The 72,089-nt window shown below is 39.5% G+C and overlaps 2 protein-coding genes across 2 annotated transcripts in view; both read right to left on the bottom strand.

The window, feature by feature from the left end:
• The window catches only part of SLC6A17 (solute carrier family 6 member 17), an 18,596-nt gene extending 18,281 nt beyond the window's left edge, over window positions 1-315 (bottom strand). The window contains exon 1 of the mRNA XM_026707273.2: window positions 1-315. This exon is cut by the window's left edge and continues 69 nt beyond it. Within this exon, the coding sequence (XP_026563058.1) occupies window positions 1-211 (211 nt within the window). The 5' untranslated portion in view covers window positions 212-315.
• Window positions 316-38,611: 38,296 nt separating this feature from the next.
• STRIP1 (striatin interacting protein 1) lies at window positions 38,612-70,803 on the bottom strand. The gene is made up of 21 exons (XM_026707005.2): window positions 70,514-70,803; window positions 69,509-69,578; window positions 67,500-67,574; window positions 66,530-66,664; window positions 65,745-65,865; window positions 64,439-64,507; window positions 63,422-63,528; window positions 60,234-60,361; window positions 53,836-54,018; window positions 52,782-52,999; window positions 51,902-51,967; window positions 50,612-50,675; window positions 50,342-50,413; window positions 49,786-49,860; window positions 49,411-49,508; window positions 48,688-48,814; window positions 48,488-48,588; window positions 47,732-47,798; window positions 47,500-47,604; window positions 47,130-47,334; window positions 38,612-44,432 (listed from the first exon to the last, which is right to left on the bottom strand). Exons 1-21 carry the CDS (start codon window positions 70,661-70,663, stop codon window positions 44,185-44,187), a joined length of 2,484 nt encoding a protein of 827 aa, XP_026562790.1. The 5' UTR covers window positions 70,664-70,803; the 3' UTR covers window positions 38,612-44,184.
• Window positions 70,804-72,089: the final 1,286 nt, after the last annotated feature.

The following is a 72,089-nucleotide window of genomic DNA, read 5'->3' as shown; positions in this document are numbered from 1 at the left end:
GAGCCAAAATGTATTGTAGCTTGTTGTTCCATGCTGGCCTGTCATCGTCTGCTTCTTCCCCAACTTGCTGTTTGTTCCAGTTTTCTGAAGCCACATTTAAGACACTGTGTCTATAGTCCACAGGTTCCTCCAGAGCCAGTAGATCAGCCACTGATTCTGTGACAGGCTCATTGCTCTGTTCTCGTTGAGTTACGTTGCTGCTCTTAGGCATTGAGATGGTTTGGTGTAGCCACTTATAGGTTAAGTACAGATTTATTCCAAGGCCAGGTGGAATAAAACTTTTTAAAGGGCAAGTGTTGGGATAACACGTCAGATCTGAGTCATTTGTGTGAGACCTGCAAAATAGCACAAAAAGGAAAGCAAATTAAAATATGGTAGGGGGCATTACCACTTTCCCCACTGCTGACCCATCCATGTGTGCTTCATCATTCTTCAATCACACAGTGCAGATGTGGGCATTGGCTACAAGAGTCAATTGTCCATAAGTCTTAGTGTTCATTCTTAAAGAACAATTTCCTAGCGTAATAATTTCATAATGCTTGAAAAGATGCTGGCAATTCAAAGTGGAACCATAAAAGATAGGGCTGGAAAGGGGATACAGGAGACAGAATGTCTACATAGAATTTTTGGGTAGAAGCCATTCCATTATGTACAATATGCTAATATATTTGCACAATTAGGTCAGGTTGCACAATTAGCTTTTCTTGGTACAGATATTGGGATAATTGGCTATTCCAATATCGGTATCAAGTATTTAACTAATTTTTGAGAACATTCATTGTCTACGGCATATTAAATAAAAAGAGTATGAAAATTTCATTTCAAGCCTAAAGGAAGATCGTGCACCTGTTTTTCACTATTTCCAACAAAACCTTGGATAGTTGTTTCAATTTCTTATTGGTTTGCTGCTAAAATTCAATACTTGTGGGCTGGGCAGGGGGTTACAAAAAGGGATTTGAGGTCATACATGATCTATAGTCCCTCCCCCCAGCTATAAAGCAACTTCATAACCAGCCATCTCTTCATTTTAATGCCCCCTTTTCCAATCAATCACAATCTGAAGATTTACAGTAGTTTTTTAATCTAACATTTTTCCCCAAGTGCATGCAATGCCAAGAATGTGTCAGAAGCTATTTAGGTTAAAATACTGCAGCAGTAAAGAGAAGACCAAGCTTTGGCAGTTTTCGCATAGGAGCAGCCAACATTAAAGTTATCTTTTTGTTGCTGACATTATCAGAGTAACTAGAAGGGCCAGAAATCTTCTGTTAAATTGCCCGTGACACTTGTACAGCAGATAATATCTGTGAAGTGTTTGGCATTGCAAGCAAAGCCATTGATTTCTTGGCTTTGCCATTCGAGAACTATCATCTCTCAATAGAAAATCCTCCCTCAGCCGAATAGAGCACAGTCCCCTGCCTTTCAATGTATGCACCTGATTCTGGACTATTTCCAGACTGATGTAGTTTCATTTCCCTGAAAACATATTTTACAATGAGATTTTTAAAAAGCTGTTTTGACTAGCACTTTCCTGCTTGCGTATAGTTTGGAGCAACCGAGGTTGCTCCTCAGTGTAATAATCACTTTAGTCTACAAAATCATAACCAATAGGTCCTCGTGAGTGGTACCCACAAGGCTTTCTGCTCCATCTGTTATTCTACATATTATTTTAAAAACTATTTTAAAATACAAAATTAACATCATATATATATCTATATATATATATATATCTATATCTATCTATCTATCTATCTATCTATCTATCTATCTATCTATCTATCTATCTATCTATCTATCTGTTTCAGACGAACACAATACAGAAGCCTGATGATGGCAGATGAGATTCTGCCGAAACATTACTACAACTTTAAAAGCACAACTACAATGACGTGGGAAAATACCCGAACAAAGCTGAATGCCATACATGTAAGTACCCGCGAAAACTTAAGGAAAATAAATAAATAGATAGATAGATAGATAGATAGATAGATAGATAGATAGATAGATAGATAGTCCTTGATGTACGACCACAATTGAACCCAAGATCTCTGTCACTAAGTGAGACATTTGTTAAGTGATTTTTGCCCCATTTAACGAACTTTCTTGCAACAGTTGTTAAGTGAATCACTGCAGTAGTTAAAATAGTTACAGGATTGTTAAGTGAATCTGACTCCCCCATTGACTTTCCTTGTCACAAGGTCGCAAAAATGGATCACATTACACTGCAACCATCATAAACCTGAGTCAGTTGCCAAGCATCTGAATTTTGATCACATGAACATGGGGATGCTGTAACAGGGACATAAATATGAAAAACAGTCATAAGTCACTTTTTTCAGTGTGCCATTGTAATTTCGAACAGTCACTAAGTGTATTGTTGGAAGTCGAGCACTCCCTGTACTTAGCCTTCTAATAGAGAAATATTTTGTCATATTTTGTCAGAACAGAACAGAACAGAACAGAGAATTCTTTATTGATTGGACACACAAGGAATTTGTCTTGGTGAATTGAATGAAAGTTTTGCATCTGAGAGAAATAGGAATGGATCTAGAACTGAACTGACTCCCATAGAAGCCCTGTGTTTTGCCTTTAATAAATCAGTCTTAACTTATTTCACCAACTTCTCACTAAAAAGAACAACTAATATGCACCATCTTTGATCAAAATCTAAGCAAATGCTATCAAAATATATGTGAAAGAGTGACCTATCCAGGATCAGAGAAACTGAAAAACTATAGTATACACTGCATATTTTTTTCATCTTTTTAAAAATACTCTGTGGTCTGAAAGACTTCATAATCTATTATAAAACCTGTAGAAACTTTACCAGTAATGGAAAATACTGCTGAATGCATAATATCTCATCTTTTACACAGTACATCAGGTTATTTCTTTTTAAATCATAGGAACATAGCCAGGTTGCTTAACCTGGTTGCCTAATCTGTGGTTATATATGTATATCTTCACTAAGTAAATATCTGTATATACCTAACCACATGTATACTAAGTAGCATTTTACTAATTTGCATGACTGGATCAAAAAAAATAATCATATTCATGCATTTCCCTTCCTTCTCCTGGAAGATTAAATAAAATTAATTTTAGTTTTGCTTTAGGAGATATATATACATAAACTGAACCTAAATCCTGGTCAAAAGGGAAATGGGAGGTGCTCAGGCCTAATTTATTATACAATAGGTCTGGCTTGGCTATTAGATAAAGTTTAAACATTATTAAGGATACAAAGCTAGTAACCAAGATTTTCCTGACCTTAGTAAACCCAAAGGCAATTTATGTTCCTTCGGTTATTTGAGCACATACAAAAAGATGGATTTTCATGATGGAATTCCAATTAAACTAATCTTAAACAGGAACCCTGTGTAAGCTCTTCTTGTGGATTTATTTTCCTTTAACAATTTAGCTGCAATAGCAGTGACAGTAATGATCCAGTTTACTGTTTTCCCTGTAACGTTTTTTTTTGTGCTTTGCAGATGGGAAGGTGACTGTTCAGTTGTTCTCAACATTGTGAAATAAGAAAAGAGAAACTGCTACTATATGTGGCAAAACATTCTTCTCACTGAGCGTGTGACATGGAAGCATCAATATTGTGTAATAATATTTTAAATCAATATCAGCATTCAGCAAGAAGAGGAGACAGTTTTCTATCTGTTCCAAGGGATTAATGTTCCTAAATATCATAGCTATGGAGAGTTCTTAATTCTTTAGTTGTTCTGCTTTAAAAACTGCATGGCTTAAATATTACATCACATGAAGCAAAAGCTGTGCACCCCTGCAATTAATGCCACAAGTTCTGAGAGAATCTAAATCTTTACCAAATTAAATTCTAGTGCACATTCTGTTTTAATTTAATTTGGAGAAATTACTGTAATTGATTGTATGTACCAGTCCCAGGTACTACTGATACAGCAAGTTCAAAGACTTGTTAATGTATCTTAGCAACCAGCAGCCTAAAATAGCATGGATCTGGATGCGAAAATGTGAGTTCTCAAAAGGAATGAAATAATGAGGTGAGGAAGCAAAACAGCCCTAAATATTTTATTGCTAAGCATTTTTATTTCCTTGTGAGGCCACAGAAATCCACTATCACTTAACATTTTGAGCTGGTTTTCACAAATACAACCAATCAAAATTGGTGCTAGACTTATTTGCCCCTTCTGTTTTAATAGATTCTTATATTTTTGAATAACTCACATAAACCTATGAAATAGTCACAGACTATGTATTTGGAAATTTTGATCTGATTTATGAAAATTCTGTACAAATACGTTCACTTTTCTATTCATTATTCCAACAACATACCATGTTTTTTTTTCCTGATCTTACATATATTCATATTTATGCCATATTATATCAGAGTATATCATTTTAAAATTTCCTTTTTGCTATAAACTGGTTGAACATTCCTACAGATATCTGCTTTTTAAGATGTCCCCTCTTTGAATATTTGGGAGGTTACTTATACTGTCTCTTCAAAATATTCCAAGGTTCTGTGATAAAGTCATTATATTATTTAAAAAGTTATAAAATTTAGATTTATACTTCCCTTGGTCTGAATAGCCCATTCAAGAATCTTCTCAATGCACAGAGCAGATAGAAGATATAAAACAACTGATAGTAAAAATGGTAATTATATTATTAATGCATGTTGTTTGTTACTAATATTCAGAAAATATACAGTGTTTAGCATTCACAATTACATCCAGATTCTAGGTCCTTGATCAATGACCTCAGCTGGAGGACAATTATTAGGAAGTGTTAATTTATTTCCTACAGTTGGGCTGCCAAATGTTAAATACATTTAACTTGATAGTAAAGATCTGATAATGTTTGGTATTCATATAAGTAGGTGGTTAGATATATATAGCCAGTTAAGCTATAGTAGTCTATACTGTCACTCAATAATAAACATCTGATAAAGTCCAGTGTTCATATTAGTTGGTTATTGTCCCCTCTAATGAAAACCTGTAAGAATATAGTTTACATTTTTTACAGGTTTTCATTAGAGGGGACAATAACCAAATAATATGAACACCAGACATTATCAGATGTTTATTATTGAGTGACAGTATAGACTACTATAGCTTAACTGGCAAAGTCTTAAGAATCAGTTATTCATAGACAGAATGAAAAGTTGTTATAATTCAATTGTTTGCCACTTAAGAGTCACATTCATGGGATGGGTAGCTATGTAAAATAAATAAACAAATCCATTCTTTCAGCCACATAGAAAATGCATTTGAGACTTGAGATGAAAAATACAGCAGATTCATCCTAATCAATAACGTTTTTGTAATCAGAATGGAGCTGTTCTTGGTACTGATTCTTCCAGCAAAAGCTGTTATTACAGTAAGGAAATCTGTAATAAAAAGAATGAACTAGTAGTGTGGCAATTAAAATAGTTTTTTCATGGATCACAGTTCATTGTACCAGGTGCATGTGAATCTGAAAAAATTGGCTGTAATCCACAATAAAAGTTGTACACTCTTATTTGTTTTTGCTGCAAGACTATTATAGCAATCATTCTAGGAACCATCATTTCAGGATAGTCTCCCTGTATTTTTCTTTCAATACACCATTTAAATTATCACTAGCTCCATTTTTTTCTCTATATCATCCTATTTCTCTCTTTATTTCCCTCTTTAATGAAATCCTTCTTGAGGGCCATAATTTCTCCATTCAAATTCTTAATTATTACAATCTCAGTGACTCCTTAAAGCATACAATCTTTTCTCTTTTCTGTAGTCATGGAAAAAATGCACTATTCAAAATCACACAATGCAAAAATAATGCTAGGGTAACGCAACAAAGCTAACTTCAGTATCTCATTAGACTCATCCCCAGAAAGATACTGTATGTTCAGCATGGACTGAGCATGCAGAAGGAGCAAAGTGTGATGGTTCTTAAATAGCTAAACATAAATCATTAAGGATGGATTTGGCTTCTTTGAATTACCACTCATAACAGAGTTTCCTGGCTTCAGACCTTGGCCATACTTTATTTACCTCCACTGAGCTTTGATTATTTTCTTTTGTCTGGTATCACTAGAAGCCTTTATATCTATTTTCCCCTAATTCTATAAACCTATTAATATACCATGGTGCAAATTACATCACTGTTATTCCACTTAAAAATGACAGCTTTTCTTTATGATAAGATTTTTTGCAGGAATTCTAAGCATGTTATTGTAATTAGTAGGTATTGTTAGTATGACTAAAACAATCTATTTTTCCCTTTTCCCCATGAGTTTATCTATGCTATGTGTAGAATTGCATGTAACTATTGTCATCTGAATAATTCCACTGCAATCAAGTAGAGCAAAAATACACAGGAGGAACCTCTTTCTACATGTTTTGTACCTACTTCTATATCCTAGCATATAGTACCAATCCAAATTGCTGCAAGAGCACAACTTTGAGGACTAGCTTCTAATGCTGAGGTAATTGCACTCATAATTCCTGTTATTTTTAATGCAATTTTTCTCAACTTTACACTCTCCCATTGTGCTGGATTTCAACTTGCAGTCAAAACAACTCATGTTCCTTTTTGATTGAAGACTGGGGGCACTCAACATATTTTAAAGCCACCAAATTAGAGAAAACTATTAAACAAATGTTTGCTAGTGGTATTGACTGTGAAACAGCCACAGTAACATATCCACCAGGAGTGGAACAAAGAAATGAAAGTATTGACATAACAAACAAATCTGAGCAGTGAAAGAAAATTAGGCTGCTTTCCAATTTATTTATTTCAGGAACAATCCAGTTGGAGATCCACAATCAGGTTTAGATAAGCGAGAGCTGTTCAAGAAAACACCCCATATAGAACTGCCATAAAGTCCTTTTATAGACTTAGATATCACAAACCTACCATTATAGCTACTTTTTGCATATTAAAGTGTACTAATTTGTATAGCACTTTTAATCCACATGGTCATGTTTTAGGGGTATTGCCTGTGAAATGTCTGCTTTATAGCAAACATACACAAAAGGCTATTTATTGAATGAATGTTGTACCCGCAGTTCTTAAATGCATGAGTAGGAACTGGCATGGAATTTGGCATACATCTCAGCTGTGAGTGGAGGAAAGGTTTTGCTAGCCTTTTAAGATTAAAAAGATAACAATCCTTGATCAAAGATCCAGGAGCAAGTTTCACAACAGTGAGTGATGGTTTTTCAATTAAACAGTTTGTTTTTGCCTCTTCATCATTAAATAGATTTGAATAAATTATGCTCTTATGAAAAAACAGGGTGTATCGAAAGTTAAGCCCCATAGACAATTTATTATAAAAATTACATTAAATGTACAAATTGGTTGCATTTTCTTCTAAATACTTCCTTACTTGTTCAACATATGATCTTGGAATATTCCTAAGTGCTGTAATATTTTCTCTAAAAATATTAATAAAATGTATTGTGATTGACATATGGGTCTCATTTTTATTATCCATATATATTAAATGTCTGCTTTGTAAGCTTAAATGGATTGTGATATCCAAGTCTTTCTCATATTGTATTTAACTGATGCAATTTTTAAAAGCATAGTATCTACACAGTTCCTTGATCTCACTAGCAGTTTCACAGAATATCTTTCAAAGGAGGAACAATAATATCCTTCCACTCACTGATGGTGGAAATATCACCTCAGAATTGCCAGCTACGATGGTTCACAATTATGTTGATTGGAACTGGAGGGGTGTATACTTGGCATATCTGATTGACACCAGTTTGGGGAATTTAATGAGAACCTAAGAACTTGAAGATCAGAAGGAAAGTCTTTGCTTAGTCATTAATTCACTGAGCAATCTTGAGAACTTAATTTCCCAACCCTACTTCTCTATGTAAAACATTAATAGTAATTACCTATTCTGCAAGTTTGTTGTAAATATAAACACACAGTTTTAAAAAGTACTCATTTACATGCTAAAATATAATGCACATTTTAATTAATCATTGTGCTACTAAAAATAGAAAGTATCACAGTTTACACAACTCCACTGCTACTCTACTTTATTGACTACATCCAATGCCTAATTAATAACGTAAAATACACTATGAAGGTTCAGCAGAGAAACAATGAGTTAAATGAATTGGAAAAATATATTTGGATGCTTTCAATCCCCACTCAGAAGCTTTTGTAAGTCTTTCCGTTCTCTCTCATTTAAAAGGAGAAGGGAGAAAATTCCACAGGAACATCAATGATCTAAAGAAGCATAAGTGAGACCATTCTTCTAACACAGCCTATATTTATTTCTTGTTGATATTACAGAGAGCATTCATGAGCTCCAACAATATGACCCTGTTATTTGAAGGCAGTGAAAGCCACTAATCATATGACTTACTCAATGCTATGATTATATTTACAAAATGATACTTTTGACTTGAAGCCAAAGAACAAGTTGGCATTCTAATGTATGAAACCATATGGCTTTTTCTATAGAAAACTGTCACAGGGATTAAGTGTTAAAATCAGGGCATTTAACAAGAAAATAGCATCATCATTATTAATTATAGTAAATTAAAAAACACCAGTGCTGTAGATCTATTAGCTATTACTTCCCAATTGTGCTAACATTGTTTCATATTTAATATTAAGTACCATTTTTGCGATATAAAAACTAGCATTGTATTTTATTGTCCTTCTATTACATGTAACTTGTGAATTTTATTTAAGGCTGAAAACAGAGTTAGATACTGTAATTATACACTTTCAGACAAAAGTGATCAGCTTATTTTATGTGTACTATTTTCCCTAGAGGTATAGCCTGCATAGTACGTGGGAAGGTATGCTCCAGCTAAGTCTACATCCTTTCCCCCAGTTCATACTTGGACCATCACTGATTTTGTATCTTTATCACAAAGACATCTTTCTCCTTCACCCCCATCTCTACCCCATGAAAATTGTGGAGAATTCATAAGTTTGTCTGTAGTGACATTTAGGCTGGTCCTCTGCAGACTTTGGGAATTATGTTACATAAAAGAAAGATGGTGTATGTATTAATATTCCCAGGATTAGCATTTTTTTCCACATGACCCTGCTCATATTCCATAATTAGCACTACCCTGAGATCTAAGATTCCTGAATGACAAAATGTTCTGCTGCAGATACAAGACATGGAGTCACCAAAAGAAAAAAGGGCACTTGTGTGGAAGGACAAGATAAGACAGGCAGATGGAGATATGGTTCTGCTGAATTATGTGATGATTCCCACAGGCCCCTAGCAATACTTCTGTATGTTTAATAATGTATCGGGTACTTTTAACTAAGCAAAGTGCTGAGCCATTTTTAGCTCATCCTCATCCCACTCTTGCCAGCAAAGAACCTTGTGTGATCCATCACCGTGGATCATTTTAGAAATTGGATCAAAACAGGATCAGTCTAAGCACACTGAGTGAATTGCTGAAGCAGTCCCAGAATTCTTAGACCCTGTAAATATTGACTCACACATTAAATAATGGGTTGTTTGGAAGACATGCTGACCCAGTCACATGAAAACAGTATTATTTCCTTGAAGGCATTGAACTAAACAGAGAAATCTTTTTAAAAGTGTATTTATCAATAGATAAAATAGATTTCAGATTAATAAGATGTTTTGCCTATGCAGCAAAACAGATCTAATTGAATTATTATAGGGAGGTTTAACTAACTTTACAATCTGCAACTTAAGTATATAAGTCATCAGGACACAAAGTGTAAATTCATAGTAATATGAATTTCATTTGAAATGGAATCTGAAATTCATTTGTTCAGAGGGCTGCATAGCCTGTGTGTCCTTAATGAACTTTTTAAAAATAGCCTTTCCAAATTTAGTACCCTTTGTTTAGGTTAGGAAAGGCTGTTGTCTGCATGAGAAAGAGGCATTTGGTATTCCTGATAAGTTTTCACTGTCCGGGCAAATCAAGGCATGAATAATAGATAGAATTTCTAATGTTATGGAGTGAGAAATGGGAAATGTTGGTGTGAAGGATATATAACTGAGTAGCCACAAGGACACCAGAATCTGACACACGTTTAGGGAAGAATGGAATCCAAAATGTCCATATATCATTGGAAGAGGAGGGATATGTAAGGAACATTGGTACCTAAGGATACCTGGGTTTCAGAAGATACCATTTAAATGTCATCCAGGTCACAAAAGTACTCAAGAACAAGTCCACTTCATGATTTGATTCTGGCTCAGAGCCAATTCTGTTTACACACAATGAAACGATAGCCTCAGACAGCATATACTGGAGTAGGGCATGCAACAATAAATAGAGGATGTAAGTATAGATGCTACATGGCCTACTATATTTTCCCCAACCTAGCTTGATATTTTGAAATGCAGATGAAAGTGCTATCTTGTCATCAATACTGAAGTCGTATTTAGATGCCCATCTTGCACAGGGAATGGCAAGGTAATACAGATGCTTTCCAGATTAATTTCAGACAAACATGTGATAGGACTTCATATATACCATTCCAACTGAATGAATGTTTGTCTTCACAGGACTCAGAAGACAAACAGAATCATAAACTAACCACACAAGTTACATTTCCACACATTACACTTACATATAATTGGCTAGTTAAATCTGTGGTGTTGTGTGACGTTATTAGCCTATAGGAGAAGTAAAAGCAGTGACCTATATCTTAGAAAATTTCTGAACAGTCAGAAGAAGTCTCTCTTTGTTTAACTTTGGTTTTAAAAAGAAAAGGCATCGAGGCCTGTAATTCCTAAGGCCTCCGCATGTTTTATTAGAATTCACAGCATTTTAACTTTCAGCCTGTTAAATTTATTCTGCATCAGATTAAATGTAAAATAGCTGCACGTCTCTTTTCCTTTGATGGCTTCAGAACTGGATGCAACAAATCATTTTACAAAGGCACTTAAAAAAAAAAAAGTAAGCCAGATATGTTAATACTCCCCCTCCCCCCCCCCCACATTGCAGTCCATATTTAAGCTCCTCAATTGACCGGACTTCTACTATGAATCACCAATAGGGAGGAAGGCAAAACTTGAGACACAGGGTTTGAGCTTCATCCCCGTTGCAATTCAAGAGGGTGGACCGGTTTCTCCTTCCCTCCTTCTCAATGTGAAGATCAAGGTCAAATACACCTCTGAGAGCAGAGGGGATCTCTGCACTCTTTCCTTCCTCCGTTTTTCCAACCTGGGTTTTCATCACCGGGACGGAGCGCTTCCAAGGAAGCCTGGAGACCTCCACTCGGGCATCAAGGATGGGCCGTTTGCTCGACGACCTCTCCCTTCCTGCTTTACTGCCGGCGGCGCGAGGGTGCGCGCGAAGGCCCGGCTCCTTCGGTTCCGCATCGCTTGTTATTTTTAGGCTTCAGGTGATGCGCCCCCCCCCCTCGGGACTTGTGCCATTTTCCACCGTCAACCCGTCGGTTCTCCCCGAGATCTCCTTTGGCGTTCTCGCCTAGCAACTAAGAAGAAGAGTTCCGTCGTCTATCTCCCGGGAGGAAGGGTGTGTGTGTGGAATATTGCCGGAGGAGCCTCCTCTTGCTGGGCAAGAACATCTGTGGAAGGCGAAGCAGGGAAGAAGCGAGCGAATCGCGGAGCAAAAAAAATCTGCCCTACCTACCTGGCGGGGAGGGGGAAAGGCGAAGGCACAAGATGCCCGTTTCCCTCAGCGGCGGTTAAGCTGCTTGTCCGCGGATCCGTCCGTCGCCCCTTGTGCCCCAACGAACTTCTCCGCGACGAAATAAAGCAATAAAGCAATAAACGGCCGAAGCGAGGGAGGGAAGGAGCTGAGGGGCTCCGCCGAGCACCTGCTTTAGCGACTGGCCCAGGAACGGAGCGGAGTTGGGGCTTCGAAAGCGAGCGGCGTCAAGGCTCCGGGCTCTGACGCGCGCATCAGCTGCTCAGGTCTGCGCACCGCACCGCGCTGCGCCGCGTTTGCCAGACCCCCTTCTCTTCTCCCCTTGCAGCTCCCCGCTCGCGTCCTTCTGGCTCGGCTTGTGCGGTTCTCGCAGGTCCAACCCCAAGCCCTTTGTGGTAGCGGTGAGCGGCGGAACAGCCGGCCCGGTTCCACCTCTCCGGTTGGCTGGGTTAGCTGTCTAGTTTGAAAGCCGAAGCCTGGAGCGCCTGGGGTCGTGAGAAGAGAGCGCTTCGGAGAGGCTTTCTTCACCCGGGGAGGGCGCAACGTTTTTTGCCTGGGCGGGGGTGACGTAGGTTTGAGTCACTTAGCGATGCGCGTCAGTGGACACAGCGCGGGGCTTTTCTTGGCAACACCAGCCAGACGCCCTTATGGGACGGAACGTAAAAATAAATAAAATAAAAAATAAAAAAGGACGGGAGCGCTGGGACGCTAATTCCCCCAAACGACACCCCAAATCAGCTGGCTGAGGAGACGGCTGCTCGCACTAGGGAGAACCGTCGGCGTCCCCACACCTGATGCTTCGGGGCAAAAAAGAAAAAAAAAGGCGGGATTTTTCCCAGAAAGCCTTGGACCGCTTTGGCACATTGAGGGAAAGGGTCCCCAATAGTAGCAATTAGCCTGAGAGCTAGCGTTGCCTCCTTAAGCACGTGCGGGAATTTTGATGGCCGTTCAAATCGGGCTTTTACCTAACCGTTTCTGCCCGATTGGGAATAAGGCGGACCTCTTTGGCAATCGTCTCTCAGCCATGGTTGATGTTGTAATGACGAGGCAGTCGAGTTGTTTGATCATGAACAACTGAATCATGATGATCTTTATTGGAGTCTAGTCTTGCACTTATACGCATTTTTAGTTATCCTCCATCATTGGTTAACTTTGGCTACTGCTTTGCTTTCGTTACTGTTTAGCACAGTAATTAATACAATTAATTATCTCTAGTTAAAGTCTAACATATGTTTATTTCCTCTCTCTAATCCTCCTTTAGATTAGTGACTTTGTTTGCCTGAGTTGTATTTGCTTGGAAACATTCTTTATCTGAGGTTTGCCATCCAAGATTGAAACATTCCTGCAATTACAACTCTACAGGTTGACCCAAAGCTGCTTTTTTAAGAGGGGCTTTCTGAGTTTTCTTTGAAGACTTTTCACTTCTCATCCAAGAAGCTGCTTCTAACGCTGGATGGATGGTGGGGAATGGAAGGATTTAAACTCCTTGCAGACAGTTGGTCATTTGCCTTTAAAAAAAAGAGAGAGAGTGGTTGGGGCCACCTGGGGATCTGTGTTGTCAGGGTCACCTGAGTAGTGCAAATGGGTGTGGAGCCTGCTTGGAACTGTTGAAAGGACAGTGCTGTAGACTGGGAATAGATGATGCCGTATCCTTCCCCCTTTGTTGAGAGAGAGGCTGGTCAATTTTGACACAGATGGCCTCTTTGGCCCCTCTTTCAAACCAATCTGACCTGGTGGAGGAAGATAGCAGGACTTTGAATCCAAGGAGATCCTCAAACCAAGAACTGCATCCCACCAAGGCTTTTTCCTGCTTGGGATAGATGGGAGTTGTAAGGCTGGCATGGGAAGGCTGGCATGGAGCCCCCCCCTCTTTCCAGTTGGGCACCGTCTACATCTCTACTTTGGTCAAGCAAGCAAACACTCTGAGGGAAGACCACCCAGAGGAGAAGGAACAATACCGATGTAATCAATTCATTCTGTCATCCCTTATCTAGGATAGGCCAGAGTCTGCCATAAAATTGACCTGTTCTGTTTTGGTTTCATCCCTAGTCTGCTTCTCTGCTCATAGCTGGATCTTCAGGTTCTGTCTTTGCAATCCAAGATCAAACTTTTGGAATCCAAAGGGAATGGCTCTGAATTCTTCAAGAGACAGAGAGAAGGAGGGACCGGGGTTAAAAGGCAAATATGCATGTCAGTTCAAGAAGAAAAATTGCATTGTGTAATTTATACTGCAAATTTAAAACTTAACATTGACTGGACTTTTCACTTTAGAAACATACTCCCCTCTCTTTGCCTCTACTAAATAGGTATCCCACATTTCAGGCTAAAGCTGAACTGTCAATCTCATTTCTTTATAAGAGAAAAGGCAGTTTTAAGAGCTCTGTGTTAAAAAAAAGTGGGGGACATAAGATATTTCATTGGAGATAAAAGTGGCATATTTACTTATACTGAAAAAGAGAAATGCCAAAGGAAATGCACAAATTATTGAACCATTGCATAAACCATTAAGCTAAAAATCAAATAAACCATATTAAGGTACAGATCCTTGACTTACAACAGTTCATTTAGTGACCGCTCAAAGTTACAACGGCACTGAAAAAAGTGGCTTACGACCTTTTTTCACAGTTACAACCTTTCCAGTATCCCCGATTTCCCCACAGTCATGTGATCAAATTTCAGCTGCTTGGCATCTGGTTCATATTTTATGATGGTGGCTGTGTCCCTGGGTCATGTGATCATCAACTATGGCAACCTTCTGAAAAGCAAAGTCAATGGAGAAGCCAGATTCACTTAACAACTGGGTGACTAACTTAACAACTGCAATGACTCATTTAACAGCTGAGGCAAGAAAGGTCATAAAGTAGAGCAAATTTCACTTAACAAATGTCTCACTTAGCAACAGAAAATTTGGGCTCTATTGTGGTCGTAAGTCGAGGGCTACCTATAGTCCTCAACTTACCCTCACAATGGAACCAGCATTTCCATTGCTAAGCAAGTCAGTTATTAAGTGAGTGGTGCTCGATTTTATAGCAATAGCAATAGCACTTAGACTTATATACCTCTTCGCAGTGCTTCACAGCCCTCTCAAAGCAGTTTACAGAGTCAGCATATTTCCCCAACAATTTTGGGTCCTCACTTTACCCACCTCAGAAGGATGGAAGGATGAGTCAACCTTGAGCCTGCAAAATTGGGATTTGATCTGCCAAACTGCAGTAGGAGTAGCTTGCAATACTGCACTCTAACCACTGCGCCACCGAGGCTCTATATGTCCATTTTGCAGGTTTTTTTCCCCAGAAGCCTGATGGGAAGATCACACATGGTGATCACATGGCCATGGGGCATTGCAACATTTGTAAATACATGCTGGTTGCCAGCTGCCAGAATTTTAATCACACGATCGTAGGGATGGTACAATGGGTGTAAACGCAAGGACCTGCTGTTAGTCAGTTTTTTCAATGCCATTGTACTTTTGAAAAGTTGTTAAATGAATGGTTTTAAGTCAAAGAATATCTGAATAGCCTGGTATCGTGTGGGTATCTAGCCAAAATCTCTCACTATAATAGCATCACCAGACAATTTCTTGATTCCGCTTTAAAAACTAAACATTAGGTTCAACATTAATAACATGCAGAAGTGTTAATGCTTCAAAAATGAAGACTGTCCAATGAGATAATGGAGAGAAGATTATTTACTTGGCAATATTTACTAAATGTACAAATGTTCATTTAACTATTTGCCAAATTGTAAGGGCTTTTTTTAAACTAAAAGAGTGGAGATGAGATAAGATGGAGCTATTATCTGTCTAGCCACAAAAAGCGTCCTTATTGCACACAATGATAATTTTATCTCCCTGTCATATTTGCATGAATTTGGAAAATGCAATATTCAACAATAAATTAAATATATTTTTAAGATGCATGGGAAGTACATTTGCACTCTGACTAGGGAGGAGCTGAGTTAAAGACAGCCACATTTTCAAAATGTGTCTTTCTGTGTGTAAAATATAATCCTTTTTTATTGATCGCATGAAAATATGGTAATAACTCTGATGGAGCAAGCCTAGATACCAATATCTCTTAAGATTTCAAGTGAGAAGACAAAATCTTTAAAAGATTTGATAGTTCTGAGACAGGATTAGGCGAAGGCCAAGTAGCCATTGTCCTAGAGTGCTAAAGCTGAAGGGGCAGCAGTGCCTCCCCTCCTTCCAAATCGTTCTAAAAACAATTTCATGAGGTGGAGGTGATGCCATCAGTCATTGTGGCCTATAGATGCTATATAGATTTTCTGAGATTTTCAATGACATACTCATGTATGTATGTTCTCCCACATGCCGCTGCAATAGGGACCACAAGCAATAACTTCGTGGAGTCCGGTTGAAAATCCTTGCCCCAAAGCTTCTTAATTATTTGGCTAACTTGGAAATAATGCCTCATAAATGGGCTGTATAACACCAAATTACAAGCTAATAGTACTCTTCGTGGTTTTAAGCCAGCCTCAGATGCAAAACAGAATTCCCCAAAGAAAAAAAGAAAACTGCTCTTGTTTCTTTTGAAAAGTCCACCTGAAGGAGAAATCCCATCCTCCAGATTTGGTCTCTGGCATTTAGTTTTCCTAGGCCTCAGCTATTTCTACCCATAACCTGATGGACAGATTGTTTTGCTTAAATCTATTTGCATTTCAACCTATTGAAGTGGACTTTCTGACTCTTCAAAGTGTGTCATCTAATGTGTGATGGTTGTTTGCAGGCAGCCTTGAATACACCTGATGGAAATTCAGGTGGAAAGATGCAGCTCTATTAAAAATAGCAAAATATCTTCAAGCAATCTTCTTCCACTAGTTTGAGCCTAAAAAGCATGTCTGCCTGAGTCTATGAAGTTGGGTTGAAGAGAAAGAACATTGCTGTGAATCACAACGCTGCCTGATCTAGGCATATATTATAATCACCTTCCTGACACTGTATTACTGCATAACTTTGAGGATTTGTACAACATTTGTAAAAATAATCCTATGCCTTGATCCACCTAAGAGAAGGTGACAAACAGAGCAGTCAGACGCAGGTTCATAAATTTACAAATAGCAGCTTATAAATAATTTGTAGGATATGTGGCCGCCCTCTTTGTCATCCTGGTTCTTGAATCTTGCAGCTGCCATTTGTCTCCATGGCAATAGAATCATATGACCATCCACCATTCATTCATTGCAATTTTTTACAGAAAAGAAAGAAAGGAGCTAGGAAACAAATATCACCGAAAACTGAACATTTCAAAATTGTCAAAAAGAACTTTCAAAACACAAAGAGAAAAGCATTGATCCTTTAATGTTCTGTATACATACCACTAAGGAAGAAGTGCTATATGTTTTTACTTTCAGGTAAGAGAAAGAGTGAGTAATAATATCACTCATTAGAGGGAGGGCTATCAGAGCTTAATCCCAAGAGCCCCTTAAGTGTAAATGGCAAGAAAAGGGGGGCTTCTCCAGTTTCCTTGCCTGTATCAATCTGAAGCCTAGAAAGAAGTCAGACAGACGTTGCAATCTAAGGCAATCACTTCTACTATTTGATGACCTTTAATTTTCACTAGTTTTTCCTTATAAGACAATCAAGTTATTAAATATGTTAAAGATACACTTGAAAGTCTTTTCTAAGGAAAGGAAGCCCACACTATCCAATTATTTTGATGGGATGTTATCAGTAGTGTGATGTACTTCCATGCCTGCCTCCAAATTCTTATCAATGCTCTACTTATCTTGCCTGATATGGCTCTAGCCTTTTTCTAGTGCCTTCATGTAACTGCAGCTGCTGCAAAGTGACAGGAAATGAGGAAATGCAGAAAGAAAGGAGAACAGCTCTATATTTCTCAATGGGAACTACAGAAGTCAAAGGAAAACATCCTGATGTCGAATGCCTGGATAACTGCAACTAGTGAGGGAAATGTAGATGGATGTGTAGTAAATAAGATCTAATTGGTTGATACATAATGGCAAAATAGGAAATCACCTTGCCAGGTAAGTTACTGGCCTTGGACTTACATAATTATGAAAGTGACAAGCAACATATGAATATGGCTGCTTGTCAAAGTTATTACAATGCTATTAATGGAAATACATTAAATTACAATTTTGTTTGAGAATTGCCAAGACTGGAACATCATAGTATATTATTATTTTATACTGATTATATCTGTAATCTGGTCTCAGATTCATTTTCACCGATTGGGGAATATAACTGGAGTTGGTTTCATCCTATGGACGTATAAGAAAATACCGTATGTATTCTGTCTTTCCTTTATGAAACTGCTTCAAACTGTGCATGCTGTAAATGTTTCCAGGTTGGTTTGTGGATCCATTTGCTATCCATGCTTTTACAGTAGAATCAATTTAAATTAAACATTTTAGCAGATCAAAGAATATTTAGTGAATGCTCTCATACATAATCTCATCTAAAGCCTCACATGGAGATTCAATCCACTTTTTACAGACTTTGCAACATATAAGAAGCTGGTGCTGTGGCCTGTATAATAGGAAACCCCTCAGTAACAGTTGCTGGGAACTATATGTAGGAAATAGTGCTATTCTCCTCCTTTCTGCCTTTTTGTACTTCTGCCAGATGCCTGGCTGGCTGTCTAAGCAAAAGAATGCTGGACTAGATGGGCTTTAGTCTAACGCTATGCAGCATAGGACTAAAGACTTGGTTTTTCAGTTCAGATATCAAAGCATTCACAGATCTAATTTCAGTAATTCAATCCTGTAAAAGAATCATATCACTTCACCATATACTGTATTCTGCATTCACTCAACCTACTGAACTCTAAAATGGAGTTAAGAAAATAGGATTCTTATGTCCACATATCATGCTCTGCCTAAACAAGAGATATTATTTAATGTCATGGCTTTGTTCATACAACATGCTAAGACAATGGCTGTCTTCAGTGGTGGGATTCAAATAATTTAACAACCGGTTCTCTGCCCTAATGACTGGGTGGGTGTGGCTGAGTAGTCATGTGACTTGGTCGTAGCCAAGTTGATTGGTCTCACCCATAGGAAATTTCTCCTTAGTGCAACTTACAATAAAATAGCACAATAAAATAGCACTGTTCCAATATTTAGAATAGAATAAAATAACAGAGTTGGAAAGAACCTTGGAGATCTTCTAGTCCAGTGGTTGCCATGGCCCACTGGTGGTCTGTGAGAAAATTTTGGTTTGCCACAGAGAAGTGTCACCCCCAGAGCACCCCACCAAAGCAATTAATCCAGGCTGCTCAGGAACACAAGGCTGCGCCACCCACATGGCCCGTGGGAATCTTCCCCGCCCACTCACTCTTTACCCGGCAAACCTGCCTGCTAAATTGCTATTTTTCCTTCCCCCCCCCCCCAACCATAAACTGTTCTGCTGTGCCGGGAGATTTAGATTAGCTAGGAAGCAGGAAATGGTTGGATTTCTTGCTTTCTAGCTAGTCTTTAGATCTTCGCCTCTGCTTTTAAGCACAGCAAAACTTCCCTTAGGACTGAAGGTTCTACTGTTCAGTGCAGACTCACAGCAAGCAAATTTTATGTGACAGACTCAGGTAGCCAATAGATAGATCGATAGCAGATAGATGGATCACTGAATGATTCTGTGAGCAACTCAATCTGCCTGCCTGCTTTGCCTGATTTTGCATAAAAGTTGCTCTTTTTTATATTAAAAATTCAATATTTATATAAATATAATAGTTACATACAAGCCATGCCCAGCCAGTCACATGACCACCAAGCCACACCCACAAATTAGGCCATACCCACAGAACCAGTTAGTGGTCCCTAGGATTTAAAATTATGAGTTTGATGGTCCCTGAGGTCCAAAAGGTTGGTGACGCCTGTTCTAGTCCAACCCACTGCTTAGGCAGGAAACCCCACACCACTTCAGACAAATGGTTATCCAATCTCTTCTTAAAAACTTCCAGTGTTGGAACATTCACAACTTCTGGAGGTAAGTTGTTCCACTGATTAATGGTTATCAAGAAATTTGAGGGGCTCCTACAAAAATGAGGGAGTCAATCTATTTTCCAAAGCACTAAAAGGCATAAGAAACAATGGATGGAAACTAACCAAACAGAGAAGCAACCTAGGACTAAGGAGAAATTTCCTAAGGGTGAGAACAATCAACCAATGGAATAACTTGTCTTCAGAAGTTGTGCATACTCCATCACTAGAGACTTTCAAAATGAATGAGGGAAATACACCCCAAAAGGACAGTGCCAGGAACCACTAAAACGAGGCAGAAAACTTAAAACAGCCATTCCCCCTTTTAAAAAAAGTCAACCCCAAAGCAAATGCAGCAGCTGAGATAGAAACTAAGAGCAGCTGCTCATGCTAATTGAAGGCCTGGGCATTCTGCCAAAAGCCATTAACCCTTCCAACTCTATTCTATGTTCTCTAAGTTGGGTGCTTCACAGCAGAAGCAATGCAGCTGGCTGGACCACACCTGCGTTAAATTCACAGCCTGTATGATCACGCTGCATCACCATCCCCCACTGTATCTCTTCCCCCAGGAAGAAACAAGAAGTAGCCAACACTGCAGCAGCTATAAAAGGTCTTGGGAAACTCCAGGGAGGGTCAGTTGATCACAGAAGTATTACTTTATACTCTTTATAATGAAAATGTTTGTAATCTTGTCCTTCCTGAAGGGGAGAGGTTAATCCCATCCCTAGATGGGTGATTGATAGGTTTCCCTGCCCTAATCCTGTTAGTTTCTGTTGTTTATTGACTTGATTCAGTGTGTGTCGGCTGCATACCAGCTGCAACTGTTAAGTGGTTCTTGTTTGTCTGCTCAGAGTTATTAACTGACGGGAGAGTGGGGGGCGGGGAAACCCTCTCTTGCACTTTATTTTTAGCTGGTTCTCCCAACTGCATTAGCAATTAACTAACAGTTTGGATGAACTGGCTAAATCCCACCTGTGATTGTCTTCCTACAATATGCTGGACCACAAACTATCCCCCATTTAGTTTAACTCAGTCAGGTTATGATTGCTGAAATAGGCATCTGGAAGTGCAGCAAGCTACCTATAAATATTGCAATGGCTTCTTGGAATAGACCAAAGTTCCATTTACATCATGTTTGGTCCCTGACAATCACAAGGGTTTGCTACAAAGGAAAAGGGGCCAACCTATTTTCCAAAGCACCAGAAGGCAAGACAAGAATGGATGGAAACTAGTCAAGGAGAAATGTAACCTAGAATTAAAAGAAATATGAGGACAATTAACCAGTGGAACAGTTTGCCTTCAGAAGTTGTGGTTGCTCCATCACTGGAGGCTTTTATGAAGAGACTGGACAGGCACTTGTCTAGAAGAGTATAGGGCAGGGTATAGCAAAGCTGGCTGGGGAATTGTGGGAGTTGAAGTCCTCCAGGCTTAAAGTTGCCAAGGTTGGAGACCCCTGGTATAGGGTCTCCTGTTTGAGCAGGGGGTTGGACTAGAAGACCTCCAAGGTTCCTTCCAATTCTGTTATTCTGTTCTGTTCAAACTAGTTGCTAAAGGTCACATGAGGCTATGAGGAATAATTTAGCAATGATGATGTGAATCTGGTTGAATAGGAAAACTCCAGAATTAATTCATAGGTAATAAAGAAAGAAGAGAGCTGAAGGTCATCATATTAAACTCCAATCATTAACAGGTGAAGGCAGTGAAATGTGAACCAGCTTTGGGGCTACTGTTTTATTTTCCGAAAACAGCTCATGGGTTTTTTGTATGTGTTTCTTTTCCTGCTTTGCTAACTAACTGGCACATTAAGCAAAGCAGATGGGAACTAATGTAGTACTTGTACAGAAGGTCCATACTGCATAAATTATTTCATGCTGGCGATCTAGATGCTGCCAATGTCCTTGAAAAAGGGACAAGAAGATAGAGACAATCAAGATTTTCCTGTCTGAAAATCTGCAGTTTTCTTTGCCTTCTTTCATCCTGAGGTTTCCTGCTTAGAATATGCTTCAAACAGGCGGCTCCTGTTTCACACAACCATCATGTGATTTCTTCTTTCACCCCCACCCCGCCTCAGTATATTTTAAGCCTCTCCCTGACGTCACATTTTCTCCATCTCAACAAGATTTATTTTGTGTTCAGGGATTAGATTGCAACCTTTGAGCTTGCTCGTTCTATTATTCTCATTTCAAGGCATAAGGGTGGTGACGATAAACTACAACATAGGCAAAGAGAGAAGTTCACATTTGACTTCCATTTTGTCCTTCTCTCAGCAGGAAAAGACATTTCCTTCTTCGATCTGACCCTTTTGCATTCTGAAGGACCACACCAATCTTTCTTATTCTTAGTATGTAGTCACAGCCGAAGGACAAAAGTTGCTTGAAATAAGATATAAACTTAATAAAATAAGCTAAACCATAACCACTTAATGAGCATAAAACAGATTTGTTTCTAATTATTGGGAGACTTTGATCAAACTATTTCTGAAGCAGGTTCTATGGAGCATTTTTTTAGAAAAAAGGGGAGTTTGGGAATCTATGTCTCTTCAGTTCTTGCTGCCCTAAATACTATGAGCAATAATAGGTGAAACTTGGAATTAAAGTAGAACAATATCTGAAGTGTATTCTATACTCCTGATTTTGAAGAGGAAAAGAGATATGGACTAAGCCATGAGAAAGGAGTGGGGAAGTGAGAGGCTGATAAAAGAGAACTCAGTAATAATTATTCATATTGCATCAAAATACTAACTAGATCTGTTCAAATGTTCAAAACATTCTCAAAGATCCACCTCATCCTGAGCACCCTTTTTTTTTTAACTATTACCATCTGGCAGACTGTACAGAATAATAAAAACAAGGACAAATAGGCTGAAAAACAGCTTCTATCCCAGGGCAGTAGCTTTTTTGAATTCTGCTGTATAGTGCAGTGTTGGTGTGGTGTCGAGGGTTTCCGGTTCAATGTGTGAAGGGTGAAGGATGTGTGCTTGTGTTTATTTTCATGCTCATGGTCATGATGTGCACTGAAGATGGTGTTTGATTTCATTTTACGAGGTCCAATGACAATAAAGTAAACTAAACTATATTCTAGTACTTTCCAAACAGTGGTGGGATTCAATTTTTTTTACTATCGGCTCTGTGGGCGTGGCTTGGTGGGCGTGGCAGGAGAAGGTTACTGTAAAATCTCCAGTCAAAGGTAGTATTTGCTGGTTCTCCAAACCACTCAAAATTTCTGTTACCGGTTCTCCAGAACTAGTCAGAACCTGCTGAATACCACCTCTGTTTCCAAATATGTTAAAAGTGTAGTCCCCAGAGTTTTTCAACAAGCATGGACCACGTGAATGCAACTTGCCTCGCTATGCTAAATGTAATGGTTTCGCCTTCCAGTCACGTTTGACTCTAGGGAGCAGTGCAGTCTCTGCTTCTTAGCCAAGGGAGCCAGTTTTGCCTGAGGACATTTTTGTGGTCATGTGGCCTGCATGCTGAGGTGCATGGAACGCTGTTCCCTTCCTACCAAAGTGGCACCCATTTATCTACTTGCACTTACATGCTTTCAAACTCCTAGATGGCCAGGAACTAGGGCAGGTAACAGGAGCTCACCCCATTGCATGGTATTCGAGTCTTTAATCTGGTCTGTCAGCTTGTTCTAGTCTTGAAATCCGGGCTGTCAGCTTTCCAGCTGACAAGCTCAGCATCTTTAACTGCTGAGTCATCGTACCCCCTTCTGATATGCTAATGAGCAATAACCGCCAGTGCATAAAATAATCCTTTACTTGTAACCAAGCGAGGAGAACATAGTTGCACTTAATCCCAACTCAAGACAGAGTTCTTATTTGAGACAAAAATAACTAGGCTCAAATTATCCTACTTTGGGCATATTATGTGATTATTATTTTCTCTCTGAGGAAAATTTTAATGCTGGGGAAGGTGGAAGGAAAGAGAAGAGGATGAGTAGCAGCAAATTGGATAGACTCAGTTACAATGGTAATGGCCGCCCCATTGGAAGACTGGAAAGGCCAGGCTAGGGACAGATTGTCATGGAGAAAATCCATCAGTGTGGTCATTAACAGTCAATAATGACTTGATGGCACATAATCTATTTTATTTATGTATTTATTTTTATTTGTCAACTGCTTACAAGATAATAGGTATAAGTAAAAACATAGTTATGAATACATGGGTACATATAAGAAAAATAAAAAAAACATACAAAAGAAACAATAGGACAGGGACGGTAGGCACATTGTTGCGCTTATGCACGCTCTCTACAGACCTCTTAGGAAAGGGGTGAGGCCAACAGTATACAGTCTAAGGTTAAAGTTTTTGGGGTTTGGGGAAAAAAACCACAAGAGTCAGGTAGAGTATTCCAGACATTGACCACTTTGTTGCTGAAGTCACATTTCCTGCAATCAAGTTTGGTGCGATTAACCTTGAGTTTGTATCTATTGTTTGCTCTAGTGTTGTTATGGTTGAAGCTGAAGTATTCATTGACAGGTAGGACATTGCAATGTATGATTTTATATACTATACTTAGATCGGACCAAACGCAGCATAGTTCTAGGTTTTCTAGGTCTAGAACTTCGAGTCTGGTGGCACAAGGTATTCTGCAACGAGTAGAGGAGTGGAGAACTCTTGTTGTGTAATATTTCTGGACTTTCTCAACTGTGTTAATATCAGATATGTAATGTGGGTTCCAGACTGATGAGCTGTATTCGAGTATTGGTCTAGCAAATGTTTCGTATGCTCTAGTTAGTAGTGTAATATTACCAGAGAAAAAGCTAGGTAAGATTAGGTTAACAATTAATGCCTTTTTGGCTATGTAGTTACAGTGGGCTCTAGCACTTAGATCATTAGAAATGAGTACTCCAAGATCCTTGACAGAGTTTGGATCATCAACAAGGTCTTGACTATTCAGCCTGTATTTTATTTTCTGATTTTTTTTGCCAATATGTAAGACAGAGCATTTATTTGTTGAGATTTGAAGTTGCCATTTGTTTGACCATTCTGACACATGGTCAAGGTCTTTTTGAAGGGTAGCAGTATTGTCTGTGGTGTTGAATAGCTTTACAGAGGTCATTTATGTAGAGTATGAAGAGAGTTGGTCCTAGAATGCTGCCTTGGACACCACTGTTGACAGGTACAGAATTTGATAAAACGCTCCCAATTTTGACTATTTGTTGTCTGTATGACAGGAATGCTTCTATCCAGTAATGCAGGTGTCCAGAGATACCGTAAGATTTTAGTTTTAGGAGTAGTTTGTCACGTAGCACTGAATCAAAAGCTTTACAGAAGTCTATGTAGATTGCATCTATTGCTTTGCCTTGATCGAGTTGTGTAGTCTATATGTTTTTGCAATGTAATAGTTGCAGATTACATGATAGTTTTTTTCCTAAAACCAAATTGTTTATTAGAGAGTAGGTTGTTTGTCTCTAAGTGGAGGATAATGGATTGGTTAATAATTGATTCCATGACATTACAGGTGACGCAGCATAAAGAGATTGGTCTATAATTTTCAACTAGGCTGGGGTCTCCCTTTTTGAAGATGGGGATGACCGTGGCTTGTGACCATAGGTTGGGCAAGGAGCTGGTCCTGAAAGATTTTTCAAAGATTATGCTTAGAGGTTCGGCTATGGCAGTGGGTAGCTTTTTTAAGAAGTAGGCACATATTCCGTCCAGTCCAATAGATAGAGATGGTTTTAGATTGCGCAGTGTTTTTTCAACAATGTCTTCTGTAAAATCCATATGTATTAGATCATTGTAGTTGTCTGTGGTTCGACTAGGAAATACTGGGCATGATCCATTGCTGTTTACAAATACTGAGCCAAAGAATGTGTTAAAGAGGTTGGCTTTAATAGTGTCATCATTGCAGTCTTTACCATTAGGTCCTTTCAGGGGTGGGATGGACCTTGAGTCTTTTCGTTTGTTGTTTATAAAATTGTAGAAAGCGCAAGTGGAATTGGTGCGTAGAAGGTTTTCTTCTTGTTTAATGTGATAATTGGCGCATTCAGTTTTTATCTGGTGGCATAAATATTTGTATCAGCTTTTGAAGTTGGCAACGTGACCAGATTTGTTTTTCCGCCAAAGTGATTTCTTTTTGGATTGAAGCTTCCTTATTGTTTTGGGTAATTTGTTTTTTCTGGTTTTGGGAGTTGTTATTGGTACATATAGTTTGATGACTCTTTTGACTTCAAGTAAAAATATGTTGTAATGGTCTTCTACAGTATTGCATCCAGAGAAAAGAAATCGTCAATGAAGGGATGAGAGATCATAGTTTATAAGATCATAGTTGCCTTTTTTGAAGTTATAATTGGGGATTCCGTCATTGTGATGATTTTTGTGTGGATGTATGTTGAGACAAAAGTCAATCATGTTGTGGTCACTGTTGGAAAAGGGTTCTTTAATTTGTATTCTGTAAATTGAATTCAAACTATTGCAGAAGATGAGATCGAGGCAGTTGTTAAGTCTACTGTTGTTGGTTACTCGTAGTTCTAGTCCCAGATTTGTTACTACATTGTAGAAGGTTGCATGTGTGGGTTCAGTTGTACATTCATTAAGGGTCCAGTTAATATGAGGTAGGTTGAAGTCACCAAGAAAGATATTTAGCTTGTTTGCATGTTTGATGTCATAATCAGGGGCTCTGTAACATAGCAAGAACCGAAATGTGATATTTAAGGACAGTTCACAGACGATGGTCTCAGGAATAGCAAGCTCCTGGGTTACTTGGATGTTTTTTAGATATAGGGACTTTTTATAGAAGATAGCAACACCAGCTCCTCTACGGATTTCACGATCTGATTGGTAAACATGATAGTCAGGGAGAGATGCGTTGAGCCATGTTTCACAGACAAATATAATGTCGAATTTAGCCATATTTAGTAAGAGGAGAAATTCAGGTATTTTATTTACCAGGCTTCTTGCATTGAGTAGCTTGCATTTAAGGCCAGTTGTGGTTGGAATAGAGGTAGTTAGGGGCATGCATGCCTAGTTTTGAGTGATGTTGGATTGGATGGGGTGGGTTGGATGCGAAGTTGTGGGTTGTGTGACTTTCTTTTGATGCACTCAGCTCTGTAATCAATGTATAGGTCAATAAATGTATCGATCAATAAATCAGTCAGTCAGTTAATTACCCTAACTGATCTGAAAGACATCAGTTTGAAGAAGAATGGTTTCCTGAAATCTAATCAGTCAGGTTAGCTCTCATTCATTTCTATAAGTTCCTCATCATTTGATCAAAGCTAGATAAAATTTTTCTCCAGGTTTCCCCTAGCTAATAATCTGAATAATCAGTGACCAAAATTATTTTGTGAGTTGCATTTCCAAGTGGGCCCTCCTCATTGCACTGTCACTGCTGTACATTATCTGTCTGTCTGTCTGTCTGTCTGTCTGTCTATCTATCTATCTATCTATCTATCTATCTATCTATCTATCTATCTATCTATCTGATTTATTGGCTGCCCATCTTACCACAAGGTAACTCTGGGCGGATTACAGTGTTAAAAAAGCTGAAACTGCTTAAGTAAAATACTACAAACATAAAAATACAAAATACAACAGCTAAAAGGCTCTGGGTAATGATCACTGATGCCTGAGCTTGCTTCATCCCAGCTCCAGTTAAACGTGGATAAATGTCGGGAGAAGAAAAACAAAGAAAAATGTGGGCGGTGAGAGCTGGGATGACAGATTTCTCAGTTTGTGTTTCATCCAAGTGCTCATCTTTCTTCTTGGAGCTCTTCCTGACAGCTTGATTCTGTTATTCAGTTTTCAGTGAGAAAAAAAAACCCTGCAACATCGAGTGTTTATAGATGGAATGTTTTTCAGGTGTCAGGCACCCAGCTCCAGTGCCCACGTCACTTCATAAATCAGCAAGGAAGATTGGATTGATCCGGTTTTATTCAAGTGGCTGGCCTTCAGCTAGTACAATCAACAGAAGAAAAAAATGAAGAATGGTGTCTATTGTGAAAGAAAGCCAATCTGTTCTTTGGTTATCACGTTTGTTATTTGTACTCCCTCCAACCCACCAGGGGTGTAAGCAGCAAGCAGTAGTAAGAAAGAGAAAGCTTCCCACCCTCCTAAGCTAGTCTGCTTGCCAGAACTGGAATAAGAGTTATCTGCCAGTCCGCACAGTTCCTGAAGGAAGGAAGAGAGAAATGTCCTTGTCGGTACCCAAATGTCTCAGACCAGTCCCTTTTTGTGAATGGCATCCTTGGAATTAAATGGAATAATTGTGTCAGGATTGGGATTGTATTCTTTTGAGTAGGTTGCTGATCGTATTTCTAGAAATTGAGCTGCCTCCAAAACAGAGTCTAACAACTATTAATGAATCTGAAGATTTGGACTCATTACATCATCTGGGTATCTATCCATCTATGATATGTAGCTTCTGAGACAAAGTCAAGGATGCTTGCCATGTTGGGACTTGCATTTAGGTTTTCTCTTGTGCCATTTTGATGCTTGGATTATGATACTATAAGTTATCAACAATCTCCATCACTCCCCCCGCCCCCCAAATACATTTGGTTCATTTAAACGGTTTCTGTTACTACGGTGGCATGTACTCCACTGGATTTGGTGTTTACAAACAGAATTAATGCTGCATGCTAATTAAATACTCAGTTACTGCCAATTTAATTCTATTCCTAGGGAAAGTTGCATAGTTTGATGATGCTAAGGAAGGTAGAATACTATTACCAATGTCTGGAGCTCTGTTATTAGAGCAGAGACAGACAGCAAGCTCAGTTCCTTTGGGACCTTAAATCAGCATGCATCCCTTTTAAGTGTCTAAAATCAGACCTGGGTTGCTTCTTATATTACTTCAGGTTATATGAAAATTAAATTCTACAGAGGTGAGGAGCCTTTGATCCTGCATATATGGTGGAACCATTACCTCCATTCTAACCATATGGCTGAATTATTAATTCCCACTATGTTCACCTGCACTATCGGCCAGGCTAGTCAAGACTGCAAGGGCATTTGTAGTACAGCTGCCTCTGGTCTGGATGTCCACAGATCAGCCATTTTATGCGCTGCATTATATAGAGCTGTGTTTCTCAATCTCAGCAAATTTAAGGTGTGTGGATTTCAACTCCCAGGATTCTCCAGCCAGAGGACTCCTTTATATATCAATCTTCACAGCATTTATCTTACAAAAGCAAACTGGGTTCATTCATGGTGTAGCAAAATGTTATTTGTAAATGTAGATTTATCATTTGGAGTGTTTAAAAATCCATCCTATTACAGCTTATTCACCCAATAAACCTTGGGTAAGCCATGTGAATGATGAAGCCAAAGAAAGTACATGGTTGTTTTTCCATGGAGCCACCAGGAGTTAAGAGTTTCTTACTTTGTTAGCTGGAGCATATCCAAGGACATAGCAACAATTGGACTACTTGGGGAGGCAAACTTTGGTGACCCAAGAAGTCATTTCAATGAACAATATGGGCAACTGCCCAACCTCATTCACTCATTTGCACTCATACACCTCTCCCTCACTGTTGACTTCTGTTATGTCCCTGGAACTTGCCAAAGTCCCCACCCAGGTCCGTTCATGCTGCGGGGGCGTTTGCTGCCCCTCATTGGCTGGCCTCCCTCGACGGCCGGCTATAAAAGCCAGCTGCAGGGTCCGGCCAGCCGCTGATCGCTGTGAGCCTGCTCCAGGCAGGGCTAACACATTCAGTCCTTTATTGCTTCAATAAAGTCTTGTTGCATCCATGCCCTGGTCTAGCCTCTCATTGCTCAACTACAACACTGGCGACGAAGGTGGGATGGCTACCAGAGGCAATCCGCAACAGCTGAAATCACTAAAACCGCTGAGCCGCAGCCGCGCCGCCGGAGAGCTCGGTCAGCAAGAGCGAAAGTAATAAGCATCTGTAGCCACTTGGTTAGCAAGCTACAGGGGAAAGTGAAGCGCTGCGAGCCGCAGCCGCTCAACACAAAAGAGCGCGAAATTCAAACGGCTGTCGTTTGGATTTCTTGCCGGAATTCAGCGCGGTGCTGTTATTCCGAGTCACTGACGCTTACGCAGGCGCGAAATTTGAAGCGCTATCAGAGGCAGCTAACCATTACCACCTACGCTCTCCAGGAGCGCGAAATTCAAAATGCTGCCAACAGCCGTTGCAGCTTAGCCACAACTGTTAGCCCAGAGAGAGAGCAGAGAGGTTCTGTGGAGCCTCTCCAGAGCTGTAGTCACTAGCCTGACAAGAGCACAAAGTGCCATTTTGTTGTCCCAGAGAGATTTCACAACAGCATAACGTGCAGAAGTCCTCATCATGAACTCCAACCCAGCCTTCCCACCGTTCAAGCCGGATGAAGAAAAGTGGGAGTCATACAAGAATCGTTTTAACCACTACATCGACGCTATTGGTCTGGCTGATGCTGGGGAGCACAGAAAAAAGTCATTCTTCCTCAGTTATTGCGGAGCCGTCGTTTTTGATACCGCCACAGCACTCGTTGCTCCACGTGAGTTAAAGAATGTCCCCTGGGCAGAATTGCTAGAGATTCTCACCAACCATTACTCCCCCAGACCATCACAAATCGCGAGGCGTTTCACCTTCCGGATGAGGAAGCAAGCGGAAAAGGAAACCGTCAACCAATATATGGCCGCCTTGAGGACTGCAGCTCTCCACTGCGGGTTCGGGAACTATCTAGATGACATGCTCCTCGACCAGCTCGTCTGCGGGGTCAAAGACCTTCACCTCCAAAGGCAACTACTCGCCAGGAAGGACCTCAACCTCTCCCAGGCCGTTGAGGAACCTTGGCAGCAGAACTGGAAACCCAGTCAGCCACCGAAATTCAAGGTCCCGTTCCCAAACAAAGCTGCACCACCGTTCATTCAGAAGAGGTAGTCAATGAAGATGATCCCAACGATCAAACAGACATCCACCGCCTCACCCATGCCAAACAACCACAGGCAGGAGCCAGGCAAGAAACCAACAGCGCACCCAAACACATCATCCTGTGCCTATCCTGTGGTGGACCTCACTCGAGAGCTTCGTGCAAATTCAAGGGTGCCATCTGTAACAATTGCCACAAAAAAGGCCACATCGCCAGAGTCTGCCAGGCCGCGCACAACTCAGCACAAAAGGTTCCTTCCTTTTCCCATTCTGGGCCCCAAAGGCAAGTACTAAATTGTCACACTTGCTACCATGCTAACCACACCTGTCACTCTATTAGTAAAATAACACTCCCCATTTTATTAGAAGGTAAACCTTGTCGTATGGAGGTTGACACGGGGTCAGCGCTCTCAATCATCTCTTGGAGCACCCTCAAGAAAATCCAGCCCAGACTATCCAGAAACCAGCTCCAGAAGTGCCAGATCACCTTGAGGGATTATCAGGGAAAGGACATTCCAGTACTCGGCAAAGGCAAGTTCCTTGTTAATTTTAAAGCTTTCAAAGGCCACCTGCCTCTAGTGGTAGTTAACGGCAACCTCCCTAGTCTTCTGGGGCTTGATTGGTTCCCCTACCTCGGCCTAGGGTTAACAGGAGTCCATGCTGTCTCAGCTTCTGACACTGACTCCTTATTCACTGACTACTCAGACGTATTCAGCGATGAGTTAGGGTGTTATAATGGTACCCCCATCTCATTTGCAGTTGACCCCCAAGCGGTTCCAGTCCGGCTGAAACCGCGTAGAGTCCCATTCGCCATTCGGCCTAAACTGGACGCAGAGCTCGATAAATTATTAAAGCAAGGGGTCATTGAGCCGACAGACTTCGCCAAATGGGAGACGCCAATTGTCACACCCCTTAAAAAGGATGGCAGCCTGAGAATTTGTTCAGATTACAAAACAACAATTAACCGCTTTCTACAAGTTAGCGCGTACCCAGTCCCGGTCATTCAACATTTATTGCATACCTTTGAGCCTGGCAACATTTTTGCCAAATTGGACATGTCACAAGCGTATCAACAGTTCCCTGTTGACAACCAAACAGCTGAACTGCAGACCATTGTGACCCACAGGGGTGCCTTCCGGTGCAAGCGTCTCCAGTTTGGCGTAAGTGTTGCCCGGGCATCTTCCAATCCCTCATGGAGCGCATACTACAGGGCCTCCCTGGCGTGTGCCCTACTTCGACGACATATTGGTCTCGGCCAGGGACAGGCCCCAACTCTTCCAGAGAGTCAGAGCAGTGTTAGACAGGTTCAGACAGCATGGCCTCAAATTAAAAAGGGAGAAATGTGCCATTGCCACTAGACAGGTGGACTTTCTGGGCTATAGAATTGACGCCTCAGGCATTCACCCCCTAGAATCCAAGGTCAAGGCAATTCATGAGGCACCCACGCCAACCACTAAAGCCGAGCTACAAGCCTTTTGGGATTATTGAACTTTTATGCATCATTTCTACCTCACAAAGCATCAGTAGCAGAGCCTTTACACAGGCTCTTAGATAAAAATCACCTTGGCACTGGGGACACAAGGAAGACACCGCTTTTCGCAGTCAAATCACTGCTCACATCAGACGCGGTCCTTATTCAATTTGACCCACATCTTCCATTGGTACTAGCCGGATGCATCCCCTTTTGGGATTGGCGCCGTATTAAGCCATAGACTACCCAACGGCTCCGAGGCACCAATCGCTTTCTTTTCCAGAACGCTCTCAGTGACAGAGCGTAACTATAGTCAAATCGACAAGGAGGCTTTAGCCGCAGTGGCGCATGTTAAGAAATTTCATGAATTCCTGTTTGGCCACAACTTCGAGCTAATCACGGACCACAAGCCTCTCCTGGGTCTTCTTTCTGGAGACAAGCAGACTCCCCAAGTGTTGTCTCCCAGAATGACGAGGTGGACCTTGTTCCTGGCGGCTTATTCATACAAGCTCATCCACCGCCCAGGAAAAACATTAAGCCACGCAGACGCCCTCAGCCGCTGCCCCCTGCCAGCTCCAGCTGAAGACCCGGCCCCGGTCCATGCCATCTTCGATGTCACCGAGCTCGACCTTCCTGTCACCGCCCTCGACATCGCCACCAAATCCAAGATGGACAAAACCATCGCCCAGGTACTGGACTGGGTGAGGAGGGGGTGGCCGGGCTCTAACCTCGCAGCCGAATTCACACCTTTTAAGACCCGTCAACAGGAACTGTCTAGCATACAGGGCTGCCTGCACCCGGGTTGTCATTCCGGCCTCACTTCGCACACCGGTCTTAGAGGCACTACACGAGGGCCACCCGGGCATCGTCCGGATGAAGGCGTTGGCTCGGAGCTACGTCTGGTGGCCTGGCTTGGACGACGACATCGTCAAGTGGGTAAGCTCATGCCAACCCTGTCAGGAATCCAGACCATCCCCTCCAGTCACCACCCCACAAAGTGGGAGGCGCCAACGCGCCTTGGTCAAGGCTACACATTGACTTAGCGGGTCCAATACATGGCAAAACCTTCTTGGTGGTCGTAGATTCATACTCTAAATGGATCGATGTGGCCCAACTATCCACGACCACCACGCAAGCAGTTACCAAGGCTCTGACCCGCCTATTCGTAACACACGGGCTACCAGATACCATAGTTTCGGATAATGGCCCCCAGTTTGCCTCAACAGAATTTAGCCGTTTTGCCACAAATCTTGGCATCCGACACATCTTCACGGCCCCCTTCCATCCTGCCAGCAACGGACTGGCAGAGAGAGCCGTTAGATCCACAAAAGAAGCATTAGCCAGATTCAGCAAAGAAGATTGGCATCACAGACTCTCCCGCTTCTTGCTAAGCCAACACTCAACCCCTTGCATGGTCACCAACAAATCCCCTGCTGAACTTCTGATGGGTAGACGCCTAAGAACTGTGTTGGATAGGCTCCACCCTCACTATTGCCCTGACACCCCTCTCGCTTCAATGACGGGGGTCAGAGATTTTGTCTTGCAGGAACATGTCTTTGCAAGGAACTATGCCGGAGACCCACTGTGGATTCCAGGAGTGATAGTAGCCATCACCGGCCCCAGGTCGTACCGAGTCCAGCTGGAAGACGGCCGCATCTGGAGAAGACACCTGGACCAGCTAAGGAAGCGACAGGGTACCTTCGCTAGTGCCGGATCGTGGGCTCAGGTCGACCCCCAGGTGCCACACCAAACTCTCATCGAAGACCATGCCAGAATCTCTTCGCCACCACCACCACCCGGACCAAGGGAGCAGGCAGTAGACCGGGACTGCCTGATGGGTCCACCACCTGAACCAGCAGACGGGGCCACGACATCACCGACCAGAAGCACTGCACCGGTTCCTGCGCAAACCTCAGAGCGAGGCTGCACCCCATCACCAACCCCACCGGGTTCCTTGAACTCTGAGACACTTGGTAACTCACTGGAGTTACGACGCTCGGGGCGCCAGCACAGACCACCCGCTTATTTAAATGACTATGCGTGTTCACATCTGGGGGGAAGGGGTGTTATGTCCCTGGAACTTGCCAAAGTCCCCACCCAGGTCCGTTCATGCTGCGGGGGCGTTTGCTGCCCCTCATTGGCTGGCCTCCCTCGACGGCCGGCTATAAAAGCCAGCTGCAGGGTCCGGCCAGCCGCTGATCGCTGTGAGCCTGCTCCAGGCAGGGCTAACACGTTCAGTCCTTTATTGCTTCAATAAAGTCTTGTTGCATCCATGCCCTGGTCTAGCCTCTCATTGCTCAACTACAACAACTTCCAGTTGCTTTCTGGATGCAGTTCAAGGTTCCGATTATTACCTTTAAGGCCCTGGATCCGTGATGGCAAACCTGTGGCATGTGCGCCAGAGGTGGCATGCAGAGCCCTCTCTGTGGGCACGCATGCCATTGCCAGCTGCTTTTCTGATTTCCGGCACGCGCATGCGCATCAGTTAGCTGGTCTTTGGGTTTCCAGTGCTCTGGCATGTGCAAAGACCAACTGGCCAGTGCAGAGAGGGCTCTGCGTGCCACCTCCATAGGTTTGCCATCATAGCCCTAGATTGCAAACATCCAGGTAATTTGCAGGACCACTTTGCTTGCATGTATCAACCTATCCCACTAGGTTAGATAGGATGGATGTGCTTCAGATGTCTTCCCTTAAATGTTGTCATGCGATAGGACCTTAGAGAAGTGCATTCTTGATAGCCAGCTTTTTGAATAGTTTCCCACAAAAGATTCAAGGAATCACTACCTTTTACCCTTTGAGAAGGCTCTGGAAACCCTTCCACCAAGTGCTGGACTATGATATTAACTTCTGTTTTTATCAATTGTTGGGAGCTGCCTAGGATCATCCTGAGAGAGGCACCATGTAAATTGAAAGAATGGATGGATGGATGGAAGACTTCCCAAAGAGATTTTAAAGCAGGATAATCAAGGAGAAACTTTAGGCAACGGGTTCCTAAACTTTTATATTTTAGTGTAGTCTTAACATAGATATCTCCCGTAAAAATCCTAGCACCGAAATAAACACAAATGACCATTGAGAACAATATGATAAATCTATTTTTAATAAAGATGAACAAAATGAAAAAGCAAAGGTCATTCACACTTCTGTTGGACTACATCTTATTTATTTTATTTATTTATTTTGTCAAGCGATTATAACAGGTAGAAGTATAACATAGTTATGAATACATGAAATGGATACATATAAGAAAAATAAAACAAACAATAGGACAGGGACGGTAGGCACGTTGGTGCGCTTATGCACGCCCCCTACAGGCCTCTTAGGAAAGAGGTGAGGGTCATTGACTCCTCCAAAGCACGGACCTATAGTGCATGTAGAGCAGGGGTGTCCAACCTTGGCAACTTTAAGACTTGTGGACTTCGACTCCCAGAATTCCTCAGCCAGCTTTGCTGGTTGAGGAATTCTGGGAGTCGAAGTCCACAAGTCTTAAAGTTGCCAAGGTTGGACACCCCTGATGTAGAGTCATTAAAAGTTATACTTTCATTTGTAATCAGAATTGTTGATATAGATGATGAAAACTCCTACCTTCTTTTCTCCCTACCATCCTGCTCAGCCTCCTAAGCTTCCCCTCAGCGGGAAGGAGTTTGCAATCTAATCAGCTTGGTTGACAAAGAGAGTCCCAGAGGACTATGAGTTGTATTTGGTATCAGTGGGGGACCAAGCTGGGACATCAAGCAAAGGAAGTAACCGAAAACTGGATGCACTTGAGTTGATTGTGATACTGCAAGTTAACCAGCCAGTCTTACACAAGGTTGCGTTTTGTGTCCTTTTTAAAAAGTGACAGGATGCAATTATACAAAAATGCTGATATACAGAAACAACTCAGAGCAATGACGGCTCATTTCATACGGTGTGGTCAGACTTGTTATTATTGTGAATTCCTTATAGCTGCCCATTTTGATACACTCTGGGCAGCTTACAACACAACGAAAACAGTTAAAAGCAACTTGCACTATCAGATAACAACAATTCGGGACCCACAAACACATGAAACCCTGGACTGGGACCAAAGCCAGGTCTTTGCAACAGTCAAGAGGGAAGGCACCAATGAAATCTTGGGGGAGTAGAAGTGCTGTTTCAGAGGATGTGGGTCACTATTGAGAAGTCATGCATCCTTAGTCCCATCAGATGACAAAATTTAATAGAAGGGACCTGGAGTGCATTATTATTTCTGGAAATCTTTAATATTAGTAAACTAGTAAACTGGTAGTCCTCGATTTACAACAGTTCAGTTAGTGAGCGTTCAAAGTTACGTCACTGAAAAAAAGTGACTTCAGCACACAAAATAACAAAAATTAAAGTTAATACGCAATTACTAGACTGAGTTCATATTTCTCACATTTCATATTTCTTAGGACGACCTGATGGCTGAAGCCAGAATTTCCTGCTTCCTTTTATTTTTTTTTTCTACCTGCTGCACATGTTTTCTTTTATTGATTGAAGAAATTTGTCTCTTTTCCTCCATCTTCTTGTATTTCATTCCCAGAAATGCTGTTTTAAAAGAACAAAGTGTTTATCTCTTTGGGAAGGGAAGCGGGGGAGGGCAATCTCTCTTCTTCTAAGATGACATATGCTATACCCAGATGTATAAGTTGCATGTGTACTATGCATACGAGCACCACAGTAACAGAAAGGCTGAGACTGAAAGGCTGCAGCCTGTACATTCTCTGTAGTAATCGTATAAGATGTTCAATGGAAACAGGGAACAAATACTGCATTCTTTGTCCAAAAACATGTGGATTCTCCCACACCAATGCATTATATATAGAAGAATTAAACAGCTATTATAGAACCGTGTCATACAGCTAATCTATTCTTTTGTGTTCTCTTCATTTAATACAAGATTTATTGGCATAGGTTCAGATCTGGTTAGGTACATATGATGAGGCCACCATAATAGCTGATCCCTCACCAAGATGGCAAGCTTGGAAGAACTGACTTTGAAGTACCTATTGACAGGGAAAACTTAAGAAACATACATGGCTTGGGGAACAGTATTCAAAAGACACACTGCTTCCTCCAAACATCTCCCTTTATGGCAAGGCAGTTTCCCTATGCATGTAAACATGCCTCTGTAGTTCATGCTGTCAATAGTCCAGGCTGTCCTTCTGCATACAGTATGTTGCTTGCCTTTACTCACCGTTCCTCTTAGGGGCCTAAAACCAACTTGCTGGACTTCTTGTATATCTTTTACTTTGAAGATCCTAACCCAGTTTCTTCTAGCAAGACTCCCTTCAGCAATTGCAGCAGCATCTTCCTTATAGATGCTCCAAAGTATTTAACTAGAACTTGAAACAGCTCTTATTACAGAGTAGGTTGGGTTGTTATCAGGTTTTCTGGTTCTGTGAGACAATGTGCTGTTTTTAAAGTCTCACAAAGTATAGTAGGATGGATTCAGGAGCAACAGTACTGTCTCTCCTTACAGTACTTTGCCTTGAAAAAGCCAGGTTTGCTGGCTTTCAGGAACATTTATTTCTTTTGAATCTTTGTGGTCAAGAGATCCTCTCCTTCCAGACGTTTGGAGTTGACATCACTCTCCACCCCCCCCCCCCTGCCCCCAGTATAATCAATAGGGATGCGGTGGCTCAGTGGCTAAGATGCTGAGCTTGTCAATCAGAAAGCTCGGCGGTTTGAATCCCTATCCCTGCATAACAGAGTGAGCTCCCATTACTTGTCCCAGCTTCTGCCAACCTAGCAGTTTGAAAACATGTAAAAATGCAAGTAGGAAAATAGGGACCACTTTGGTAGGAAGGTAACAGCGTTCTGTGAGCCTTTGCCATTTAGTCATGCCAGCCACATGACCATGGAGACATCTTTGGACGGCGCTGGCTCGTCGGCTTTGTAATGGAGATGAGCGCCTCCCCCTAGAGGTGGAAATGACTAGCACATATGTGCGAGGGGAACCTTTACTTTTAACTTATAATCAATAGAGCTTTGCTTGATAGGCTCCAAAGACAGTTCTTGACTAAAAATTAATAGCAGGAAAGGGCACAGAAAAAGCAAATGATAGTGATTTTGTTTAATGGTTGTGATTTTGAATTTATAAACTTTACTTGGATTTTCAAAATCCAAGTGGATCATATCCCCCATTAAAGATATGAATGAAGCTATGAAGGTACTAAGAATATAATAAAAGAAACCCCCTGATACCTGACTAAAGAATTATAAAAAGAATGAAAATTCTTTAAATTGATGAATATAAATAATGACCGTATAAGAGAAGGCACAATGGAAACAATGCTTTTAATTTGGTCATAAAATATCAGGTTTTTTTTTTTCCAGCCTACTGTTTCAACTGCTATATTGAAAGAGAAGAGTATCATTTCCTATTCAAAAGCTCAAAAAAGTAGGGCCAAAGTAAGCGGAACAAAGTTATTGTAGCAACGCTGTCTGTGTACAAGACTGCTTTCTTTTAGTTCCCATAAGCTCACTGTCTAATATAACTTTAGCTCTACTATTATTTACAATTTCAGAAAAGCAAAACACAATAGGTACTCCTGCCCGTGCTAAATCAGCAGAGTCTGTGTTCAGCTGAGAGCAGAGTTCACAACTTCTTTTGAGCTGTTACATAGTTTTGGGTGCATAACAAATAAAAAAACTACCACACTGATTTGGTTTTCGAATGATAGGATAGGGTTATGCACCAAAAACCGAAGGAGGCAAGACAAAGCAGTATGCACAGCCAGGACATTGATTTCATTTACATTTAATTGAAATTACAATTAGTGTGTTTCTATATACTTAACAATATTCCAATTATGTCACAAACATTCACAATTTAGTAGCAATTTTAAAGGAATTGATGGCTTCAGGTCATGCACCTCTACCTAAACACAGTAACTGAATGTGCATATAATCTGTTATGTTATAAGAATACCAAGCTCCATAGCTTGATCAGAAGAAGCCCTGGCTTAGCACTGTATATGAACATCATTTAGAGTGATTCTGTATGGCCAACCCCCAACAGTCGCAATAAAGATATTCTGGATTGTTCATCCTTGTTTGATTTGTATTTCTTTTATTTTTTGGAACACAAAACTGTACATAATGGTCCCAAAGTCACCCAGTCAATTTCATGCATAAAGGAATAGAACTCGTATTCTCATTATTTCTGCCCAGTTCTTAATAGAAAGTAGAGGTAAAGATGGGGAGGAAGCCCCCTGAAAATATGGATTACTAACAGAAGAAAAAAATCATTTGTACCATTCATAAAATATTCTGAATAAACAGGGAAACTGTACGCACACACACACACACCCCAAAAAGCCTGACGTTGCCACCTTCTTTTCATACTTTTGTAAACTGAAGAGTTCAGGATGGTTCAGAATAATGCATACGTATAAACTGCCACGCCTAACCCAAGTGAATAAAATGCTGCTGTTGTTTTTTTCCCATTTCTCAACACCAGCTATAAAAGAAATCGTGTTTAGGGTTATCTTTTTAAAGTTTGGCCAATGGTAATTGGTGGTGTAAATTCCTAGAAATTTACTACTCAATTGTTTCTCTCAATTGGATTGAAAATAAGAGAGAGTGTAATTACAGAATCAAAGCAGACGTGGAACCATGATTGCTATAATTAGGACACCAAATTACCTAGTGAAGTGGCTCTTGAAACCTGAGCCTGTTGCTGAGGAAGAGGAGGAAATGAGATTATAAGCAGCAGAAAGAGAGGCTTTTCCTCAAGCAAAATGCTTTGCACTTGGCATACAGATTCCATACACTTTAACTCAGTAAAAAAATGCTTTGGGCTGATTTGGACACACTTTTAAAAAACAACTTGTGCCTTGGCTGAAGCTAAATTTCCAAGGAAGGAAGACATGGGAAAATAAGGGGTTTCCAAAATATATTAAAGCCATACATTATATTATTATATATACATCTGAACAAGAAACTTTGTGGAGAGGATTAACATACACACCATATCAAAATAAAAGACCAAAAGAGGTGTTTTCTATTCCCACCAAATTAAAGAAAATATTTGGAGATTTCAAGTAGCCCCATCCAAAATGCTGGTATGTTTGAACACAATGAAAGAAAATGGCACATGGATTCGTCTTTTCACATACTGTTAAAGCTTTACCCTACAAAATACCACCTTTTGTGCAGTATTCCCTCATCTCAAGAGATAAGGACAGAGCTATCCAGCCATCCTCCATGAACTTTTGAACAATTTAAATTCTCTGAGGAAAGTGAAAAAGGATTCTCCAAACAGATCTCCCTCACTAGCATAGATCTATTACCTTAAAGAAGCAAGGACCAGTCTCCTCCCCTTCCAGATTTAGGAGACTGAACATTGTTTTTCACTCTTATACAAAACTGTGGAATCTGTCTCTTCCACAGGAACTCCTTCAAAATTCTAGCCTTAAGAACAATGATTCTGCAGGCCTTCTCATGATTGATATTTACACATGCAGAAAGAACAGCTCTGATGATTCTCACTCTAACCAATTCCACCCCACTAAAATGCTTACAGGTTCTACTCCAGTTCATTGGCTATAGATCTCATCTTCACATAGAAGAGAGACCCAATTCCAAATATCTGTGTGATTAATGAATAACAAGTTAGGAAAGAATGTCCCCAAATTTGAGTGGATTAGAAAGAATGGTAATGTGTTTGATATATAAATTGTAAGTCCTAGATTTGGAGCCAACTCATTCCCTTCACCCAGTAATCATTCCTGCTTTTACAAGTCAAGCAAGACTAGTCTAAGTCTTGCTTGATTTGTAGAGATAAGTTTCTTTAAGTCAGGACTGAACAAACAGGCCTGCCAGAGAATTGCTCTCTGGACCAAGAAAAAAACTGTTCTGCCTGTTCCTCCTCCCTCCCTCCCTCCTTCCCTCCAAAGGGATATTACAATTTGGTAATAATGTTAATTAGCTCTTAAGTTACCTGCAAAGTCAGGGCTTCAGTTTGTGAATCTCTGGCTAAGCTTAGGAAAGATTGTACTTAATGGGACTAGATAAATTTTACCATAAGACTGTTTTCTTTGTCTGACAGACCAGCACTGCCAGGCCAAAATTACCTCCTGATTATAGTTGTATTCCAATTATAATAACACAAACTTATTTGAGCGTCAAAAAGTCATCACTACTACGAAGTGTGAACCCTTTGAAGTGGCCTTTCCTATTTTTTATCCAGATTATCACATCTGACTTTTTATAGAAAGCTAGCAATAAATCTTACTCAGTAAAATTGACTCACTTGTAAGATGAAGTGCTTGTCCATACAGTTACAAAGATAACTCTCATTTGACGTAAAAAACAATCCTTTCTTATGTGCAAATGTAATACTGGTTGTTAAAACCCATTTTCTAAACAGGGTAAGGCATCCAGAAAGATTTCTGTACTATTAGAACAACTATCCTGGTGAGTGCTAATCCACCATTTCAGGTAAGAGATTTCTCCAAAATATATTGTGATTTGTTAAGCATGTCCAACTTTTAACAAAAAAGAGCAGATAAACTGAAATGCACAATTCCTTCTATATGTGGATGAAAAACCTATTTCAAAATGATCAGCAGTAATGATCTATTGAAGATAATGCAGAGATCACACAATCACTTCCGGTTTGGTACCACATCAATCACATTTCGCAAAACGTGTTTTGAGAAAGACGGGTTATCTCCCATCTCACCCCACTCTATTAGTTATCAAAATTGCAACTTGCTGCTTCTCCAATTGACCTCACTAACTATGAGGGCTAATCACTGATAAATAAGTACTGACAAAAAACAAAAACAACCCTTAAGATTAGGACTGGAAGAACTTAAGTATCATGTGCCTGCTGATGTCAGAAATGAAACAAGAATTGTTCGTTTCTCAAACTTTCTGTAGCAAAATGTTTGCAAATAAGCATAATGAAACCCCATATTAAAAAATTCATTAACTTTCATTTATTTACATTCGACACTGGAAAAATAAAGATCCCCTTACCCCAACTCTACCTACCTGTAAAAAAATGTAATTAGGTGAACTATCAAGATGCAATAACCTCCCAGCTGTAAGATTTTAGGCATAAACAAAGACATATGGGGAATATGATCCCAGAGACAGAGAAACAAGAATGTGTAGAAGCTGGATTACTAACCTGCAAGAAACATGGGTATATCAATTTTATCCCATCTCAGATGGGGTACCAAATTAGTGCTTTCTACAACTAAGCAGGGAAGGATATCCTATTTTATGCTAACAGACTACATGGTAGGCCCATCCTTCTTAATGTGACATAGGAAGGAGACATTGCTTTCTTAGGTCTGGCTCTATCATTACATTTAATTGCTATCTCAACTGCAGAACTGCCAGAGACGAGAGAGTGACCTTGTGAGTAGCAGCTCTTTGCAAATGCAGCTATAAGAAAACGTTACCATCACACTAATTCTCTTCAATCAGATGGCTATGGAAGGATTTCCTATTGATTTCAGTGCAGCAGCAAAAAGGCATAACATTTGAAACAACAATGCCTTCAATAATTTATTCCTATATTAGAGTTATACTCACTTTCTCTAGCCCATACTTTTACTGTAGAAGTGCATAGAAAAATCCAGTAAGTATTAATAAGCAAATGTAAGCAAAGCACTGATCGTAAGAGGTATTTTGCTGTTCTAATGTTTGTTGCTTTTTCATATAATTGTGTATCACCATTATATTATTCACAATGCTGAGGTAAGCAAAATGATACTTTTTTAATTGAAAAGTTAGAAATTTGTAACTATTGTTCTAACACAATCCTTACATTAGCTTCCTGCATGATTTTGTTTGAAGTGTCTTAAAGATTTGCTAAACGTAATTTTTACTCTTTTAAATAGATAAAATAAACGTTGGTTCCTATTGTTCTTTCTATGAGAGACACTCTAAAATTTCAATCATAACTCAGTTAACCATACAGGAAAATTTAGAGGAATAAGTAAGTCAGATTAACTGGAAAGCACTTCTGGTTTTGTAGTAGCCTTTTAATGCAGCTCCAGTCCTAAACATATTTATTTGGAAGCCATATGAATTTTGTCGGGCCTTATTTCCAAATAAATTATTTTAGGATTGCAATTGAAGCTTATTACTAGGTTACAAAACCACCTAGAAAACCGACATGCCACACAGAGTGCAGCATTTTGCTTGCTCCTGTTCACAAATGTAACAAAACACTCATAAATATAACCCAATTCAATTGAAGCTATAGAGATTTAGTCTATCAGCAAATAGGAAATATTATCTCCTAGGAAACAGGTGTCATCCACTCAATTTACAAATGTGTTTTATCACCGTCTTTGAGTAGATGCCTTTTCTTCCATCTCATTCCCAATGTAGCTAGCAGAGACTCGGAACCTGCACCATAGAAAACAGCAATGGAAATAACACACCTACTGCTTTTTGCTAAAATTAGATTGAAGTGCAGAATCCATGAGGACAGAACTCTCTGGTTTGAGGAAACTGAGAATGAATATGTCACGCTAAGACAAATTGAGAAAGCTACACAGGCATCTGCCCCTGTGCTGAAATCTCATTTGTAAATCTTTCAGATTTCAGACAATTACAACAGGAAAAAGGATGTTTAGAAAACATAAAAGCAATATGTTTTCTCTCAAAATGCAACAAAATCGGTATTAATATTCAATAATATTTATCAATTGCAATTACACTGTGACTCATCTAAAGTCTGATTCAATCGGAGGCACAAGTTGGGAAAACACCCATGATAAGCATAGTTGCTTTTTCTCTTCTTTCAAGACTGAAATAAGCCCGAATGGTGCTTACACATTATAGCACTTACACGCTCAACCTTGTCCCAGAAGCTGAGGATTCTGTGGCACTACTATATACACGTCTTATTTCCAGTTTCTTCCCATCTGCACAACTAAGTCATTTTTTTTTCTCTTAGAAGCTAGTAAGAAAATGACGTCACCTTTCCATTCTGGGACAAGGATAGCAGATATAGCTTTAAAAAAGCTGCCATTTTAATTTTGGAACAGAATAGTTGGCCATGTTTAGTGAACAACAGTATCGGCATCGATATTGTAGCACAAGAGGCCCAGCACTCAAGCTCTACTCTACACTTATTTAGCAATCAATAACCAAAGCAGCCCCAAAGATGTAGGAAAGCCATTGTCAGTTACATGCTGCCACCTGGAGGAAAAAGGAAAAACTGCTGGTTATAAGTCACAAAACAATTTTATCTCCTCTAGGCCTGGTTGACTGTAGATCAGGAACACTATATCTTTGGGCACATGTATTAGCTTCCATGTCTTGAAAGATGTTCCTTTTATAAATCATCATTGCAACAACTCCTCCCAGCAGATCGGTCTAGAAAAAACTTCCCTTTCCAGCCACAAGTCATAATTCATTTGGAAATCTTCAGGCAGTTCCACCCGCTGACCCAACACACTTTGCAAACAGTTGTCAACAGGTAGAAAATCAGGGTTGTTATGTGCCCGGTCATAGCGTCGAGAGTTGAAGCGTTCTATACTGGCCCGTAGAGCACATTCTTCAGCTTGGAAGTCCCATGGACGTGCATCCAGATCTGTGGAGGTCATGAGGAAGACAATCAGTGAGTGCAATTAACTGAGAACAGCTACACTGTCACATTAGAAATGTTCAGACAGCTTACCAAGAAAACTTGGGCATTCAGTGAACAATAGTGACACAATTACATAAAACACAATTTGTCCCTAAACAGCTGAGTTGAGACGCAGCAGTGGGTTACAAGCCTGTCAAAGGTGGCTTAAGTGAGTGATAGAAGAGGAAAGGTCTAGAAATGAAAGCTCCTGCAATTACTACTTTCTCCTTTTGGATCTTCGACTGAAAGAGGACCAGGAATAAGCAAAATATAACTTTCAGATGCAATGTAACTGAAAAGATTGATATGAGAAAATATGGTAGAATTTTTCTCAAAATCGTTTGTAAGAAAAAGACACATTACCCCAGAGCTGAACCTTTTCATTCAATACAAGTGGTCCTTGACTTATGAGCATAATTGAGCCCCAAATTTCCATTGCTAAATAAGACAGTTAAAGGAGCTGCACCCCTTTTTATGACCCTTTTTGCCAGGGTTGTTAAGGGAATTACTGCAGTTGTTAAGTGAATTTGACTTCCCCCCATTGACTTTGTTTGTCAGAAGCTGGCCGGGAAAGTTATGTCAGGCGATCACATGACCCTGGAACAATGCAACTCTCAAAAATACATACCAGTTGCCAAACACACATATTTTGATCACGTGACTCTGTGGAGATGCTGCAATGGTGTAAGTGGAAACCAATCCTAAGCTACTCTTTTCAGTGCCACTGATACTTCGTACGGTCACTAAATGAATGGTTCTAAGTTGAAGACTATCTGTATGGTGCAATGATAAATTACAACTTTAATCATGTTCATTTTTTTTACGGTATGTGTATTGTGCTATGTGGTTCCCTGTAATTAAATGCTATTCTATGGGGAAGAGGTATATTTATCTGCCTAAGAAAAACACATATGAGGCAATACCATTTGCTGATATGTTTGCACAGGGAAAGTAGAGCTCTCCCACAATATGATCCTTTGGAATAGCATTTTGTCCCAGTTCCTCTCCTAGTTAACCCTAATTGCAAATTAACCCCAATTGCAATTAACCCTAATTGCAATTAGTTAACCCTAATTGGTCTATGCTTCTGAGATTGAGGCTCCAGCTTATTGTCTAATTCCAAGAAGAACATGTTTTAGAAGCTTCAGTTACTTTCAGTCCTGCATACCAGCCATGAAAGCATCAACAGTGCTGTACAACACAGATCCTAAGTCCTTGACTTAAAACCATTTAACAAGAGTTCAAAGTTACAACAACCTCAGAAAAAGTGACTTATGACCTGTATTTGCACTTATGACCATTGCACCACTCCCACAATGACATGATCACAATTTGTTGCATGGCAATTGCTTTGCTTTTATGACTGGTTGCAGCTTTCTGTGGTCATGAGATCATAATTTGCAATCTTTTTTGCCATGTTCTGGCAAAAATATTCATTAGGAAAACTGGATTTGCTTAATGACTACATGATTCCTTTAATGACCATGTGATTTCCTTACCCATTATGGTGACTTGACTACTGTAAAAATTGTTGTAAAATTGGGTCCAACTCAATTTATGACCATCAGGATTTATGATGGAAATTCCAGCCCCAATTGTAGTTATAAGCTGAGAACTACCTGTGACAGTTTCTTGCTCATCACAACTAAATATTATTGATAGAAGAGTTCCAAAATGCTATCTATAAGCTCACAATATTATTTATTTACAAGACTGTGAACACTGGAGACTCTCAAGAAATATTATTACTAGGGATAAAATGCATATATTTCCTCATTTATGACATCTCATACGTAGCATGCCATCTTTTTTCAATAATAACAATAGCTGCTACAAAAAGATAAGAATGGCATGACAAAAGAAGCAAGAACTGATGGGACCACTAAATAATAGATAAAGTAATAGTGAATGGAGATACTTTGGGACTTTAGAATTCAAACAGACAAGCACCTGCTATATAACAACTCAGATTTAACAATTGTCAATAAAACATCCAAAAAATTCTGATTAGTGAACAGGGAAGTGTCTAGAAAGAGCAAAATTGAAAAGAAAGAACTAGAGAAAAGTACAAAATACCAAAACTTGCAAAATACAAGTAAAATGACTGTGGCAAAAAAAGCAAAGACAGTACAAATATTAAAAGACTCCTTGGATGTAATCCCAAAACATCTGTTAGCACTACTTGAACATCACAGGAATTGATAAAAACTACTTGAAATAACTTACATCCCGCAACAGTATCTTCAATACCATCAAATGATAACATTTATCTATCCCAGGTTCTTGGGAAAGACTCAACAGATGGATAAAAATGCCAAATCCAAACATCCGGCTCACTTGGCAACCAACCAGAACATGACCTACATGGGCTTTTAAATTTTGCTCTTCACAACTAACTTACCTGCAAAATTGATTTTCATTGATTAATAGCACCTTACCCAAGGCTGTGATGATTCTATACATAAAGTTATTGACAAAGCTATACTTTGTCTTCGTAAAGCATGTCCATTCAGAAAACAATATATCATTACAGCACATTTAGAGGAGAAGTCTGTTCATTAAGGAACATGGACTGCTACCAACAAATCAGCATTCCTGAAAGGTTTACATTGATGCTAGGAGGGTAGAGGCAACAAGAGGAGACAGACACAAGATATATACCATTGCCATAAGCCCAGTCATCATTGAGCCGATGTCGCACTTTTTGGTAGATTGCAGACATAGTTTTCATGTTGCTTTTCCTCCACTGACGTCCCAGGTACTTTGTTTGCACTTTGAGAAGTTTCAATACATAGAGTTGCATCATGGCTTGCTTCACTTTCAGGGCTCTTTTTAGAATGGGAGCAGACTTGAAAACTACCAACATCTGGAAAGGTAAAGTAGAAGATCAGTTGTCTAAGTTACATTGTTGCCTCTGACCTCATTTATACACCCAGGATCAAGATTACGGTAAACGTCCAACAGTATCCAGCGCATCATACATATAAATCTATATAGTGATAAACAAACATATGGAAATATTCCAGCTTACCATGGTCCTAGAGTGTTTCCACTTTGTTAACTTATTCAGTATCCTAAGAAGATTAATGCAAGAAAATAGGTTCCTCCAGCAAAACTGATTATTGTCTCCAGCTTCCTGTAAGGGAAAGCAAAAATATGTATTATCAAAACAGAAGAGTTAATAGAGCCAGCCATGGTAATGGTATTTCTGTCAGATTTTGGCATGTGCCTATCAAAGTAAAATTATAGGTAGTTTTGCTTACCAAACTTTCTGCAGTCAGCTCTGGTAGTTCATGTATCACACAATATGGATAATCCAAAACAGAAATGCTGAAACATAAGAATGCCTGAGTGAATTGCTAGTGATGTAAGATGAAGAAAGTTGTGATGTAAGATGAAAGAAATTAAGGACTGGGTGATCCAGTGGCTGCAGAATCAGATCAACTGATGTTCAACGAAGGCAAAAAATATATCAATTTTACAGTTAAATAAAATTGTAGATAATGTTCTGATAGATTAACCAGTATTGATTTGCCCAGCCCATTATCTATTTTATTAAATATTACTAATCCTTTTATTCCTACCAAATATATTGAACTGGCTTTGTATATAGTAATATCTGCTAGAATACTCTATGATTCTTGGAAAGCAGAAATAATTTCTTCTGTAGAAGATTGGCAAATTAGGTAAAGTATGCATTATTCATAACTTCTGATCAGTTTTGAAGAGTATTTATGGAGATTAGTATCATTAATTTCCATTTCTCTCTCAATCATAGCTCTTATTTTTTGTTAAAAAAACACATCTCTAAGCTATTTACTAGAGCCATTTCTTCAGCAGGCCTCTCTCAACGGCACATTTATTATTTATTTATTAAATTTATTTGCTGCCCATGTCACCATAGAAGACTTTACTCTGTATTCCTACCTGAAAGCAAATACCTGTTATTTTAAGGGCTATATATTTAGTACCATGCACATACTATTTTTACATATGCAATGCTCATCATTCCCACCTACCTATTCTTTGCTGTGATGTATGACATGATGTTCTGATTGAAGAATTTCAATATAAGCGGAATGCAATTGGCAAACACTAGATGTTGAGCCATGTATTCAAACTGGTGAAGAAAAACAGAACAGAGTATGTTAGAGAAGCAAATTCTTCCATCACCTCATCCCACTTCAAGTGATATCGGCTCAAACCGGTGCATACTTACTTGATATACATGATTCAGTTTAAAATGCTTGAGCAGCAGCAGCAGAACAGCAGAAATAGCTTTTACAATAATCTCTTTATGCCTATTCACGTCAACGCCCAGCTTCATGCTCTGTAACACAGTTGTTCTGGAAACCAGACCAGCAGTATTAATTTTTGTGATTGCTATGTTAAATATAATAGTATATATATCATAGGCAGACTTTAAACTTTGGTCCAGCTATTGTTTGTTTCTCGGTGTTGCAAAGCCTTTTGTTTGCAAGAGTTTAAATGAAAATCCAGTCTATGATTCTCTACCAGCCCAATGCATTCAACAACAGACATCTGCTATACATTCCACTCCTTTCCAAACATAGTTGGTCACATTGTAAGACAACCCTAGAACTCTCATTCAAGGAAGGAACACTTGGTGTCTTTAGTTTTAGTTTCAGACATGCTTTCTCTTCAACTCAGCTTTAAATTTTAGTTTTAATTATTTAAACCTCCCTCTTTGAAGCTTTGTAAAATGGAGGGGTGGGGGGAGGTTGGATACTAATATTACTGCATGTTTTATTTCAATATATCTGATTAACGTCATTTTGATCTTACATATAAAATGATACCAAAATTCTAAATCAATATAACTCTAAAACAGAAACTATCACATCGCTATCTGTTTGGGATCTTCTATCTTCATCCATTACATGCACTGCTTGCTTCTTTCTGGCTTAGGACTAAGACTTACGGCATCTCCTCTGGTAAAACATCGGCAAGGATATTGATGGAATCAGTCTTGGCTTTGGAGGTGGGTGCTGCAGCGAGCAGAATCTTCAGCAAGGCAATCTACAAATCATAGTTAAATGTTGTAGCGAAGACTTTCTGAAGCATGGGTAAGAAAGAGGGAACTTCCTAGATATTGATGATGGCAGGATATTAACATAAAGCTTCACAAAATAAAATATATATCAAAGATAAGTTTTATCAAGACAGGATAAACCTGTACAATAGGAATGCTAAAGCAAGCAGCTAATTTCTGCCACAAGAAAATGACGGGAAGATTAAGAAACAGAGAAAGAAACTTCTTAAGAGAGAATATGCACCCAAAAAGACTTCAACTCACCATGTACTGAGGCAGGCTAGGAAGAAGACCCTGGTATAAGATTTCAGCTGGAACTTGCTCAACCTCCTCTTCCCCCTATGAACACAAGCAGATGATTGCAACATGTTTTTCAATTCAAAGTTAACTGGCATATTTTGAACATTTCATTTTATATCCGAATGAAGACAAAGCAACTGTTTACCCTAAACATGTTTTCCAAAGACAGACAACAATTTCAGAGCATCTTAACATACAAACCATTGTATGCAGAATGGAACAGCTATTTTCTGTCATGGTAGATACTCTTATTTGAGAAAGGGGGATAAATGCATTTTAATCATTTCTCTTTCTATCATTTTTCAGACTATCTTGCATGAATGCGAGGAGGAGGTATAAATGATAAACATATTAAAAAATTAAAAGACTAGGTCACACACAGCATCTGCAAATAAAAGAGTCAACGACAAGTCCAATTCTACAAGAGAAATATGTTTTTTTCCCATCACTCTCTCTCTCTCTTTTTTTTTTCAGAAGGATGCCTTTCTTCAACATTAGGCATTCTTCCCAGGACACTTACCCCTGACAAGGGAGAACGCAGATACTCCTCTTCCATTTGAACTTGAATTTCTGCAATAGATGTATATTTGTGCTGTAAAGTAACAAGACACAGAAAATTTACTTCATAAGCCTGAACTGATTGTTCTGTCAAACATTGTCTAAGAAAGTAGCAGCAGCAGCAGCAGCAGCACCAGCAGCAGCAGCAGATGGGATAAAACTGAAAATGAGCCTCTCTGTGAGAGGTTCTCTAAACCTCAAAATGAAAAAGCATGGGCAATCGGAAACTCACCAATTTTAGAGTTTTGATACTCTCATGAATTGGTCTTGGCAATCCCACTACGGTGTTGGTGTCACTGGAGAGAAAAAGGAAATGGAAAAACTCAGCTGGTAAAAATGTAAAAAAAAAAACTGGTTATTTTGTTAAACTTGCAAACAGGAGTATTACAAACAACGGCTTTTACAGAAAGACAGTTCAGTGTAATAGGTAAGAAAAAGTGTAAAATTTGGATAAATTCTGGAACCTAAATAAAATAGAAATTATAAAGATACTATATATGCACATATGTATATGTATTTTAATCTTAATAATATTTAAGTCTTTCTTAAAGAGTTATGAGAATCAGTTTGATGTAGCCGTTAAAAGCTCCAGCTTAGAAACTAGGACACTGTAAGATCTAGTCCCACTTTAGATACAAGATCAGCTGGATGACTGTAGGCCAGCCACACTTTCCCAGCCCTAGAAAGAAGGCAACAGCAAACCATTCCCAAAAAATGTTGCTAAAAAAATTGCATCAACATGTCCATATAGTCATCAGGAGTCAAGACTGCCTCAAAGGCATCTTGCTCCTCAACCCCCATCCCCCGAAGTTACAGGTAGTTCTCAGATTAGAATAGCAATTAGGCCATCACTAATTAACATGGCCATAAAGTATGGTGTCACATAAGCATGTTGCTTAGTGATGGCAGTTCTGCCAAATTCCTTGCCATTATTAAGTAGCACCTCATATGACTGCAAATTCCAATTTCCTGCAGGCTTCCCCATTGACTTTGCTTGTGCGAAGTTGGCAAGGAACATCAGAAATTGCAATCATGTGACCATGGCTCACTGCAACATCATAACTGCAAACCAGGAGACTAGACTGTGGTCATACAACTGGAGAAGCTGTGATAGCCAGAATTCTGAGGATCTTTATAAATGACTCTCATTTAGTGCTGCTGCAAGTCTTAATGGTTACTGAAGGAATGGTTGTACTATAACCTAAGGACATTCTATAGTACACACAAAATAACTTTAAAAAGGTTTTCCAAAGAAGGGTAGTGATGTATTTACACTTTTGAAATGACTTTATGAATTTATTTGAAAGAGGGAGTGGGGAATTTAGTGCTGGGCATATTGTGCAATAATAGTATACACATGTTACAGTAATGGCATCAGCAAGAATAATTAAGACAATAAAACTTCATATTCCGGTATCATAATATATATAAATATTTGTACACACATATACATATAATTCAAATTACCAACAATTAAGTTTAGTTTAATGGCCAACATGCCAATTAAGCTGCTTTAACTCACCTTCCCAAGGTATAGCCAATAAATTTGCTTCGACTAGATTCCAGAAACATCTCAATATCTTTTTCCCTACAGAAAAGAAACCAAATCAACATTCAATCAAACTGAACAGAAATCTACTGTAGGGATTAGCCAGTGCTGGCCTTAGACATATTTCCAACTCTACATCTAAGGGCAATTGCACATAACACATATATCCTTCTTACTATAATTAGCCAATCCTTGAATTCATTGAAAGCAGCAGACATTGCATATATATACTTTCAAGTACTAAAAGTACTTTAAACAGTCTTTGGTGCTGTTGGTTTTCTTGGCTGAAGATGGTAATTGAGAGATCCTATACCAGTCTTTCATAATCCCAAAACAAAGTGCATTCAAAAAGTATTCAGACCCCCTTCACTTTTGTCAATTTTGTTATTCTGCAGCCTAATTTTACAGTTATTGAAATTCTTTTTTTCTCATTAATCCGCACTCAGTATCCCATAACGACAAAGTGGAAACAGAATTTTAGACATGTGTGTAAATTTACTAAATTTATTAAAAAGAAAAACAACTGAAATACCATATATCATAATCACATAACAAAATTGACAAAAATGAAGGGATTCCCAAAACTTTTTGAATGCACTGTATATATACACTTGCTGGTATGTTTTGTTTGCTGTGTAGCTATGCATCTAGATTATGCAAACCAAGTCTCCCTGGAAGTACAATAGGAAATGGATAAAGTATTGCCCAATTCAAGCATTTCCCCAAATCACCAACCTATAAAGATTGTCACTGTAAACACACAGCTTATTCTCATCATCTGAAACTCAAGAAGCTGATCTTTAAACTTAAAGAAGATTTTTCTTCATTTCAACCATCCTGGCTAAGGACTGACCTGACTTTGGGTGCCCAAGGCAAACCTTTTGGACATGTCAGTCGGTCAGTTGGAGGATGCTGCACAGGAGGAGGCATCACTTCATCTCTTTCAAGAGGAAATGTCTCCCCCTCAAGACTATTGTCTTCATCATTCTCCTCCTCATCTTCTCGGGAATCATCGGCTTTGTAAGGATCTCGCTCATTGAATGCATCTAGATTATCCTGTTTAATAAGAGCCTGGAGGAACAAACATTCAAGGAGAGGCTAGTTAGTTCACATTCTGCATCTCAACACTATTTGTTTCTACTGCTAAAGCTTTCTGGTTATTTTTTTAATATATTTTTTCTTAATAATTTTAATTACAACAGTAAAAACTAATATAAAATAAATTAGAGAAAGATAAGAGAATGGAAATAAAAAGTGCATGGAAAAAGAAAAAATGAATACATAAAGAAGTGATTTCCAATCTTGATCACAAATGTAAACAAAGTTAATAACACTTCACTTCCTATAAAGTTAAACAGATTTTTCTTCATCCTGTATTAAATCCCTTATCTATAAGCAAATCCATAAAATATCAAATTTTCAATCCCAGTGTCAGCGAACTTTTTAGATAAAAAAACCCTTATTTAGCTTTTTGCTATTTATTTCAAATTCTTTCAGTTCTTGTAATTATTTTTTCTTTTGTTCAGAGGTGATGATAAACTAGAGTAATATGATGAAAACTTCAAGCCTGTCATTCTGAAGATCTCTAAGAGCTTTAAGAAAGTTAATAGGCAATTTCCAAAAGTAATTAGAAAGTGAGATCTAAGTGTTGTTTAAAAGGTTCTGCTGCAGTTGTGAGAAAGATGACTGATCCTATCATATTTAGGCACTCAAATCTGTGGAAAACTACAATCCTGTGGTTTCATGAGAAGCAGCCATCTGGAGTGGATATGTGGACAATCTCCTGTCAACTCCTTATCCAGAGAATTCCTTGGTCTTTGCTGTCACTGTTGGTTATGCAAAAAGTTGCCATACAGTTCACCATACTTCCCCCAGAAGTTACGAAGTCCTATAGTTCTAAAATTCACCTTGTGTTCCCGACGACCCCGTTTCTGTTGCTGCTCAATCAAATCTGAAGCCGATGCTGGAGGTGACGCAGCTCTCATGTTGCGGATCACTTTTATGCTATCCTCAGGAAGTGGGGGAAGACCCAGCATCTCTCGTTTCTCTGCTTTCATATCCTGAAGCTCTTCAAATCCTCCAAGGGTGCACTAAAAGGATAGCAAACACCCTGAACTTTGGTCCTGTGATTTACCCCTCAGATGCCTGTCAGTTGGTGAACTATCAAGAACTTTGTATTTTTTGTGTAATTCTAAAATACTTTTATGATGTGTAGTTTTGTTCAGTTATGTATTGTAGTAATTCACTTAATAGTAATTTATCATCCCCGGTATTTTGATTTTTCTAGACAATTTTAGAAATAATTGTGTGTACTTAAATACAAAGACATTAAATCCCTGGTCCAGCACTGGGCCACAACTGTAGCTAATATTCAACCTGCTTCACAATCCTTTTTCCAATTAACATTTAAAGACTCTTGTATGGGAAGAACCTCTGACCCAAGGATTAAGATTACAGTGTATGCTTTCTGTCTGTTAATGAGCAGGACTCCTGGAAAGGCTGGCAGCAACTGAAATAATACATTTAAGAATGATGAAGGAATGAGGCTTTCCCTCTGGCCGTAACAGCTCTGCTACAATATGGAAAAGAGTTCTCCAGCAGTCTGTCAAAGGATATATTATTCTGGAAAATGAAAACTATTACATGAGGAAGTTTTTTTTCCACCAGTGTGATAACATTTTACAGCAAACAGCTGAACTGGAAATTGCCCAACAATTAAGGGTACCAGCATGGCAGCAATGGAGAGCTATGATGGAAAGTGGGTTTTCTTTTTCTCAGAGACTGCTAGAACAAGACCCTACAATTTTCTTGACAATATTTTTCAGAAGTGTTTTACCACTGCCCCCTTTCCATAGCTGAATGTGTCTGCTAGTTTTGTGCTCATGGTGGCACTGGAACTCATGGTCTTTCAGTTTCTACCCTGATGCCTTACCCACTACACTAAACTGGATCTCTGAGAAGAAATTTACTTGCCTCCAATTTTAATAAGTTATGGTCTATTAATTTCACCAAGTTGGTTTCTCCTGCAATCCCTCCTATCTCAACTTGAAATTGTTCATAAAGATACACAAAGAAGGAACCCCACTTAGACCAATAGTCAGCTCCATAGGCTCACCTCTACAAAACTTAGCCAAATTTCTCACCAAACAACTACAGCCCTATGCAGAATACATCAACTCACACGTAAGAAACTCATTCCAGTTCATTGAGATCATAAAGAAACAAAACTTACAACCCAGCGACCTACTAGTGAGCTTCGATGTCATATCCCTCTTCACCCAAGTGCCTATAAAAGAAGCCTTGATAGCCATCCAAAACAAATACAACCCCCACAAACACATCCTAGATCTGACCAACCACTGCCTATCCAATACATACTTCACCCTACAACGGACAAAAATACAAACAAATAGAAGGAGCACCCATGGGATCACCCCTCTCACCTGTCATCGCAAACCTCTACATGGAACACTTTGAAACACAAGCGCTAGAAAAATATGATCACAAACCCAAACTCTGGCTCAGATACGTAGATGACACCTTCATAATCTAACAATCAACTTCCCTTCCTAAGATATCTTAGTACACAAAAATTCCAATGGCTCCCTAGGACACACCATCTACCAGAAGAAAACACATACAAACCGCTATCTACACGCACTCTCACACCACCACCCAGCACAGATCAATTCCATAGCCGAGACACTCATCTCCAGAACAAAATGCTTACCCGACGAACAACACCTAAAAACCGAACTACACACTCTCACTAATGTACTAACAGCCAATGGATTTCAAAAAAAGAAGATTACCCACCTAATCCAAAAAGAAACCCCAACCAAAATCCAAGACAGAGAACAAGAGAACGGCAAAGTCCTCCTCCCATATATAAAAGGCACTACAGACAAAATCAGCAAGATCCTCCAAAAACACAACATTAACATTTTTCTGCACAAACAGAAAAATATCCACCATCCTAAGAAACCCTAAAGACAAAATCGAGTTAGAAAACCAAGGAGTATACGAAATCCCTTGCACCACCTGCCCCACCACATACATCGGACAAACTAACAGAAGAATAAGTGCACGCATTCAAGAACACAAGAACTCAATCAAAAAAGAAGAACCAACCTCTTCCCTGGTCCAACACCTCAAAGCCACAGGACATGAGATTGACTTTAAAAATACCAGAACTATAGCCAAACCGAACACTTCAACAACAGAATAATCAGAGAAGCCATAGAGATAGAAAAACGCCCACACAGCATGAATAAACGAGATGATACCTCCCGCCTACCAGCCATTTGGAAACCCGCCCTCATTAACAAACAAGTACCTAACATGAAGAATGACACCAGACCCACACCCACGAGGGCCACACAAGATGCTACCACCACACTTCCACGTAGAAAGCAGACTCACAACCACACAGAAGATGAGACCACAGACCAGAAGCCATACCGCAGCTGCATCACTACCCGCTTCAAACCCCTCTGACCCATACATGAAGCGAACTGACGCCCACCATGAAGATGTGGCATGACCACGAACGCGAAGCCAAACAACAGGATCACAGCTCACCAGCTCAAATCCCCCAGCAACTAAGACTAACCTGAGCACAACCAAGCCCCCACCTGAACAAAACACACCCCCAGTCAATCAGAACACAGCCAACCCCCCTACCAATCAGAGCACAGCCAAACCCCCAACCAATGAGAACACACCTCCAGCCAATCAGAACACAGCCAAGCCCCCACCCAATCAAGTCACACACCCCACTAGCAGTTAAAAGGAAGAAGCAGCTGCAAGCTCACATCACTCTGAGAAGCACAGAGCCGAAGACACAAGCCTGAAGATGATGAATGAGACTTCATCGAAACGTTGCCTAGATACTTCCAATCTTACACGGGAGAAAACCCGAATAACCAAAGATCCACATACAAATACCCGCGAGAACCTCAGAAATATATATATATGTATGTATTTGAAACACAAGCTCTAGAAAAATACGACCACAAACCCAAACTCTGGCTCAGATACGTAGATGACACCTTCATAATCTGGCCACATGGGAAAGAAAAACTGAACAACTTCCTCACACACCTCAACAGCCTACACCCCAAAATACAATTCACCATGGAAACAGAAGCCAACAACCAACTTCCCTTCCTAGATGTCTTGGTATACAAAAGATCCAATGGCTCCCTAGGACACACCATCTACCAGAAGAAAACACACACTAACCGCTATCTACATGCACTCTCACACCACCACCCAGCACAGATCAATTCCGTAGCCAAGACACTCATCTCCAGAACAAAATGCCTAGCCGATGAACAACACCAAAAAACCGAACTACACACTCTCACCAACGTACTTACAGCCAATGGATTCCAAAGAAAGAAGATTACCCACCTAATCCAAAAAGAAACCCCAACCAAAATCCAAGACAGAGAACAAGAAAACGCAAAGCCCTCCTCCCATATATAAAAGGCACTACAGACAAAATCAGCAAGATCCTCCAAAACACAACATCAAAACAGCATTCTGCACAAACAGAAAAATATCCACCATCCTAAGAAACCCCAAAGACAAAATCGAATTAGAAAACCAAGGAGTATACGAAATCCCACTGCCTGCCCTACCATACATTGGACAAACTAACAGAAGAATAAATGCACGCATTGAAGAACATAAGAACTCAATCAAAAAGAAGAAACGACCTCTTCCCTGGTCCAACACCTCAAAGCCACAGGACATGAAATTGATTTTAAAAACACCAGAACTATCGCCAAAACCGAACACTTCAACAGCAGAATAATCAGAGAAGCCATAGAGATAGAAAAACGCCCACACAGCATGAACAAACGAGATGACACTTCCCGCCTTCCAGCCATTTGGAAACCCGCCCTCATGAACAGACGAGTACCTAACATGAAGAAGGACACCAGACCCACACCCATGAGAGCCACACAAGATGCCACCACCACACTTCCATGTAGAAAACAGACTCTCACCCACTCAGAAGATGAGACACACCATGGACCAGAAGCTGCACTACAGCTGCATCACTACCCACTTCAAACCCCTCCGAGCCATACATGAAGCAAACCGACACCCACTATGAAGATGCAACAGGACCACGAACTAGAAGCCAAACAGCAAGATCACAACTCACCAGCTCAAATCCCCCAGCAACTAAGACTAACCGGAGCACAGCCAAGCCCCCACCTGAACAGAACACGCCTCCAACCAATCAGAACACGCTAACCCCCAACCAATCAGAACACAACCAAACCCCTACCAATGAGAACACACCCCACCCAATCAGAACACAGCCAAGCCCCACCCAATCAAGTCCCACCCCACTGGCAGTTAAAAGGAGGAAGCAGCTGCAATCTCACATTACTCTGAAAAGCACAGAGCCGAGACAGAAGCCTGAAGATGATGAATGAGACTTCATCGAAACGTTGCCTAGATACTTCAATCTTACACGGGAGAAAACCCAAATAACCAAAGATCCACATACAAATACCCGCGAGAACCTCAGAAATATATATATATGTATGTATGTATGTATATGTTTTCTTAAGTTGAATACCATACATACCATACAAAGCTGAATACCATACATACATACATACATACATACATACATACATACATACATACATATTAGGATTCTTTATAGAATTCTTTATTGGCCAAGTGTGATTGGACACACAAGGAATTTGTCTTGGTGCATATGCTCTCAGTGTACATAAAAAGAAAAGATACATTCGTCTAGAATCATAAGATACAACACTTAATAATAGTCATAGAGTACAATAAGCAATCAAATCATACTAGGAAACTGTCAATTAATTCTAATAAATGAATGGGTGGTCTCATTTCATATTTACAGCAATGTCATCACTAATTTAATAAAATGTCAATGGCAACTTGAAGTTTGCAGGTTTAGCTTAATGGAACCACTTGCATTTTTTCAAGCAATTGGTAATCAGGTGGAATTTCATTATGTAATGAACATAGGAAAGCAACAATAGCATTATTCTAGCAGTATCTCAACAATTTTGGCAAAAATATGGTTATAATTTTGAGAGTTAATTTAGTGTAGTGTTTAAGGCATCAAGCTAGAAACTGGGAGCTCTAGGGCATGAAATCAGCTGGGCCAGGCACTTTCTCTCAGCTCTAGGAAGGAGGCAATGGCAAACCACTTTTGAAAAAACTTGCCAAGAAAACTACAGGGATCTGCCCAGGCCATCTCCAAGAATCAGACACATTGAACATAAGAAAAAAATTAATATAGTAGAAGGAATAAAATAGGCCCAAAGCATTGCAGTGGAAATGTTTTCAAATTTAATAGATTTATATTATTGTACATTATAGTTCAATGTATTTGTGCAGGGAATATGGCTATAAGCCAGATATACTAACTGCTAAAAATAAGTATCTGCTTATTTTTTTCACTAACATACAGAACAGAGATATTTTTCTCGACACTGTTCAGGATCATGCCTCAGCCATCAATGTTTATTTATTTATTAACACAATTTATATACCAATCCAGTCACATGGGTCTGAGCACTCATAAAGAGGGTGTAAAAATGTGAGAACTTTTAGTGGTTGTAGCTTTCATCTAGGACAGGGGTGTCAAACTCAAGGCCTACAGGCAGGATCTGGCCCATGGGGTGCTTAAATCTGGCTCGCAGGGCTGGCCTAAGAAATAACAAAGATGCAGCAGTACCTCTGCTAGTGAAACAGGGTGCGGGGGGGGCACACATGGTCCCCCTGTGCCCCATTTTGGCTGGCAAATTGCTGGAGCCATCCAGGCTGAAAATGGGGCATTGGAGAGGGGTGCACATGCCCCCCTGTTCCCTGTTTTGGCTGGCGAAGTGCTGCAGGAGGCCTTCCAGGCTGAAAACGGGACACAGGGAGACCGTGCTCAGCCCCCCGTGCCCCATTTTGGCAGGCAGGATGCTGCAGGAGGCATCCGTGCCATCTCCCCCACCCCGGCCAGCCCGTGGAGAACTACAGTGCTGATCCAGCCCTCAAAGAAAACCAGTTTGACATCCTTGATCTAGCACAAGGAACAAACAGACTATTTGGACATCCTCACAATGGCTTGCACATATTGTTGAATTATAATGACATGCTATACTAAAAATAACTTTAGACCTAATAATGTTCCCTAGCTTTAAATTACTATATTGCCATCACTTCAGCATTGTACCAACCACCAATCTAAAGCTATAAACAAACAACCTGATGAAGCATCATATATTTGTAAACAGGAGCCTCTTACCAGGACAGTCTTCCAGAGCAGCAGCAACACTTTCTTCATAGGAAAATGTGGGGCATGGCCACTGCAGAATTTGGTGACCATGCCGAAGAGCATCACAGAAAATGGTTCATTGTTATATAGAGGTGCCCCTGAAAAATAATATGTTGGTAACAAATGTGTCACATGAGACCACTGAATTTTTGTGCTACATATTTGAATATCTATGGAGATACTCAGTCATCTAGGTCATGGTTGTCTCAAAGGTGCCTTTTCCAAAGACAATTGGACTTTTCTTTTCCTTTGAAGAGGTTTTGCTTTTCATCCAAGAGGCTTCCTGGATGAGAAGCGAAATGTCTTCGAGGAAAAACAACATCCAGTTGCCTTTTGAAAAGGCACTTTTGAGTATTTGAACATCATTCTCTACTGTCAATCCAATAAAGCTTCTGGCTAATTTGCCATATTTTTCAGAATAATTTTCTGCTCATTCTGTGTTCTTGTACATAGTTTAATCCAGTTAAATAATAAACTTATATTTGCAATGATGGCATTCATTTAACTCCAATAGTGTAATTAATGTAATCATGCTCCATGCATCAAGATTCATCCTGCTATCCTCATTCTTGATTTATGAGAACATGCAACAGCAGTTATGTTTGGGTAGTGTTTTGCATACAGTAAAGAGTGGGACTTGCATCGTCATCATACTGCTTTTTCCACCTTGTCTGTTCCAGTGAACACAATAATTCTGGGGACTAGAAGGAATCAAGGCCTCATGGAAAACCATGCCTCCTATCTGCTTTCTTCACTCTGTTCTCAAATGTGTGAACTATTGTCTCACAGGAAGCTAGAAGGCAGATGCTAATATCAAAACTTAGAATTTGGTGTTTATATATATTATATCACATGCTGCAACAAATAACATCAATAATGGTCCATGATTCCTCATACATATATTGTAGTTTTTCCCAAGAGTAAATGAAAAACAAATAAGTCCTAGGGTGCCAGAAGTCAAAGCTCAATCATCATTTTAAAGAATATTGTTTAACAAGCAAACCATGGCTTAAGGTGATGTATGAGTTCAGTTAAAATATTCAGTAGAAACTTGGAGATCAACTAGTTGAGAACTTTGTTCAGTGTAGGTATCTATAATTACAACATAATCCAGTGGACCATAGCTGGGTTCACACAGAATACTAGGCTAAAATTTAGCTAGTCTGTAATTCACTACGTTTATGAATATAGACAGTAACTCTTATGTTTAGTTTAGTTTAGTTTAGTTTACTTTATTGTCATTGCACCTCATACAATGAAATTAAATACCATCTTCAGTGTACATTAGGACTATGAAAATAAACACAAACACACATCCTTCACATTATATACATTGAATTGAAAACCCCTGAAATTGCATTCATATTGCACTATACAGTAGAATTCAATAGAGTTACTGCCCTGGGATAGAAACTGTTTTTCAGCCTATTTGTCCTTTTTATTATCCTGTACCATCTGCCAGATGGTAATAGTTCAAAAAAAGTCCCCAGGATGAGACGGATCTTTGAGAATGTTTTGAACTTTCTTAAGGCAGCGGAAGATATAAAGCTCTTCCAAAGAGGGGAGAGGGCAACCAATGATCTTCTGGGCAATGACATTAACCCCTTAGAGTGCTTTCCTATCTGCCACTGTGCAATTGGCAAACCATACACATATGCAATAAGTTAAGATACTCTCTATGGTGCAGCAGTAGAAGGTCACCAGCAGTTTTTCATTCAGTTGTTGTTTTCTGAGAAGTCTCAGGTATATAATCTCTGCTGGGCTCTTTTGACCAGTGCTGCAATGTGAGCACCCCAGATCAGGTCCTTTTTTATGGTAAAACCCAGAAACTTAAAACTGGCCACTTGCTCCACTCAGTCTCCATTGATAAGCAAGGGCTGGATGTCTGATCTGTCCCTTCTATAGTCCACTATAAGCTCCTTGGTCCTATTGATGTTGAGGACCAAGTTATTGTCTCCACATCACAAAAGCAACTGGTTCACCTCACCTCAGTAGGCAGACTCATCCTTCCCGGAGATGAATCCGACCACTCACTCTTATGTGAGTTAAATCAAATTGAATCCAATGACGCTTACTGAAGAACGGAATGTGGACCTGCCCTGAAGTAGTTCAACATTCTATTGACCACATTAGTTTTGCCCATAGAAGATCCTAGCTGAACCCCATTAGGAAATATGCAGAAATATGCAGGTTTTTTTTTCCAGCCTGAGACTTTTAAGAGCCAGTGTTCATTACAATAGATTTGCATACTGGACTACAGCAAAATATATTAATCTAGAAGTGGGATCATGGCAGAAAGTTTCTATGCTACATATGCAAATCCGGAGCTCAGCTCTCCATTAAAAAATTGGGATTAAAAACAAGCCACAATGCTATAATGGTTTGATTCTGGTTCAGTGCATCATATCATCAGCTAGCTATATTTTTTTCAACAAATTGTCGTTAATTTATTAGTTTAGTTTGATATGAGAAATAGAATACAGTGTTTAGCTAAATTTCTTCTTAGATAATTGTTCAAGGTTAAAGCCCAGGTTCTGCTGCATATTAAACATGCTTACCTGTAGTAAATCTCACCTATCTCAATAACAGTGAGAAGACATATGTAAGACTGCCCTGTAAATTGGGCAGTCTTTAAAGGTGTTCCAGATATAGTAGTAGTACTATAATAATAGTAACACAGCCTCAGTATTGAAACTTCAATGATGTCTGAAAGGGGATCAACATTTCCTGAGACTTTCCCCCTGCCAATTAAATTTTGTATATCACTCTCCTGAAATCCCACCAGAAGAAGGATGGAGAGAAGCTTTGAGGTAATAATGAATGTCAATGACTTTTTCTCTGCGCACAGTTCAAATGAGAAGAATGCCTGGGAAGTGCTGAGACAAGCAGGGCAGGCAACAATGATGGTGATTGTGAAGGGCAATGGAAAAAGAGATATATATTGGAAGCAATCATGAGCTGAGATCTTAGGAATAAAGACCTGTCTTAGTAAACAATATGGGGATGCTGACTCTGACTATCTGGCAGCACTGATTAACACAAAATAAAAGTTCTTTCTCATATTAGTATAGCCTTTTCTGACAACAAAATAACCCTATCTTTGTGAGCAAATGCTTTTTAACTAGCTAAATTCCGAATCGTGAGCGAGAACGACATACCTAGCTCAGCCCTGAAGGTCTGTCTCATTGTCTTCCACTCAGGCTTATCTCCTTCACAGTCTTGACGGACAGTCTCCAGAATAAGGTACATAATGTTCAGAAGCACCCTGCAATCAAAGACTGAACAGGTTAGAAGGAGAAAGCCCAGACAACACTGTTGGCTTCATTGAAAACTATCTTACAAAACAATAAGCAAAGTAAATGAGCCATCCCTCATAATGTTCCCATGCATGACACTGAGGCTTTTAAAAAGATGTTACATTTGAAATAACAAATTTTACAATAATAGCTAAACACTTTATTTTTGGTCCATGTCATTATTTTGAGGGTTAATGTTGCTTAGCAACATTTACTTCTTAAAGAAAAATACACTATTTACAGAAAAGATTCTTATGCAAAGCAAGGGCATGTTAGGGTTTTTTTAATAGTCAGCCCTTTTTTAAATAGACAGTGGCTGACAGATGGTTACAATGAATAATATAACAAGGTCTCTGAAGAAGTCACAGCTTGAATTTGACCTAGTATTTTCATCTAAATTGTGGCAAAAAAAAATAATTAACATCGTGTCGAGCTATATAAAGAATGTTGGAGGCTTAAACACAACTATTTCTGTTGGTTTCCCACCAAGAATGCTGGGGAAATACACCACTGAGATTTGGTGGTTTGGGGAGATTTTATGCCTATAAAAATGGGGCTCAGAAGTAGGATTCACTAAGCTGGATGATTTAAAGCTTTGCAGTATCTTCTGGGAGACTAGAATGTTTTAAAGTCATAGTGAATCCACAGTGCAAAAGTATTCACCCTAAGCATGTCCTATTCAGCATCTGATCTTATTTTATTTCTCTTCTTCACTGCCCTAATAACGGCATGCAATACATTATGGCAATTGAAAACCAGATTTTATTAATAAGAATATATCAATCTAACATGGAGCAAAAAAGGTAAAACATTCTTTTAACAAAAAACCCACCACACTCTCATGTTTTTGATAGTGCATACTGATATGCAATTGCTCACCTCAAATCTGTGCTGTCAGCCAGGGAGATAGCAGGTTTCCTCACTGCACTGCTACAGGCAGCACTGTTACTAGAAAAAGAGAAAGAAATGTCTGCTTTCTAGGCCACACCACCTTCTGAAACTAATGTCACATTGGATAGTAGATAAACAATGGCATGGGTACTGTGGGCGTACTGGATTGCAAAGGCATTCAATCTCTTCTAATTCCCTCTCTTATCCAACAGCAGTTATCCAATTTAGTTGTTGATTTGATTACCTAGAAAGGATCTAGTGAGAGAAAACTCATCTGCCTCATAGTATGAAACTACTAGAAAGTCAGGAGCAACTTCTAGTTACCTTTTGAACAATCAGTTAGGAACTATGTTTGATCCAACTAATGCAAAAACAAGGCTCTGAATAACTGCATTCAAATTGTTTACTTTTTCTGTCCTCTCAACTCTCCTCATTCTGTAGTAACTATCAGCTCAGTTCCAGATATGCCTATGACAGAACCCACATCTTTTCCAGAAATTAAGTAAGACTGCATACATCCCCCTGTTCAAAACTATGCAGGCAATCTATGGATTATTATAGCAATTGGGACCAGAATTTCCCTAGCTAAGCAAGTTCCCTTGGGAAGAGGCAGTGAAACTGTGTCCAGGCAAGTAAACTGGCAGAAAAGGCTATGCACCAACTGTTGCTAAGGAATGTACGTGGGTACTATGAAGTGACTGCAGGACGCTGCAACTGTAATTGTGAGTCAGTTGCCTGAATTATGTCAGTTGCCATAATTCAGTGCCTGAATTATGATCATGTGCAATCATGTGGTTGTTAACTTCAAAGACTTCTCATTCAGCAACATCACAACTATGAATCAGTACTAAATAAGTGATTGTAACCTGAGGACTACCTGTATGTTTTTTGTGTCTGTTTTTAGCCTTTATTTCCTCTCAAAAGACATGTACGCATATTTATTTTAACAGAGGTTTTTTAACTTGGTCCAGATTAGTTTCTAGCTGACAAGCTCACCAAAGATATTCTCAAAATGATCCATTCCAGAAAACTTTTCTTTGTTGTGTTAAAAGTAACAGAGAAAAGGAGATGGAAATACCTGTAGTACTACCTACTACATTTTTTAAACTATACTCTGAATATTGTTTCAAATAAGTAATTTTCAATGAAATAATTAGATAAAACTGGATGAACAAATAGCATGTTTCCTTCATAAGCGGCAAAAATATATATCTCGATGAGGCAGATCATAATCAGGATGTCTAAAGAGCCTGTATTCTTTTCAGAAGCCCCGCTGTCACAACATGAAACTCACTCAATTTCCATGTTCAAAAGCTCCACCAAAGCATTAAATGTTCCAACTTCAAGCAGAAGAAAAATGTTGTATCGCATCCAAAACTGAACCTCAGCTTCTGAACTACACTCATCAAATGTGCCTGAAATTAATAAAAATATGATGCATTTCAGGAAAGATTGCCCTTGTTAGATCAGAGCAGAGAAACTACAACATTCAACTAATAAAAGAAATATAAAATAATATTAACAGAGAAGCTATGGTATCAATTTTCCAAAAAGTATATGGAATCACAGCCATTTCAAATCATTTCTAGGACCGACCGAACTGGAAATTTGTTACAGAATTAAGTAATAAAACATGCGGGTTGATAAGTTTTCATTATACTGACTCCCTATGGATAATATACAGATGAGTCTATATTGAAATTAAAGCAAGATAATGCATCTATGTTAATTATTATATAACTAACTAGAAATCAGAGAGTTTTATATATAAAATTGAAGTCTTTTTGTAAAGTTGAGGCACAAAAATAAATTTTCACTACTTTTGGTTTGTGATTGTATTTCTAGAATCCAGTTCTAACATTTGTGAATAAAAATGAAATTGGTCCAGTAATTCAGTTATTAGGCTGAATGGAAATATAAATTCTTTTATATTTAGATATAAATATAAAAGATAATTTTTGCTGATTTTGTTAGCATTTCTTTATCATTAAAAGGAAATATTGGTGGGGGGAAAATTATGTTAAGACATCATAATTAGTAAGTAAGACTAAACAGTTTCTCTGAAAGATACAAGCATACCTTGTGCAACATAGAGAATGGCTCGAGCTACCCTGAGCCTTTTCTCCCGAGCTGTGACCTCAAGGCCATCAAGAAGTCTCATGGCATGAGTATGATGTTGCTTAGTGTCCAGTTCTGTCCACTTTTTATCCAGCACTAGAAATACAAGTTATTTGAAATCACAACATAGCTTCGATCCCTTTCTTCAAAAAAAGTAACTGTTACAGTAATAAAAAATATAATTTTGTGCAATGGCCATTAAAAAGTGATTGTAATCTTATGTGCTTTCAGCTATTTCCTCCAAGATCTCAGCTTATGTAGCATTAATGAAATGTTGTGACATTTTATTTATGAGATTTTCTGACTTTACAAGATTCTGGCCAACTGTAATTAAGAAACTTATATTTTAATTTTGGATAGCTTCAGATTTTATTTTATGGTATTACAAGATCTTATGTCATAGGTCCATGTTGCTCACCCTTGGACTAGACTATTTTTAGCCCTATCAACAAAATTTAGTTGTTTCTATAATATGTAAATATGCCCAGAAGCTAGCAAAGACCTGATCTAATTTTACATTATCCACAAACTAATGAATAAATATGCCACATATTATTGCCACATTTTAACATCAAATCAAAACCAAACAAGAAACTTCTATCCCACCCTAAACATCACAGATCGCAAAAAATCTGGAGTGGTTGATAGTAGTTTCAGAAATGCCAATCCTCTTCTTTCTCTCTCTCACTCACACACACACATCACAATAAGCATTCCATGCTGATACAGCCTTTTATTTATCTAATACAACTCACTGAATTCCCCAAATTTTGGAGCTCATTATGATTTATTTAAAACACAAATGTATTAAGGTTTTGTTAAAATAAAAGGAAAGATTCACAAAAACAAATAAAAATATCTCATTTCAAATAAAGCATATACAGACTAAGCCTACAAGACATTCCAAGCAGGAAAAAGTAATTAGTCTTACCATGCAGCCTAAAATCTTCCTCAAAGCATTTTCTGTTGAGTTGGAATTCCGGACCTTCGGTATAACTGTACAGTTCTGCAAAAAGAGAACAAAAGTCCATTACTTTATAACACTAGACATTTATTTCAAATAGAATGGACTCTTCATTTTATATCAAGTCTTTTAAAAATTTAGTATTGAAAGATAATTTGCCACCTTGAATTGCTATCCAAGTTTAGTTTTACCAAGTTTAATTGGGCTCTGGTAGGGTGCATCATCCCAGACAATTCTGTTCAACACCCTGGCTACAAGAAAGCAGGTAGGAAAAGAAGATGCTAATCCATCACAGGTAACACAAAGCATGATTTGAAAACAGATTTTAAACAATGGCTTCACATGTTGGGTAACAACCAACCTTTAGTAATAGTTTAGATATTCAGATCTAATTCTCAACTATGTACTGTTTATGTGTTATGTCGTAAGACATATTTCCGTTTTATGGAAGTACTATAAAATAAGATTAGATTTAAAGTAGTATGATATAAATTTCTTTTTATGCTAAAATGACAATCTTAATGAAATTATGGGGGAATCCTCCAAACAGCATGATAGATGATGTTGGGGTTAAAGAATAACCAGTTCAGGTGATTTTCTACAAGCAACTCACAGGATAATACAGAATATTGACAAATTGACCACTATTTAGAAAGTTGACTAATATTGAGAAACAGAAACATTTAACAGTGTTACTACTAAGAGACTTTGCTGAAGTCCCTAAAAATAAACCATCAAATAAGCATATCAAGGAAGTGGACTCAATCCATAAAGCAAACATTCTGGAAAGAAGAGATTTAAATTTTGCAAAGAGATTCCTGCCCAGATCCTAGTGGACTCTTTAATAAAGCTGGAGGGGACTGGAGGATTCCTATTTTTTTTCTCAAGTTCCTGTATTTTGTAATTCCTTATTCCTGGTATTAAATAACATTTATTTTTCACATTTCTGAATGACCCATCTCCCTCAGAGGGACTCCTGGTATGGGGGTGAGGAGGAGAATATCCCATAGGGTGGGGACAGAGAAGGCTCTCTTCCTAGATCCCACTGTCAAAATTCATTAACCATTAACCTTCCCTCCTAAACTGGTGGGAGAGCTGATGTAGTGGGATGACTCATTGGTATGAGTCTAGTTTCCTTGATTGTGCTTTGCAGTTAAGGGGACTTGACAGTTTATACAACTTAAATCAACCAGAATTACAGTTGTAGCTGACATAGATATAAGTCAAGGCACTAGACACAGTTTTACTTCTGGTTTTACAACAGCTGTAAAACTAGTCATCATGGTCATTTAGTGAATAACATAATCATTAAGCGAACACTGTGGTCATTATGCAAATCCAACATATTCCGGGTTATTTTGCCAGAACATGGCAAAAATGGGGCAGATCACAGCCATATGGATATGGGATGCTGCAATCTGTCATAAATGCAAGCAGGTTGTCAAGTGCCTGAAGTGTGATTATGTGACCATGGGGGTTGCAGCAATCCTAACTTTGAGGATGGGTTGTAAATAGCTTTTTTAAAATAATCTGTCATAACTGAGTGGCTATTAAGCAACTTGTTGTAAATTGAGGACTACCTGTACAAAAGAAATGCCAAATGAAAACTTGTGAATGCTACTTCACCAAAACTTTATAAAGCAGTCCTCATAAAAATTATGCAAAATTAACTAGTAACATGAAACCAATGCTGGAAATTAATAGGCTACATTGCATTTCAGGTTCAAAGAACTGGACAGTCACATTCCTGTTGCACCTGTCAGTCACTTTGAGTTGTACCATGATTCAGGATGTAATGCTTGGTTTACCCAGTTGCTGACAGCTGCTTACAAGCATGCCTAACTTTGTCCATTTTGAATCTAAGCCTACTGAGCCCTACAGATTACAGGAACTGATTTAACTTTTATTTTATATAGGTCACTGAAAGGAAACTGTGCCAGATAGAAGCAAAGGAACTCAAGCAATTCTTGCTTTACCTGAGAGTTCAGCGATCCACTTGTCGGCATCTGCATATTCAAACTCAAAGTCTGGTGATTCTGAATAGCCCTGGAAGAAGATGACAGCTTAACTAAACTGTTTTCCAAGGCTGTTTTTTTAAAAATTAAAGAAGCTAAACCTTCCCCATATAGCTTCACTGTTACCATGGCAATTCATATATACGAAACTGGTACTTTCACTAGGAGTGAAGCACAGCTCAAACCCCAAAAAACCTTTGGTCTTTATTTTTTACTCTCACCCAGGATGATTTGTTACTTTGGTCAGTCACTTATGCCCCACCTTGGCTTGCCAGAGCAAACACCTTCTGTAGCTCTAGGGTGCCACTCTACCCTCAGAACTAAATCCACTAATTTTAATGGACTATTTCCAGATGAACACCTTCATTCTTCGCCCGCCCTTCCCCCTTGTAAATTATTTGCACCTAGACTGAGGGGGGAGCTATTTTTTCCACTGTATTTCACCCCTTTTATGTTATGCATCTCCAATACATTGTCATTTCAGTACAATGAAATTTATGATATAACTACAAATTCTTGACATTCTGTTATTTAGATAACTAGGAAAAAGCTTTTTTTTTTTAAGGAAGAGCTCTGTACTGTACAGAAGCAGGTCAGACTGACAAACAAAACTCTGGTGCGGTGTTTCCCAAGCTTGGCATTCTGGGAGTTGATGTCCGCTGGTCTTAAAAAGTTGCCCGGCTTGGGGAATCCTGATCTAGGGGCTACCTGGTTAAGCCTTTCGTCTGATCGAAGAAAGGCAACACTTGTGCGGAGGCGGCTGAGGGGTTTTTAAAAGAGAGGCTGAGAACCGATCATCAAAACCCAGGCCCGTAAACAGAACGAAGGACTCCCAAACCGATCCAGCTCGCCCTTCGCGACTCAGAGGCCACCGCCAAATCAAGTCATTGGGGGTTGGGGGCACTCCCTCAAGGCGCCTTGGCATCGCTCCCCAAGAGGCGCGGCCTCCTCCCGGCCCCGCCTAACCTCCGAGTCTTTCCGCTGGTTACGATTAGGCTCCCGGCCTTTCCCTCCCGGCGGCGGCGGGGGCGTCGTCGTGGTGAGTCCAAGTCCTCCGCTCCGTTGTTTGTTATTGACGATGAGCAAGCCCGGACCACCACCGCAGCCCGGCTCCATCACGACGGGCCGGCAGCTCTCGCGTAAATTGAGAGGCGCGGCACGGGAATCGCAGAGGAAACGTCACCATCTTGAGTGTGGCGGTTGAGGTGCGGCTTTGTCAAGGTGCCATCTTGAGCGTGGCTACCGTCAACTAAGGTACTGTAAGGCAGAGGTCTCCAACCTTGGCCACTTTAAGACTTGTGGACTTCAACTCCCAGAATTCTCCAGCAAGCTATGCTGGCTGGAGAATTATGGGAATTGAAGTCCACGAGTCTTAAAGTGGCCAAGGTTGGAGACCTCTGCTGTAAGGCATGCGGGACGAATGCGGAACGGAGTCGTCTTGGTTGCCTCACGCCACCCTCAAACCTCCCCTTCTGGGGTTTCCCAGAGCCTTTTAGGTGAAACTGTTGCTGGTGTCCTGCGTTGCCTTATGAGCTTTATCAACTAAATTTTAGTTCTGCGTATTCTGCCGAAATTAAGTCGAGAGTTACAAGATCTGGGTTGCAAAAATCCGAATGACCGTTGGAAGTTAACCCTTTGCAATCTCGTGGTCGCGTGGATTTTTGCAATCCAAGCGGAATTATTCAGAATTATAGAGCTGGAAGGAACCTTGGAGGTCTTCTAGTCCAATCCCCTGCTCTAGCAGGAGACCTTTACCATTTCAGACAAATTTGCAAGTTTACCTTTAAGGGTATTAGTGTGCAACAGAAATATAATAACGTTGGTCCGTGTAGTCTTTTCTTTTTTTAACCGTTTATGGTGTTGCTTAAAAATACCTTGTTATAATGTCATTTGCCAGGAGAACGAAGCCTATAGCGTATAAATTGGGACGGTTACTACCTGGAGTAAATAAAAACCAGGCTCTTTTTGCTGCTATCTAACGGGTTTGATACAGTAGCTCTATTAAAATATAACATGCCGAACGCAATTGTTTTTATAAGTGGGTATTTATTCAGTGTGAACATGGTATTTGAAATTGGGCTGATACACACCAAGAAAAATATCGTACATCTATATTAGTAGAAAAAGTACTTTATGATTCAATGTAAAAATGTAAGCGTTTAATGGAGCTCAAAATTTTGTGCCTTTTATTTTGCAGCTATGAAGAGTTAATTCATCTGTTAACACCTAATTCACAATTAAATGAAATTTTTATTAACACTAAGCTTTTATAATATTTCTAGGCAGAGGGAGACTTACTGAAAGCCAAACTTTAGGTATACCAGATGATTAAAGTTTCTTTATTCATGTGTGCTTCTTAAAGGCTATATTATCAAATTTCAAGTTCCAAAGAAAGTAACAGTACCATAAAATGTGGCTGTACAGCGACCTGGATTTGAAGGGTGAAATGTGATGTGCAGGCATTTTTGGGAAAAGATACATTGCTTTTCAGTGCTCCCTGACAGCTGCTGCATATGCCTGCCAAATTACATTTTGTTCTTCA

This window comes from Pseudonaja textilis, chromosome 3 (assembly GCF_049901715.1).
Source record: "Pseudonaja textilis isolate UNSWEBS1 chromosome 3, rPseTex1.2, whole genome shotgun sequence".
In the NCBI taxonomy this organism is placed as follows: domain Eukaryota; kingdom Metazoa; phylum Chordata; class Lepidosauria; order Squamata; family Elapidae; genus Pseudonaja; species Pseudonaja textilis.
The sequence above is the reverse complement of the archived record's forward strand: the minus strand, read 5'-3'. Positions and strand labels throughout refer to the sequence as shown.

Bases quoted from the DNA above. Each gene is read 5' to 3' on its own strand.
- STRIP1 (XM_026707005.2), bottom strand. From the start codon at position 70,663: ATGGAGCCGGGCTGCGGTGGTGGTCCGGGCTTGCTCATCGTCAATAAC. The intron at 60,362-63,421 runs GTATGTCGTTCT...ATTATTTTTCAG, and splicing joins GACCTTCAGGGCTGAGCTAG to GGGCACCTCTATATAACAAT. The intron at 48,589-48,687 runs GTAAGTATGCAC...TTTCTTCACCAG, and splicing joins AACTGAATCATGTATATCAA to TTTGAATACATGGCTCAACA.